A 62,092-nucleotide genomic window follows, 5' to 3' on the forward strand; every position below is an offset into this window, starting at 1 on the left:
TACATTCCTTCTCTGCGGTCAGAGTCATATTAAGGGTTGACCATGTGTACTGTACATTCCTTCTCTGCGGTCAGAGTCAAATTAAGGGTTGACCATGTGTACTGTACATTCCTTCTCTGACCTTGACCTTGTCATCATTCTCTGCTGCTCCACGATCAGCTTAGCTCTATTTCATTATTTTTGGAAGCTCCTTTTGCTTGGACCACAGCAGTCTGTTTGGTGTGTCCCTATCAACCTAGCACACCTGGATTTTGCAATTTTAACCCACTCTTCTTTACAGAATAGTACAAGCTCACTCAAACTGACCTTATTTTGCAAGCCATTCTTTGTTGATTTGCTATTTGTTTTGGACCGTTTTTTTAATGATTTTGTAACTTTCAAAGTTAAGAGGGCAACGAGGTTAGCACCAATATATTTTGATATTTGGAAATTTTAACAACATGATCCCATATATCTTTAGATCCTTTAATCAAGGTTGTATTGACTTTTCATATTCATTGTAGGCACATTATTCTCTACTCTCCCCTAAACCTATTTCCTAGATCCTTTATGTACAAGAATACAGCACAACTTTTTCAGTCAATATCACTGGTCCACTTATAAGATGTAAATATGAGATTAACATCAGTTTTCAGGTTTTGGGGAGAGTTCAAATTATACTTGTCAACACAAAAGCAAATGAGTGGTCAAATGATTCTAACACTGTATCAACATATTATTTGCTAAATATTGTGTATTAGGTTTGTCTTTTTACACCAATCATGTCTACAGAAATGTGGGGTAATATCAGTGTTGCATTCATTAGATAGTAGAGGGGAGCCTTCATGATGTCTCATACCTGTTTGTTTTCTATAATACAGTTTGTGTTCAAATACGTGAAAACTATGTAGGAGGGTTGGGGCAAATTGTTCTGTAAAAGTAAAAAGAAATGTTTGAAACAATGCATTTTAAACACATTCTAAAATAGAGTCTACGATACAGATGAAGTCGGTCTCATTTGTGTGTAGTAGTTCTCCCCCCAATGAGCTGAGCCTACTAGTCAGACCTTTTGGTAATATTTTCTTCTTGTCGATCTTGATCTTTCTTATATACAACTGATACAGAGACTTTTGATTGCTAATTTTGTAAAATTGTATGAAAAAGTGGGATGGGCTGTACGTAAGGTGTGAGATTTAAGGCATTTTTGCCTAAATGTCCAGCATCTCACATCACTTACAGTTAAAACAGTTATTTACAACACATGGGACTAGTTTGTACTGGACATGAAAAGGGTAGCCTCTGAACTGTACTGCTTTATCTTGCCCCATTTCAGTGGAATAACATCAGACATAAATGCCATAAATGAAGTTTTCACTACAAGAACAATGTGTCTGATTGGATTGCACGGTTTGCATTGTGATTTTAATTTTATTGTGTTATTTTTGAAGAGCTGTATATGTTATATATTGTATTTTGCTGTATATTGAATGTTTGTTTTTATCATGTATCTTTTTTGTTTTAAATGTATTTCTTGTACAGGCCATTATTGCAAAAAAAGAACTTGTGATAAAAGAACTTAAAATAAAACTTGAAATCTATTTGGGCGAGTGAACAGGATGACTGGGGAAAGCAGTAGAATAGCATCGTATTATATTAGTCCTTCAGATGAGGCTCAGCATATTGATTTGGCTGATATTAAGTCTCAGCGAAACACTTCATGGTTATGATTCCCATGCCTTATTTAAATTGCAAAGTTGATTCCAAACTGAATATTCATTAGCAGACATAAATATCCTGTTTCTGAATATTTATGACGTTTGGGAGAACATGGAGGATTTTGAAAATTGTCTTACATACTTCTGAAGGAGTCTTCTATTGTTCTCTTGGCTCTTATGGATAGTTTCTCTTGTTGTCAAGAGTATAGTTAAGTGTAAGTAAGCAATGTCAGTGTATGGAATGGGAGTGTGAGGTGTCTTTCCACTGAAAGCAGCCATAATCAACTAAAATAAATTGCTTACGGCAGGTCTATAGATGGGAGATATAAAATTCCAGTAAAACGCTATTGTTCTGTATGGCCAATCAGCACGCTCCCTGGGTAGATATCATTCTCATGTCATGTCTGGAGCAGGGGCTTTCTTCTGGTGCTTTTTGGTCCTATTCTCCTTGTTGCACCAATGACTCATCCTTCTGACAGTCATTAAGAGTCATGTTGCCGGTTTTTTCTGTTTTGTTGGGGGATGCTAACGTTACTCATTTCGTTGGCTCCTCTCTCCATCTCTATAATGGCTGGTACAGACATGCCCTGCCTGCCTTGAAAGCATATTACACACACACCCACATACGCAATTGAAGACCACAGGCACAAATATCCTCCTACTTTGACCTTGACTTCCTCCCACCTCTGAGTTCTACGCCATAACAACACACTTGCTTTTGGAGCAGAGAATCAAAGGGCTGGGAAGGAAACTGATCTCCCCTGCAGGGAAGAAAACCAACAACCCAGAGACCCTGCGCTTAATACAACACACAATACACTAGCACCCACCCACAGACATAGACAATCCAGTACACCTGCAGAAGCTGGAGTGGGAAGACCTATCTGCTGACAGACACTGAGAGCAGAGATGATGTTGTGTACATTCACCGACCTAGGGTATCTACCACCCCTACAGGGAGCCTGCTGGGGTAAATGCACCGCTCCAACAGGGCCTTGGACACCCCAGGGCTTCCCCTAGCTGTGACACCGCCTCACTCACTGGGGTCAAAGTAGTTGTGCGCTCCGCACAGCTTTCCCGGGGCTCACCTAGACAAGGGAGTGTGGCTGTCAGAGCGTGACCTGTTCATTAACTCTACGCCAGTGCCCATCCCGGAACGGTCCAAGGCAGTGGAGCCGTCACGTGGCGTCCCGCCCGAAAGCGGAGCGCAGTCGTGGGTGACCGTGACAGTACGGGTGGGCGTCTGGTGGGAGACGTGGTGGATGGAGGCGACGCTGATCAAACACGGGGACACTGGATGTACAGGGACCAAAGTGCCCAGCACCAGCCAAGGCAGCGCCAAGCTGGCTAACCCAAAGGACCACAGCTGGTTGGCTGCTGATTACATTTTCACTCTGTGGCTGTAGGCACTACGCCAGAGGACAAATCCCACTACTTCAGGAACATAACAGGTGGCCCAGGTGACAAGAAATGATCAAGGCAGTAATTATAGCCAACTGAACTCATCACTAGATGTCAAAGTGACTAAATGTCAAATTACATAGCAATATGAAGTGGCATGTTGTTACCTTTGTAGCAATCCAGACTGGAACAAGACAATAAAATGCCAACCCAGCTAAAGACAAGGAAATGAAGGTTGTATGTATACAGTCATACACAAAGTCAGCAAATGCCGTGTGTTTTATAATGGTCCGCGTCGACAACCACTGTGGTTCACCACCTGGTCTGTGATAAATCATGAATCTGCCGTGTCCGGCGGACTCGCAGGCGCGTGTCGAATGGAGTCTGTATGCAGCTGTGTTGAGGAGGATGAGCAGAACCAGAACTCCCAGTGCATCTCCTCTCCCAGGTGTCAGGGGCTGCCTGTCTGGGTGGCTTTCAGCCCAGATCTGTCAGACAATGTGTTTGTGTGTGTGTGTGTGTGTCTACGTGTGTGGACACACAGCTGTGTGAGAATGGACATTTCCAGGCATGGTTCCCAAGGGCACCCGGAGAAAGCCTGTCTTGGGTGAAGGGAGGAGGGGAGACGGGGCTGGAGTGTGGCAGCTGTATGGAAGTCAGCCTCACACGACCATACCAAACCTTGCTGAATCCGCCACAGTTCACACCTGGCCACGTACAGGCTTCCTGGACACACCGAGATAACACTGCCCTCAGCATACAGAGGGGATGGTCCACCATGGCCTTCAGTTTATGGACCAAATGAAACAACTCCTCAGGGGATAACTGGGTTCCACAGACCCCCTACGCCCACCTCCCCCCAGACTGACAGAGATAAATGAAACCCGTAGCTGGAGGAGACAGAGCCCACATGGCCTGTTTAATGGGAAAAGTCCCCCTCTGTTCCAAACCTCTAATCAACAGCCAGGTGTTAAACCTGCGCTATAGTCGATTCCCTCAACATCCCTTTGTATAGCCCTCTTGTCTCTTTCAATCAGTCTTATTAATCCCCCCCCCCCCCCCATCTCTACTCACAGGTGGCTTTGAGCAGGGCTCCAAACCTGTAATTAAAAAGGGTCTTCCACCTGCGCTACAGAAGCACATCTGACTGGAGGTAATTATAAGGCTGCTGGGCTAGCTGCAACACAAGAGAACAGAGACGCCCTGAGGAGTTCATAAAGGCCCAGGGCAGCAGTCTCTGACCCCACACTGAGAGCCTTTTATGTGGGCGCGCTCAGGGAAGGTGGAGAGGTCAGAGGAGGCATTAGTGGGCTCACAGATCATAAGAGAGAGCAGGTTGAAATAGAAGGCGACACACAACAAAAGCAGGTACATAAACAGCTGGAGATTCGGGGGAGCGCACTAGATCTCATTTCTCTCAATAGTGGCAGTAAATGTGATGGGGGGGGTAGATCACCCGAGGGGTTTAGTGTGTTGTGTGTGTTTTTATTTGTAAGCGAGGGGTGCCATGGGAGTTGTCTCCACAGATGGGGTCCAGTAATCTCTTAACAAATTCAATTACCAAAATGGGACTGTACATCATAGCTGGGCCTGAGCTAAAGACACACTTATCTGTGGCTGCAGAGAGACAATCTAACCCTCCTCCTCCACATGTTGTTTACCGAGGGGTGGATGAGGCCAAAAGTCGGAGGATTTATGTTTGTGAATTAGAAGACAACAGATCTCCGGCTGTAGCAGTTGCTTGGTCACTAATGTCCTTCCCAGAGCTAAGCACAATTTCACCACTCCCTCCACTATTCCCATTACTACAGAGCTGAAATAACACCTGTATCAGTATTATATATAAATTAGGGATGAACTGATATCGCCTAGCATTCACTGTCAGGCGATTATCAACCAGTTCGTTTAAAATGGCAGACTACTTCAGACCAATTGTGCCTTCTGATCTGACCAGGCATCCAATCTGGTCCAGCAATTTGGATTTATTTTTCTAAGCTCAGGTCATGTGGCCCTTGTTTTATTGTTATAATTTCCCTGTAGAAAGCATCATTATTATTTTATGCCAGTGAAGACACGGGAGCAGAAACGACAAAACATTGGTGTTGACATCTGCTGATTGTGTTAAGTATATGGATATTGGATACAGGTATTGGCCAAGGATTTGCTTATCGGTGCATCCTTAATACATTTACATTTAGTCATTAAGCGGACACCCTTATCTTGAGCGACTTACGTGAGTGCATACATTTCCAACCTGGTCCTGTGGGAATCAAATCCACAACCTCTGGCATTGCAGGCACAATGCCCTACCATCTGGGACACGAATCGAAGTAAAGCCAAACTGGACGTTGTACTCAACATTGCAAGACTACTCTTCACACGTTTCCGTCCTCCACATGCCCTTACCGTTCAATGTTACAGTTGTACATGTATGCCAACAAAAAAAACAAGACAACATGTGATTTACTCCATCTTCTCTAATAACAATGCCTAATGGCTACTCAAAGGAACAGAATACACCCACATCCATTTTCCACAACATCCAGCATAGCCTACAGCCAAGAAAAGTTGTTGGGGAATGAGATTAGTAAGTGAGAGTGAATGAATGCCTATAAGCTAAGGTCCTAAGAAATAATTGGGGTGACGGAGTCAGGAGGGGGAATCGAAGTGCTGATGTGGGGAAAGGCAGAGTGGAGTGGAGGGACCTCAATGCAGGTGGGATTATTAGGGAAATGATTGCAGCAGAGCAGACTCTGTGGAGGCAGACAGGCCGGGAAATGGAAGGCTGGGCACAGCAAGGTGCCTTTGAGCTGGCTGCCTTGGGGTGGAGTTAGCACCAAAGCTAAACTGCAGGTGTCAGAGACCGAGAACCAAGCGGAGTGAGGAGGCGGTTATGCTGTGTGTTTATCTGCCTGGGGAATGGTGGGCAGAGGAGGAAACAAGAGTAGAGAGGGGGAGGAATGGACCTTCGCTCTTCAGCCCTCCAGTCCACCTCACAGCACTGGCACAGGTTCTTATGGACAATAGAAAAGCCGCTGTTCAGTCAACTACGATAAAACCATGCCGGAGAATGAATCTAGAGAGGCCCTGGTAGCAGTTAAAGATCATTTAAGGTGCAGAACACCACAAAACTGAACCACCCATTTCTGTTTTTCCTTCAACTGACAGTATAGGTGACTGAAATTACCAAACAGAAAGAATGATAAATGTACGGTATTAACTTTACACTAACTTAGTCCAATTCCAATGTCAAAGTTTTGTGTAAAAGATTAAGATTTAGAGGACATGAGAGAACGGGATGGATATTAATCTTAAACATACTGTATTTTACAAAGACAACTTGACAGGGCTGCCAGATACGATCAAATTCAACCACAAAAGGCTAAGAAACAGCCTACACTACAGGCTTTGGGCTAGAATTTGATATCTATTCACACAATGGGGCTGCAAAGCCCCTATCTGAGTAAGAGGTTTGGTTCCCCTGTTAATGGAGAGGTGTATGGCTTTGCTCTGAGGTGAGGTGTCCCACTGTTCTAACACGGCTACCTAGACATTGACCCGATCAGTGTCAGGTTACCCCTATTTTGTTATGTGCGGGGGTGAGGAAAAACCTCTACATACAGTTAACCCCACACCATCCACCCACACACAAATCTCTGCCAAGAGGGATATCTGATAGCCTTGAAAATCTCCACCATAAAAGCATAGACAAATGTAATAAAAGACAAATGGTTCATTCCAGTTTAATGCTTTTAGACATTACCTTTATTAAACCTTGCTTTACCCAATTAGAGATGCTCAGCTGATGGATGGGTTTAAGTTAGCAGCTAGGTTAGCATTACATGGTACCCTTCCTTTCTAATAAAAGCTTTACTAAACCCAGAGTAATTGTCATGTCCACACAAGTTCATGACGATGTGACTAACATTATTTTAGAAAGGAAGAGGAAAACAACAGTTTCCTGTTAGTATGTCTTTTACTAAGGCAATGCAAACAAAGGTTTTAATACATTCACTTATATACAGTAGCAGCAAGGGTTGTTAGCCATTTTCTCAACTCCTTCAGTACAGTTGTGTGAACAGAATGAACCAGTCACCAGCTACCCCACTAAATAAAATTGTGAATTTACAAAATAAACCATTGTTTGCAAAATAAAATCATTAACTTTGTTTGCAAATTGTATCTCCATAACTATATCAATGACAAATCATTCCACAATGATTTGTCATTCATAATGAAATAAATAAAAGATTTATAAAAAAAAAAAAAAAAAAAAGTCAACATAATCCTATAACACAGGTCTTAATGTTGATGTTGCATTCAGCAAATTACTCCAAAAAAAATGATTGCTTCAACTGGAAAAACTCCATTGGATTCCACATTGTTTTGCATATTCAAGGCAAAATTATAGAAATACTTTGGCTTCAGAAGAAAACTTGGCACACAGCAGCTTTTCTTTCTTTCTTTGTAGTTATGTAATACTGACTGGACTTACCACATAATTAACGGACAGAAGATTATAAAACATCCCCATTACATAGTGCACTTGACTCAAGTGATTACAGAGATACAATGAGCAAGGGTTACCAGGCTAAGAGCACATATACTTGAATGACGTAGAATATGTAGAATAGGAGACATGGTTAGCCTCCCTTTGCTCGATACAGTTGAAAACTAACTTTGTGTTGAGTTACAGAAGACACCCTATAATAAAATGTCCCGTTGTGATCACCTCTATCAAGCCCTTCTTCACCGTTCTGACAGCATGACACCTCTGTTGACTCCTCAGTCTCCAGCAATGAATCGCTCTCCACAACATGGACAGAGGGGGGGAGGTGTGATACGGAGTCCAAAGAAACAGGCCAAACCCAAAATGCTAAAATCCATCATCGTCGTCACACCCATACTCTAGAATGAAAGAAGAGGATAAAGAGGAATCACTCAAAATACATTATCTCAATGTTTGGAGAGAGCCTGGTAACATAGCTCTCTACAAACATGAAAAATGACAGAGACGCTGGTTAAAAGCAGATTAACAGGCCAAGCTAGCAGGCTAGTCTGAAGCATCATACTGACCGTTGCCTCCCAAAAGCTGCATGGCACTGACGCAGGGCTCCTCTTCGTCGTCCTCTTCCTCATCCCCCACATCCTCGTAGACGACAGGTCCGCTCTCTACAAGCACAGAGTGAGGCTGCACCTCGGAGGCCACTGGCAGCGGGTTGGCTATCTGATGGGACAGGGAGGAAGACCAGCTGGTCATCAACTGCTGCGGACTATCTGCACCCAGGGACGGAATCCAACCCATAGGTTCTAACTGGGCTGATGCTCAACCCAGCCCACCATCCGGAGGTGGGGTGGGGGGCGAGGGGGGTGTAGGAGATCCGACATGCACCTCCCACTGATGCTGCACATCCTACCTCCCGCTGGGCTTTCCCTGACCTCGCTCACTCACCCGTGCTCTCCCCCCTACACCTCGCACTCTTCCTCTCTCACACACTCAATGGACACCCCGCTGGGCCCAGCCTCACAGTGCCAGAAATGCCTGCTCAACGGGAGCTGGGAGTCTTGTTAATTATCTTGAGAATTAGGGAGGAATACATTAATACAAACACAAATTGATCTCCGGACTAACCAGTCAGGGTCTGCCAGGCCACAGTACGATAAGGGTCTGTGAGTACGAGACAGGATGTTTGGAAAGACCCTTTTCAGAGAGAACAAGAACACGCACTGATGAAGCCAGCTTGGTTTTAAAGGGGAAAGAACGGAGTGGCCTTGGTAGAATCAGGTCAGTCATAACAGGGCCACGGTGTCATTTCTTGCCTGCTGTATCTCCCACTGTAGGAGAGTCTCACAGCTTTTTGGAACAGTAAAATGAGGCTAGTGTCTGTTCTACTGCCGAAAGAGGTTTATCACAGGAGCGCGCCAGTTTCTCAACAGGCAGTTATTGCCAAGACTGTCAAGCAAAACCAGTTACTGCGTTGGTTAACGCAACGTGGCGTTTACTCCCAGGACATTAGCTTTCGAAATACAAAGAGAGAAACAGAAAAACTGCCAGGCAACAGCAAAGCATACATCTCCTTTCTCTCTCCAGTACTCCTCACAGGAATGAAAGACGACATTACATAACATGAATTGCAAGCAAACGTCGCCCCAACCAATCAGAAGCCCTTCAATGCCAGTTCCCAGGGGGTGGTAAGGGGTTGCTTAGTAACAAGCCTGTTGACCTGGCTGCTCGTGGCAATGTTTTCTTCCTGGTTGCTGTAGCCTGCACTAGGAGATTCCATTCATGACTGCCTACACCACATAAGAGGGACAGCAGCTGAGCGAGGGGGGGGGGGGGGGGTGGGGGGACTGCCTCCTGTGCTTCTCAGCCCACATCGCCTGAGTGAATGTGAACAACCCAGCGGGACGTGGCTACATTCCCATTAGTGAGCTAGCTGCTGGAGAAGCCGCTGGGAGACTGATGGCTTGGATAACACAGTGATGTTGTCCAAAGACAGAACACCATGGGCAGTGACAACGAATAAGATCATTTTCTCAGCATATGTTTGTGTGGTGGGGGTGCCACATGACACGAAGGCGGGGTTCACATCTTACCTGGTCCAGAGCCAGCTTCTTAGCGGGTTGTGCTGATATGAAAGGCTGTAACCTGAGAGACAAGAAAGCTTTTGTAAAAAAGTGGCATAAATGCAATGAATAGCAGAGCTGAAAGTTGATAGACACAAAGGCTGCGTTTACATATCATCATGAACATTCAGACGCACACACAGACAGACACACACACACACACACACACACACACAGACACACAATACACACAGACGGGAGCAGCAATTCCTGGGGAATATCTCCAGTGGATGAAATTAGCATCTCTCCTGGAGGCTAGCCCCCCTACCCGCCTCCACCATCCCATGCCTGCCCACCCTGGCAAAGGGAGGCTCCCCTAGGGGCTTACTGTAAGAGCCTTACTCACACTGATAAGAGTGGAAAGAGCACTTTTAATTAATCTGCTTTATAAGGGAGGGAGGGAGGGAGGGAGGATGTGTTAACTGTTCAGCAAGCATGGAGTCTGCACCTCCTTGGTCAAAGCTCATTAGAAAAGCATCCAGCAACACCAGCCTGGGTTTAGATCATTGTACTAGGCAGGACTAAGGGAGGACTGAGGCAGGACTAAGGGAGGGGTTCAACATAGTTTTCCTCTCATTTCAGTCTCCAAACAAACAAACGAGGATCTAGGCACCAATAGTTATCTATTCACTGGTGTGAGACAGAATCTTCACAAAATGAGTTGTACAAGGGCTGTATGGTACAAATACATGATTATGATAATCTTTTCATACCAGTCCTCATCTTCCCCCAACCTCCTCCTCAAACCATGCATAGAAACTAAGAACCACAATACAGTGACTCTGAAAAGTATGAATACTTGGACATCAAATGAAAATGTATATGTAAAATCAGGATATTTACCATCAAAAATAATGCTCTAAATAAATTACAAATACAAAAAGTTACATAATTACTTGAATGCAGTCCACCTGTCAGCAATTAAGGTGTTTCACAAGATTTCAGGTTGTATATACCGGTTTGTGGGAGATCTCACAGTTGGTTAATACAATTCCTAACAAAAACAACGACATGAAGACAAAGGAACATTTGAAGCAAATCCAAAATAAGGTTCTACACCCTCCACTGTTGATCTAGGAGAGACAGTGCATTCTGCAAAAATAGCCTGAGTGCTTCACAAGAGACCTTTATAAGAGTTTTTTTTACTTGTGACAATCCATCGCTAGAGTTTGCCAGAACCTATGTGAAAGTCTCAGAGGACAAGTAGAAGATTTTAGTTTGATTTGACCAAAGTAAAGATTTCCTTAATGCGCAAGCGTAACACTGAAGCATGGTGGTGTTAGCATCATGCTATGGGGATGCTTCTCTACATCAGGGACTGGAAAGCTTGTGAAGATAAAGGGCAATATCCAGCTACAAATCCAGATCCAGCAAAGAACTGAGAAATTCTGGAAGAAAACCTGCGAAAGCCTACAAGAGACCTTGGACTCTTCCAGCAAGACAATAACCCAAAACATACAGTCAAAGTCACACTGGGATGGCTTAAAAACAAAGGCCAGTGTCCTGGACTGGCACAATCAAACCCTGGACCTCAATCAAATTCTATATTTAGTGGAAAAAGTTTTGTTGTTCAAAATATCTAACTTGAAGGAAGTAAGGAAACAATTTTGGAAAGAATGGGCAGAATTGCTGTTTCCAGATGTGCAAAGTTGGTACAGACTCAATAAAGCTAGTACAGCTGTTATTGCTGTTGCCTCTACCAAATATTGACTAAAATGGATATGAATACTTCTGCATTCAATTATTTTCTGTTTTGCATCTGTAGTTAATAAACTATTTGTATACTTTATTTTTCACTTTGGCATTATGAACTTTGTGTTGACCAACTGCAAAAACACCTATCATATTGTAACAAGGAAGGTGATTCATTTTGAGAACCATAAAACCAAAACTTGGTTCCACTCACTCATTCGCAGTGTGTATACACAGATGGCATGCATATGCATTTAATTTCATATTCTTGTGGGGATGTGAAACAAAGCCAAAACACCTGACCCTAACCTGTAATACCTAAACCTAAAAGTAGCCCTAAATCTAACACTTCATAGTTAAAAAGATTTCAGTAAACCGAACCCTTAAATCGCATGTGGGTACCAATTTGTCAGGTTTTATCTTCTATATATACATGCAGAGACTTCAGGTTTCTATATGTACACAAAACTATGGTCCCTAAACCTAACCATTATCTTAACCTCAACAAACTAACAGCAATGTGTAAACTTAAGCCCTAATGCCTAAGCTTAACACATACAAGTAACCCCAAATCGTAGGTTTTGCCCTAAGCCGGAAATCTTGTTTTTCTTGTGACTGGCAAAAGTTCCTGTTAAGGTGACATTTTTACAATCCTTCAATCTGTGACAAATTCAATCTGTGAAATTACAATACACAGCTGAGAGCAGGCTATTCACCCTGCAGTGCATTCTGGGCCAGTCAAAGAAGAGCAAAACTCAGTAAGGGAAGATTTGGTGGATCTAAATAAATTGCTCAGCATTGTCACAGTGTTTCCTGCCCCGCAAAGCACTGACAGAGTTTATAGTCTACTATACTACTATCGATGTCTACTATACTACTATCGATGTCTACTATACTACTATCGATGTCTACTATACTACTATCGATGTCTACTATACTACTATCGATGTCTACTATACTACTATCGATGTCTACTATACTACTATCGATGTCTACTATACTACTATCTCACTACAGCACATTTGAAACAAAAAAGTCTCAAACACAACAGTACGTACTCTAAGTGGAAAATGTGCAAGGTCCAATGTTTATAATGGTTTAGGCAAGAGGATGGTTTGTTACAAAACATGAATGGCATTTGATGATGAGGCTGTTTCATGGCTATTAGTAAGGACAGAGAGATGACGTTAACACTGCTGGCCCAGGGGGACTCAGATCTCTTTAGGAAGAGGAGATGTCAGTCATCTGTGGCCTAAGATTGGCCTTGTGTCCCCATGGGCTCCGAGCAGCCCCAGGGTCTGGGGTAGACAGACACAGTCACACATCAGAAGGCTGGGGTGGTGAGGGAAGACATGCCGTCTGTCAGGGATCATGCTGGTGGTGTTAGCCAGTAGAATGACAGTGTCTCTGACACCATGCCCACCAGGGGAAGAATCACAGAACACCATCACACAATCAGATAGACAGACTGGCAGCATGTGACTACTATAGCACTAATAACGTTCTACTACCATCCTGACCAGGAGAACCAGAATACTAAAACACCACCCCTATCATACTACTTTGACCAGGAAAACCAGAATACAAAAACATCACTATCATACTACCATCACCCTGACCAGGAAGACCAGGATACTAAAACATTCCTATCAAACTACTACTACCACCTTGACCAGGAGAACAAGAATACTAAAACCCTATCATACTACTACTACCCTGACCAGGAAAACCAGAATACTAAAACATTACCATCAACCTGACCAGGAGTACCAGAATACTAAAACATTACTATCATACCACCATCAACCTGACCAGGAGGACCAGAATACTAAAACATTACTATGATACTACCATCACCCTGACCAGGAGAACCAGAATAAAACACTACTAAGAGTTTCACTACTAAGAGTATTCTTGTTCCCTCTGAAAGGGTCTTTTAAAACATACTCTCCCGCATTTCATAAAGCACTTTCGAGGTAGAACACAAAGACAGAGCGACTGACCAATGAGCCCAGACAGCTGTAACACATCACCACAATGTCCCATTAAAGATTAAATCCAAAGAAAAATGACTATGACTCGTTGTCCCCCAGAGTGTCGACATTTCCATATTAACAATCTGCAGTTATTCTGATTAAGCATTGACCACTTCTAATCCTGACTAACAAAAGAACTAGGCACTCTACCCTCCTAGCTTATCCCCATGACTGAAAGGGGACAGACCTTGCCTTAAAGTTCAGAGGTCAAACTGCCCTTCAAAGTTGAGCATGCAGCCAATGGCCTCTCCCCCTGGGCATTGTTAGCAGCAGCTGGGTGTGGCTCCTAGTATAAATCTCATCTCTCTGGACAATGGCACATATGTAGCCCTCCACTGGAGTGACGCCCCTCTCCACATGCAGCCGCCTGCCTCGTCCACTTCTCCGAGGTTGGACAGGAGACACTATAGGAGACTCCTTCAGTCACTCTCACTGCCACTTACACTCCTTTCCCTCTCATGGTCACTCTGTTCCCCAACACACTCTCTCCTTCTAGACACGCCTCACTGTTAGACCATTAGTCTTTGCTGGGCTTAACGGCACGTTTCTAATCAGCTTACTGCCAATGAGACTTAGCTGAAGCTGAAAAGGCGATTGACAGTGTTTAAGCAGTGGCTGGCAACTAGTTACAGTAAAGGGAGGGCAACTATGAAATTAGAGGAAACAGAAATACAGGCAAGGAGCAGGAGGAAAAACATGGATGTAAAAAAAGAGAGAGAGATTGTCCTAGGGAGGACAAAGCAAAGACCAAGCAATTACTTGTCTTTATTAACTGAATACTTCCTCCATGCAATTCTGTCCCTATGTGACGGAGAGCCCTTAACACACAGAGTGACAAAGCAGCAGTAGCAAGAGAATAATTTTTCTGTTCCCAACAGTCAGAAACCTTCTTCTCTGGGTTCTCCAGACAGACCAGTTTGGTTCAGACACTTTCGGTGTTCAGTCTGTCCCTGTGCTCACAGTTCTGACATATTGATAGACTGTGTGCTCTGATACAAAATGGCTGCCTTCATAAGTCAAGGGCTTAGCATTTGTGGGGAGTATAAAAATGTGCTGTGAGAAGGGCACCATGTGGGAAAGTGTCGCCCAGGGTGGTCAAGCATTGAAAGCCATCGCCCCCGGGGCTACAATGTACCTCAACCGTATGGTTCAGAGTCTGGCCCACAGCTCATTAAGCACAAAATCGCCTCTCCTCTCTTTCCCCAGTCTCTATCAAATACAAAAGTCTCCATCTTTCCCCACTGCCTACCCAATAAAACATAAATGCCACAAAATGCATTTTTAAGAAAGCCGCTATGTAAATGCATTCGTCAGTCACTTGTCTCAAAGAGACTATTTGATTGGTTCAGGGCTGGCTGTGAAGCAATGTACTACGACTGTAATATCAAATCTGCTGGTCTCAACTGTCCCTGTGGTGCTTCCTGGGCTGTGGATATACACTGGGAGGGAGTCCAACAACCCACTTAGAAGCTCTTGTCGGAAAAAGTCCACACATTAATGTACAATTAGTTACAGTGGGAGAGAGTCAGAAGAACAACGGGTTTGGCCGTTGATAGCCATTTGAAAAACCAAGGCGAAAGAAAGCGGTTGCCAGCAGAACCTGACATCCACAGAGGAGATGCCCGTTCCCCCGCGGTCTATATTAGTTGCACCCAGGCTAAAGCATGACACTGCCCACCAGTCTGGAGCTCTGTAACTGTTGGAGTCTAACGCTGGTAGCCAAAGTTCTCCCTTGGTTCCTAGGAGAAACAAACGCAGAGGCGTCCCGTGGAAACACTTAGTGGTCACAGTCAGTAAGGGGGCGCAGCGGGGCAGATCAGAGTCCAGGGAGGGGCTGGAAACCAGAAAGAGATTAGACTTTTCTAATACTGCTGCTACTTGTACTCCAAACAGACTTGAGGTGCATTTAGAAGCAGTTGGATCTCTCTATTCTGAAGACACTTGCTCTGACAGGCTAAACAGGAACGCAGAGAAACAGATTTCTTCTACACAGGCAGCAGAAAGAAATCGATGGGCAGAAACTCCACAGCCCAGTCCTCTATACCGGACTGGGGATCCAGGCTTCCACGGGAACTTTTATTGCATACATTTTTCAACCAAGGTTGAAACGGCTCCAAAACACCCAAGGTCCTAATCACTCCACACCCAACGTGAAACGTGAACAGAAACCAACAAGAAGTCAACGGAGACACCACTGACGTGCGTGCATGTTTCAAGCGGGTGCAGGTGTGGGGGTTTCATGTGCAAAAGTCCCACGAAACAGGTCAAATTTACACTAAACACCACTTCTGCCACCTGTGAAATATCCAGTCCAGACCCCCACTATTGAAAGGGTCAGTGGGAAACGGCCTTTAAGAGAGGGAAGGAAAGAAAAGGGCTTTGAATGTGAAAACAGAAGAACAGATGAAGGAGTAAAGAGAAGGAATGAAAAAAATGAAAAAGCACTGGAGGGCAATTATCTGGGCTATTTCTGGAAGAGTGCTTTTCCATCCTCCAGTAGGAATGGAGGGAACAGGGAGGCCCTGTTTGGCAGCTGGCTGGAGAGGCGTGGATCAGTACGGAGGGAGAGAAAGGCGGGTCAAAGGAAAAGAATACATTGCATTGTAATGAATTGTAATAGAAACATATTCAACGGACCCCTGTTGTAGCTGCAGTTTGAGAACCACTGCTATAAAGTGTGGGTGGAATTAAAATAATATTTTAACCAACATGCTGGCTTGCGGCTGTGCAATCATAATGAATTGTTTGTGTCGAATTGTGTTGCCAAAACTATTCTGTAAACAGTGAGGCAGATGTAGTAAAACGTAGACATTTAAATTTTGTCTTAACGGTCTTGCTCAAGGGCACATTATAATTTTCACATCGTCTGCTTTGGGAGTCAAACCAGCTATCATTCGGTCACTAGCCCAACGCTCTACCCACTTTGTTGCTGCCCCAGGACACCAGCCAACGCCTAGCCGTAGCCACAGCATGAAAATGGAAAATGTCTATCATCTACTTGGTACAGAAACATTGCTAATTTGTTCACATGTAGATTTTCCCTCCCCGCCCACATGACAACGGGCCAAAGATGCCAACTTTGTCCCGGACTCCCAGCTCACACAAACCTGTCTGGCATAACAGCAGAAATAAAAAGAAAGGTAATGATGGTGGAAAGCACCACGATGAAATCCCTGGTTTAGAAGGATCTTGGAGACAAGGAGCTGAGCAAATGAACACTGCCTTCTGTTGATTATCAGACATTTTTCACATCAAGTGTTTTGTTCATGAAGACCATGGGCCAAAGCCATATTAGATAACGTGGCTGGAAAAGAACTATGAGATTTTCTAAACAATATTAAATTGAGGCTAAATTGTTTTGTTCTTTTTAATGTATCGATTTAGGTCAATGTATAGATCATAAGACAAATCAAATTGGGGTAAAATAGGCCTTCTGTTCTTAATTCAAGCCATGGATTCCTTTTATCCAAATGCTGAATTGACACACAGACAATTTAACGCAAGCAAGAAAGGGAAATATCTTAATTGCCCACTAGCTCACAAATGTGTTCAACATTTGAACACATTTGTTATTTGAGCGGTCACGGATCAAGTTGGTCGGGGTTGACAGTGTCCAGATGATGGGCATCAGGTGGGGTTTAACACTGATGTAACAGCGGACCCATGCAGGACTCTACACAGAGGTCAGTCTCGAAAGACAGACACTGAACAATGCAGGCCTGAGACTGAAGAGAGGTTCCTTCAGGGGAGTGCCCTTCAACTCCACTGGAGTGTGGGGGAGCCGAACCACGGCTGGAGGAAGGAGAGTCAGTGCTGAATGGCTCAGTGTGAAGTCAGTAGGCAGCACAATGGATTTCCTGTCAGCCACTACTCTCCTGAATTTCCCTACGTCTCCCTGACACCCAGTCTCCCCTTTTAAATAAAACCACACAAACAACCTTTTCAGAGCTCCTCAATTACCGAATGAAAGGACTCTTTTCTGCAGACAACGGTCATGTTTTCATTTAAATATAAATTTGTCAGAGGTACAACGTGAGTAAAACTGCCAAATTCTCAACACAGTGATACACAAAAAGTAACAGTGTTTTTTCAGAACAGTGTGATCCCGTCCTGCAGCTAAAAACAATTTGCTGAGCATGCAAGCCTAAACTGCAAAGTTCTACCTTTCCTCAGCGAAGGGGATGAGAGTCTAAAAATCTACCTGATGGCAGAAGCCCTGTTCCATTCAAGGAAAAACAAGTGTTGAAAGTATACAATGAATGATTCAATAACCATCACACACATTAAATATTTATTGACCAAACATGAATGCATTTTAAAAAATGAACAAGCGGACAGTTACGAGGGAAAATGTCCATTCTGCAAAAAAGGGGAAAAAGGTTTGTCCATGAAGCCCTCTTCAATAACTGAAAAACATGCCACTGAAAATGCCTTCTGGGGTAGGCCTGCAGTGAACGTCAGCTTTCTAAGCCGTGCTATAGGCTACTGACCGGAGCCACCAGTAGTGGATTGGAGCAGTATAAACACAAAAATATCCCTGTTACTCTGCCCCAGCTCTGTCTGAGTTATTTCTAAAGCTTGGGAGATCACAGTGTAAAGACTGTTGAGAGGATGGGTAGGAGGTAGGGGAGGGACTACAATCGGATGACCACAGTAACATTGACCAGAACAGAATGGGAGCATGAGCATTCCCTGGATGTCACTAATAAAGGCCATGTCTAGCCTGGGTTGAACAAATACTTGCACACCTGCAAGAAGGTCCCACCCAAATTGGGTTTCCTAAAAAAGTTCTGTTTAAGGGGAAAAATTGGGGGAACTAATTTCAGTAATACCAAGCAAACAGAAAACTTGAAACAACTTTCCTCCAAGCTGAAGAAACATTTCAAGAGAAGGCCTCAGACTGGATGACAGCATACTGAATGTGTGTCTGGTATGGTCAGAAAAGGGGAGGGAAAAAAGAGTGAGTGAATCGGAGCTCAAGCAAGACACAGTATCTCACAAAAGTGAGTACACCCCTCACATTTTTGGAAATATTTGATTATATCTTTTCATGTGACATCACTGAAGGAATGACACTTTGATACAATGTAAAGTAGTGAGTGTACAGCTTGTATAACAGTGTACATTTGCTGTCCCCTCAAAATAACACAACACAGCCATTGATGCCTAAACCGCTGGCATTGGGCCAGCGGTTTAGACATTGGGCCCAAATAGCCATTTTCCCTCCCCGGTGTCATGTGACTCGTTAGTGTTACAAGGTCTCAGGTGTGTTCAATTTGGTCGACCTAGGAAGTTGAGTGCACGTGCTCAGCGTCATATCCCAAGCTTGTCTTTGGGAAATAGACATATGAGTGCTGCCACCATTGCTGCAGAGGTTGAAGGGGTGGGGGGTCAGCCTGTCAGTGCTCAGACCATACGCCGCACACTGCATCCAATTTGTCTGCATGGCTGTCGTCCCAGAAGGAAGCCTCTTCTAAAGATGATGCACAAGAAAGCCCGCAAACAGTTTGCTGAAGACAAGCAGACTAAGGACATGGATTTCCTGTGGTCTGATGAGACCAAAACTTATTTGGTTCAGATGGTTTCAAGCGTGTGTGGCGGCAACCAGGTGAGGAGTACAAAGACAAGTGTGTCTTGCCTACAGTCAAGCATGGTGGTGGTTGAGTTCAGTATTCCAACATGATAACGACCCCAAACACACCCCCAAGATGACCACTACCTTGCTAAAGAAGCTGAGGGTAAAGGTGATGGACTGGCCAAGTATGTCTCCAGACCTAAACCCTATAGAGCATCTGTGGGGCATCCTCAAACAGAAGGTGGAGGAGCGCAAGGTCTCTAACATCCCCCAGCTCCGTGATGTCGTCATGGAGGAGTGGAAGAGGACTCCAGTGGCAACCTGTGAAGCTCTGGTGAACTGCATTCCCAAGAGGGTTAAGGCAGTGCTGGACAATGATGGTGGCCACACAAAATATTGACACTTTGGGTCCAATTTGGACCTTTTCACTTAGGGGTGTACTCAGTTTTGTTGCCTGCAGTTTAAACATTAATGGGTGTGTGTTATGTTATTTTGAGGGGACAGCTAATTTACACTGTTATACAAGCTGTACACTCACTACTTTACATTGTAGCAAAGTGTCATTTCTTCAGTGTTGTCTCATGAAACGATGAAATCAAATATTTCCAAAAATGTGAGGGGTGTGATCACTTGTGAGATACTGTAAATCTCATCGTGGAAGCAGTCTCACAGAAGTGAGTGGTGGGCTGAGACTCCACAGCATTTCAGGGGAAAAAGGAAAGGAAGCATCTGTCTGCCTGTCATTGGTGATTATTCTAGGCCAGGGGAAAAGTGCAGCCTCATCATTATGGAGAACAGCAGCAACGCTGCTTCAACAGCCTGGGAAGTGGGCATGATGCCCCCAGTGAGCCAGGAGGCTCTGAATAGGACAAAGTACTGTTGCATCATTCAGACCACTAATCCTGATCACCTCATAATCACATTTCCAATCAGTCGCCGTTTGTTGGACACTGCGGCAGAGAGTCAGCCTCCAGTCGCATTCAGCCAATACGGAATATCCTGAATAATGTAAAGCAGCAAACTCCAATGGTATCATGTCATGTACTTAGTCACACACCAGTTCTGCTACTCCTACCTCTTGCCTAAGGTGCTGAGAGGTGTCCCCAGACTCAGAGGGACATTGGCGGGCTTGCGGTATCGCCCAGTCAGCCTCTGGGCTCCAGGTGTGGCTCCTTTTAGGGATTCAGCAGTCTGTGGGGCTGGACTGGTGCTGGGCTTGACATTCAGCTCCTTCAGGATGTCATAGTTAATCTTAGTGGATATCTTCTTCTGCTCCAGCATCTTCTCTATCGCTTCGTCAGCCGTGCTGGCGTGGATCGGAGCCCGCTTCTTGGAGCCTGAGATCTTGGGCTGCAGGGCACACGGTGGAGATTCAAATTATCCAGTACACAGTCCATATTCATTTCTTAAGAAAATAAGTTATTTAGCAATTACAATTTGAACTGCACTTAGCACAACCAAGTAATGTTATGCTACAGTAAATGGGAGGGGGCTGATTGGATCACATTCGTTTTCTGGATCAGTGCTGTCAAAGACTGCACACTTCATTAGATACAGTATCTCACAAAAGTGATCACACCCCTCACATTTTTGGAAATATTTGATTTTATGTTTTCATGAGACAACACTGAAGAAATGACACTTTGCTACAATGTAAAGTAGTGAGTGTACAGCTTGTATAACAGTGTAAATTTGCTGTCCCTTCAAAGTAACACAACACACACCCATTAATGTTTAAACCGCAGGCAACAAAACTGAGTACACCCTAAGTGAAAATGTCCAAATTGGACCCAAAGTGTCAATATTTTGTGTGGCCACCATCATTGTCCAGCACTGCCTTAACCCTCTTGGGAATGCAGTTCACCAGAGCTTCACAGGTTGCCATTGGATTCCTTTTCCACTCCTCCATGACGACATCACGGAGCTGGTGGATGTTAGAGACCTTGCGTTTCTCCACCTTCTGTTTGAGGATGCCCCACAGATGCTCTATAGGGTTTAGGTCTGGAGACATGCTTGGCCAGTCCATCACCTTTACCCTCAGCTTCTTTAGCAAGGTAGTGGTCGTCTTGGAGGTGTGTTTGGGGTCGTTATCATGTTGGAATACTGCCCTGCGGCCCAGTCTCTGAAGGGAGGGGATCATGCTCTGCTTCAGTATGTCACAGTACATGTTGGCATTCACGGTTCCCTCAATGAACTGTAGCTCCCCAGTGCCAGCAGCACTCATGCAGCCCCAGACCATGACACTCCCACACCATGCTTGACTGTAGGCAAGGCACACTTGTCTTTGTACTCCTCACCTGGTTGCCGCCACACACACTTGACACCATCTGAACCATATAAGTTTATCTTGGTCTCATCAGACCACAGGACATGGTTCCAGTAATCCATGTCCTTAGTCTGCTTGTCTTCAGCAAACAGTTTGCGTGCCTTCTTGACAGGCTGACCCCCCACCCCTTCAACATCTTCAGCAATGTTGGCAGCACTCATATGTCTATTTCCCAAAGACAAGCTCGGGATATGACGCTGAGCATGTGTACTCAACTTTTTTGGTCAACCATGGCGAGGCCTGTTCTGAGTGGAACCGATCCTGTTAAATCGCTGTATTTTCTTGGCCACCGTGCTGCAACTCAGTGTCAGGGTCTTAGCAATCTTCTTATAGCCTAAACCATCTTTATGTAGAGCAACAAATCTTTTTTTCAGATTCTCAGAGAGGATCTTTGCCATGAGGTGCCATGTTGAACTTAGTGACCAGTATGAGGGAGTGTGAGAGTAATAACACCAAATTGAACACACCTCATTCACACCTGAGACCTTGTAACACTAACGAGTCACATGGCACCAGGGAGGGAAATGGCTTATTGGGCCCAATTGGGACATTTTCACTTAGGCGTGTACTCACTTTTGTTGCCAGCGGAATGTACACTGTTATACAAGCTGTACACTCACTACTTTACATTGTATCAAAGTGTCATTCCTCAGTGTTGTCACATGAAAAGATATAATCAAATATTTCCAAAAATGTGAGGGGAGTACTCACTTTCGTGAGGTATTGTATCTGTGGTACAGCAGTTAATCCAGCAAGTTACAACCAGAGAACAGATGTTGGAGCTAACAAAGGGGCAGGACCTAGCCAAATCCTGATATGAAATAAGGGAAACCCATCACAGTGGAAAACACACACACACACATACCAGGGCTTAGTGTGTCTGTCTGCTTGGCATTGATAGTGCTCAGGGGGTTTTAGCCAACCCAGAACCCCCCGCCCCCCAAAGCTCAGTGCTTCTTCAGACTTGCATGATTTACCTTCCTCTCCTTGTAAATCCCCAGTTCCTTCTCTTTTGCTATCCTCTCTTGCTTTTCTGAAAATATACATGGGGGTTGGCGATTAAACTGTGAACGTAAGAATAGGGAAAGAGTCCATTGAAAACAGTGGATTACAATGGCATGTGCATAGTGTGACGGTACCTTTCTGCTCTTTTAAGTAGTCTTCGTTCTGTTTCAACCAAAGTTCAGTCTTGACTTTCACCTCTTTATCATTCAGGATATACTGCGGAGGAGGACAAAATGACTGTAGCTAACAGTTAAGTTAGAGTGGAAGGTTCAAATTAAGTGCAGTGTAAGTTAAAACACAGTACATACCAGTTCAATCTCATCATCATCAATACCATTCAGATCCAGCTCTCCATTTTCAGTGTCTCCATCTGCAGAAAGAAGTACATGTACATGTATATTGGGCCTAATGACAAACCCTGAATGTTACAGATGGTTATTTCCATTCAACAACCTGCAGGTGTAGAGTCCAATCTGGATGCTGGAATTATTTTGGAATAAGTGAAACATATTTGCTGTTTCAACACACTGTTGCACTTAACATTCCTGTTAAAAGTATTCCTTCTAAGCCAGCTGACCCATGCCGTAGAGTCTCAAATTGTGGTCAATTCGTTTTTAGCCAATTCGTATTTGGATAAACATTTCTACACATTCCAAAAACAAAATCATGTTATGGTAGATCTGGATGAATAAAGTTTTTAATCAAACATAGAAAGGATATAGCATGGCCTTACTAAACACATATATTGACCTGGAATCAAAATGCTTTACTTATTATTTACTTATTTGGGGACACCAGACCTATACCACCTAATGCTTGAAAGGAGTGAAGAATGCACAGCTGCATGCATAGCAACTACTGCAGCCTAATAGGAGAGTAAATTGGCTACGTGAATGGGTTGGCTGGCTGGCTGGCTGGCTATTATTGTCAAAATACACTGTCACTACGTAGTTCGCTGTCATTAAACGTTCAAAAAAAATCACCAGCTCAACACTTATATCATCCCACCTTTTGAACTAGATGAAGAACTCCATTCATTTTGGTCACTTCAGACCAGAATGATTTGGATTTATAATTGTATTATCACCAGAAGACAAATCATTCTTGACAAAACAAAGTAGATTGTTGAACGTTTACTCAAAGTCCTTAGTTCTATGCTTCGGAGGAAACAATTCCATGAGTTTTATATCCCAATAATACAAAGGGACACAGGTGGAAGGGAATGTCTCTGTTGAAATACTGCAGGACGGTGGGACCTGTTTTCTTCTCCTGTTCACCGGGTCTACTGGTGCTCACAAATCCGGTCTCACTTTTACATTCCCATCTAGTTCTAAAAGAGCCGGGCCTGACACATTGGGAGCCATCAGCGAGTCTCTGTTTTCACTTCCTGCTACTGAACTGAACACGCTCTAGACGGCTTCTGTAGTAGTATGTCAATTTACTATCCCCAAACCTTGGAGGGGTGTGTGTCCTGCGCACCTGTCTCTCCTTAATGAACTAGAAACCCTGCCTGTGTGTGGCACAGCTTTGAAGTGTTCTCCTGTGGAGGGGGGGGGGGGGGGTGAACTCTGCGAAGGAGGGTTCTCTGAACACGTCAAAAGACCGGGAGCTGACAGACGTTAAACGACTGCCATAAACCTGTCAGACATTGCCTCTTAAGACATGACTCTTCCCTTTGAATGGGACTGTCTGATGTCTTTAGGTAGGCACGGGAGTCCTATATTATTGGAAAACGGTTAATCAAGGACTAAGCTGTTGCATTTCTCAGTTCTTGCCGAAGTGAAAACCTCAGTCCTTTTGTTTCTTATCAAATATAATCAGACTTTCCCTTTGTGAGGAATGTGTTTTCTCTCTCTTCCATCACTGAAGTGTTGCGTTCCCTGGGATTTGAGAACGCTCGGTCTCGTCTCGTCATGAAGGTGGCTGTTGTTTCTGCTCTGACAACCTGAATAATCACCAGAGGATCGAGGGTAAAAATGGGAACACGGCTATAAATCCATTGTCTCCCATCAAAATGCAAATTGTCGTTTCAGCAATACCCTATGAAAACAAAGCATACCACAATCTTGAAAGTGTATTGTAATTGAAAAGAAAAACTCTACATCCGCTTAAATTAGAATGAAGCTTATTTGATGTTATCAGACTTTGACAAAAATTTGTCTCCCATTATTCCTGTTCTTTGCTTTCCCCATGGTGATACATTCTACATGCATTACCTCATTTTGATACCCCAGTAAACAGGAAGCCATGGAAGGCCACAATATAGTTCCTTAAGACTGTGACAAAAAAAGTTATTGCTGATTTCATTTCCGTTTGACGTTACGTATCAGAATCCTTCTGGGTGCAAAGAATTGACAATCTTTGTGATGAAGAAACATTTTCTCAGAAGGTGCATTATATATCATCAGATTTTCCATTTTCTCCATGAAATAATACATACAACCAAAAAACCGAATAAAAGCGCAAAACATAATTTAACCTAATCATAATTTAACATTAAATTATTGAACAGGGAAAATGTGTATGTGGGAGGGGATACAATATATTTATATCACCCAAGACATGTTCTGCAGGTGTGCCTGTCTGTGACTGTGGAAGTGTCATCTTGGACACTTAGGAAATAGTAGGTCCTTCAAAAGACAATACATCAAATGTTTAAACTTAAGTCATTATATTGTTTCTTGAAAAATATATGCCCACTTTGAATTTGAATGTTTCATAAACATTGGGACAGAGGCAAAAAAAGACTGGAAAAGTGGTGTATTGCTAAAAAACTAAACCAGGTGCAATATCACACAACTAATGAGGTGAACTGGCAACAGGTCAGTAACATGATTGGTTATTAAAAGATCATTCCAGAGGATGGGGCTGTCAGGCGTGAAGATGGGTTCACCACTCTGTGAAAGACTGTGTGGGCAAATAGTTCAACAATTTAAGAATAACAATTCTCAATGAGTTTGGGGATCACATCATCTACGGTACACAGTATCATTGAAAGATTCAGAAAATCTGGAGAAATATCTGTACGCAAGGGACATGGCCAAAAATCTATGTTTAATGGCTGTGATCGTCGGGCCCTCAGGGGGCACTGCATTAAAAACAGACACGATTTACTACTAGAAATCACTGCATGGGCTCAGGAACACTTCCGAAAATCATTGTCTGTAAACACAGTACGTTGCTGCATCCTCAAATGCAAGTTAAAACTCTACCATGCAAAGAAGAAACCATACATAAACAAGATCCCGAGCCGCCACCACCTTCTCTGGGTTCAACCCCATTTAAGATGGACTGAGGCGATGCTGAAAACTGTCCTGTGATCTGACAAATCAACATTTTAAATTATTTGGGGGTATCATGGACACTGTGTCCTCCGGACTAAAGAGGACAGGGAGCATCTGGCTTCCCATCAGTGCACAGTACAAAAGCCAGCATCTGTGATGGTATGGGGTTGCATTAGTGCACATGGCATGGGTGCACTAATGCCATGAAGGCACCATTAATGCTGAACAAAACATACAGGTTTTGGAGCAACATGGGCTCCATATCATGGAAATGTTCTGCTGAGATGCTAGTCAACGCTAACATGACTGCCCAGTCTGCAGGAACTGCATCATGCATAGTAAACAGACTAAATACAGCCAGTTTCGTCTCATCCCAAACACGGTAAATGTTTTTCCATTCCTCTATTGTCCAGTATTGGTGGTTGTTTGCCCAATGGAAGGTTTTGCTGTGGCATTTTGCTATGCCATTCTGCACAACACTTGTACGGCGCTGTTATCCACTGGTTAGCATGCACGGCTCTTGCCATTCCCCTTCAACCTCTCATCTTTCACAGTCCATTAGACTGCCCCTGACTGGACAATGTTTAGTGAAACACTGCGGACAGCTGGTGGATGCAGGATCAACATTTTTATTCTTTAAACTAAGTCTGCTTTTACCTAAACATGAATTATTGTAGATAATATTTTTAAGTCACAAAAGATAATTAAAAAAGGTAGAAATCAAGATATGTATTGGTAGAGGAAAGTGTTGATTGCAGCAGGATGTATAGAATATAATCCGCTTAAATTATATTATGGTGGAAAATGCAACAGTTTTTTGTTCACAGTCTCGCTCTACACCTCCATCATCCCCAAGTGCCTAGGTCTGGGCTGATGGGTGCCTGAGGAGTTTTGGCAGAACCTCAAGTACACATCCAGATCCCAGACCAGCACTGCCTGCACATCGATGCCATGAGCCCCAGGATTCTTTAAGTCTTTCCTTTCCACCGAACATTTATTTTCCAGTAGTTTCCCCACTCGTCCCCATGGAGTGCTCCAGAATATACTATCCATTTTCAAAAGAGGGAAGGCAAGGAGGAGAATGTGGAGGAAAGTATTGTAGACCATTGTCAGATCAACTGTGTGGAAAGAAATAACCAATCTACCTAGATCCGCCGAGACCAGTAACCCGACCTGGGCTCATCCCATCCCAATTCACCTGCATGGCACAGATTGGTCTCAGGTGACCCGCCTGTGATGTGGTAAGAGTTCAGTTGCTACACCGCAGAGCTCCACTGATATAAAGAAAAGAAACATGCCTCCAGGAACAAACCCCAAAAGTTGGAGACAGAGACGGGAATCGCTGAAGTTCACTGATCTCCTTGAGCCCATATTTCATTTCAGTCTTCAGAGGACAGAAAAGACAAGGGAAAAGGAAAAAAGTACGCTTCAGTGAATTACAGGGTGATGCGTTTGGCATTCCTTCACACCTGCACCACCACACCTCCCCCCGCCCCCTTTTCCAGAAAACAAAAGACTGTACAGAGTTTATGTGATCCTGAGGATGGATGAATTAGCTGGTGACACGCTGCTGCACAGAGCGGCTCAGCATTACCAAGACTTTAAGACTCCCTTGATGTTTCCCACAACGCTGCTCTGAACATATCAAACAGTCTTTCCCTTAACCTGAGAACATCACAAGCCTCATCACTCTTAAAGTTTCAATGCAAAACCACCCCAGCGGTATCAAACAGACTACATGGCAGCTTTGCCCTGAAGACAAGCAGCCAGAGCAGATGAAATAAATAAAGCGTGATTATATTCTCCCTGACTGACACCAGCAGGCTAGGTTGAGGCCCATTAAAATGTGACCTCCCTCACCTTGACAGAGCCCAGACAGACACTACTCCCACTCAGCCACCTGCTACTCATGCTTGGGCCTCTGCCCTGAACCAGAGAGGGAGAAGGAAAGAGACAAAGAAAAATATGGATAAACAGAGCGAGGGGGAAAGGGAGATACATTGTGGTACTGCTGGGAGCGGGGGAGTGTGCTGGTTCACCATACTGAACACAGTACTCAACCTTGGGAGACAGGGCCCCACAAGGTATTACAGCCCTGATGTCATCGGTTCCAAACCTTTAACAGCATTCAGGTCTGGTATTCTGATAATGGAGGGGAGGGGGGGGGGGGGCAAATTAACTTAGCTGCAAGAGCATCTGACCAGTAACCAAAGGTTGCCAGATTGATGGGAAGAAATATATGTTTTGTCCTCTTGACAATAATTGGAGGGAAAAAAATTCTGAGTGTTTAACGTAGTAGCAGCATCAGCCATCAAGTGTTTAATAGTGGGTTTTGGGGAATGAGACCTACGTTCAAAAACAAAAGTGACATTTACAACATATTTGGCCCAGCATGACATGCAGGCCAAATACAATACTAATTCTGGCACAGATTAAAACATGCAGAAAACATTCATGGACATCAAGGTAGCTTGCTGTTGCAAACTAATTTGGCTTGTGTGGTCTGACAAATCAGATATGTCAGACCACACAAGCAATCTGAAACTGTGGTCCTTTTTTCTGGATCTTTGTCAAATGTTCAGTCAGGAAATAGTGTATTTCTCAACTTGAAATATTAAACCAAATAATCTAATATTGAAAATGAGTAGAAGGAAGAGGTCTGACTTGCAGTACATCAAGCTTCTTTTTCGGTGCTTTACAAAGGAAACACGCATTGACGCATGCGAGCAGTTTGAACAACATGACAGGGACAACAGCACTGAATAACATACATTATTTGCCTAAAATGTGGCTTTGGCACATGCAGATAACATATTTGGTCAAATTCACATGACTTTGTCTCTGGTATGGTCTACCAACACAGCAGCGGAGCAAATTCAGGTCGCCCAAGAAACTAGCCAGTTTATACCCTGGTTTGTATTGAGATTTCCTTGGATAAAACACAACGTTACTGAAAACTTTGCTTAGGTCAGACAGGCTTAGCAGTCTTGTCACCATCATATTGCACAGATGATACAAATTAAATGAAAGGTTGAGGAGAAAGCCAGCAAGGTCTTTAGACACACCCAAACTGTTGCAAACCTAACAGTAAGCTAGTAACAAGGGGAGCTATTCTGTAAACCGCAGGGTGTTATCCAGAGTACATGGTTCATAAATTACCTTCTGGGACAGAAGATGTGTAATGGAACAATGCAGGCATAACCTGCAGAATTGCAATAAATTAATCAGCAGCCAGGATCCAAACAACAATATTTGAAGATAGACTAGGCTAGTGATGACATTGATATAGAGCAGGTCTCCCTAACAAGTTGATCACTGCAGCCCACTTCTAAATAGCTTGCCAAACAATACTGAAAGTGGGCTACATCCAATTTTAATGTGTTCCAACACAAACTGTCATGAATATTTTTTACAAGAATCAGAAGCTGCAAGCTCCCAGCCACTATTATTAGAATACCGGCATTATTTTACCCCGGTTTAGCCATTAATGGCTCAAAAATCCAATCCCAAGAACATCTGGCAATTCATTTCCAGCAGTATTGAACCTGTCTGTGTGGCGCATGTGTGTAGCCAGTGAAATGATAACCAATTGTGGGTTGACAGATATACTTTGCACTCTTTCAAAACTGCAAAGGTGGGCTTATCAGTCAGATGTATATAATGGAAAACTATCATTTGTATCAAATATTTATGATTACTGCAAACACCGCAATCAAATAAGCAGCAGCAGTACAAAACCATCCCTAGACCTGCACATTCTTCTTGTTAGATTTGCAAAGATGTGCTACTAAATATCACCGAAAAACATTCTTCCAAATCCCGAAAAAGGTGTTCTGGGGAAAGGCAGTCATTGTAATCACGTTATTGTTTTTCTATAAACAATATGTTTAAGAGTAAAGGACATTAAAAAGTATACTAATAGTACAATAGAACAGAAGGGAAAATGTAAACCTTCATTTGGGAGATGTGCCGGGGACAGTGCGTGTAGAATGGGTTAATACTGTGTGGCAAGGCACATTCACACTGCACTTTAACCTAAGCGTTAACAGACTAATGTTATTCATTTAAATATCTTTAACACAATAAATGAATACAATTTAATTCACACTAGCAACAACAATCTCTCAATCTGCCTAAAGGTGGCCAGACCCCTCACCCAAAAAACGTATATGAAAGCACTGACAAAATTGTTTAACTGGTAACTAACGCTATGTGTGGTAATAACAGAATTGTTTTGGAGCCAGTGAGAGATGTTTTTAGTTATTTCGCAACAATTCTCATTCTGGTCATGGAGCTGGTGGGACCTTCCTGCGTCACTGCTCATTCCACTCCAATACACGTTATTCAAGACGTCGTCTTTAGACGCATCTGTCCAGTGTTGCCTAGAAAGGTGACATGCGTCATGGCAAAAAAAAGACCTTTCACTGTAAAATCAAAAACGACCCTTTCATTTCCCTTGCATGTGGTTGAGTTGCCAGCAATGGTATGTACATCTTTATCCATCTGCCAGAGGACTAAATCAAAAGTGCTTTCATATTTTCTACGGAAATGTAGCTAATTGGATATAGCTATCTATCCAACCATACTTGTATTGTTTCAGGGTTTAGCTTGGATCCAAAAACTGTATGTCCCATCCTTCACCTACTGGCCCCTCCCTGTCTGTCTCACATTACCTACCAAACCAGTCATTCACTGATTCTGGTACTGCAGGCCAGCTCACCATCCCCAGATCCAGGTTGCAGAGCTTTGGGGACAGGGCTTTCTCTAGTGTTGCAGAGCTTTGGGGACAGGGCTTTCTCTAGTGTTGCAGAGCTTTGGGGACAGGGCTTTCTCTAGTGTTGCAGAGCTTTGGGGACAGGGCTTTCTCTAGTGTTGCAGAGCTTTGGGGACAGGGCTTTCTCTAGTGTTGCAGAGCTTTGGGGACAGGGCTTTCTCTAGTGTTGCAGAGCCTTGGGGATAGGGTTCTCTCTAGGGTTGCTCCTATGCTCTGGAACCCCTTGCCGCAAACCAGCCGGGACTCTGAGTCCATCTCCATCTTCTAGCACCGCCTAAAGACCCATCTTTTCCATATCAAATTCCTCTAGCCCGGCCCCCGCCACTTCTGTGGTCTCTTGTTAAAAGGTCCCTTATTGTGTCATAACATATCTTCGGAGTCTTTCATCCTGTTTCCTTAATTTTTTTGAGCAACTTTGGGTCAATTTTTTTAAATATATAATGTATTAATTAATACTATTACTACATTTTCTTCTAGGTCAGCCAGCCAGACAGCAAGGTTTATGCCCACCTTCATATTTGGATATAAATGCAGCTGCTAGAATCAAGAGAATTGTTAATAAAAGCCTTCAAACACTGGTCCAAATAGTGTTTGATCCTCAGCCCAGGGCTAAAGCTTAGCCCAGGGTTAACAAATGCTCACGTGAAAATAAGCTAGCCCAGGGCTTAGAATGACGCAGTGTGAAAAGGCCTGCTGAGGCACATGACTTCCAGCACCTGTGTGGTAAACGGCTGCTGTCATCTCCAATCATACTGAGCTGCAGACAAACTGCCTCCCTCCCACCCCAAGACAAGGAGGCAGATATTGTCCAGCCAGGACTTACTTATACAACCTGCCACAGACAAAGAGCATTTTTTTTTTTTAAAGTTACAAAGAAAATTACAGCGTAAAGGACTGAAAATGTCAACTGCCACGTTACCTCCCAAGGTAATGTGGGAAAATTCTCCAACAGACATACTGCCACAGCTATAAAACGTAAATGTTATTGTATCTACATTTTATGATATTCAAATGAAACTGTCAAAACAATTGTTGTAGTCTAAATAGGCTTAAAGATGCAGCTCAACAAGCCTAGAAGACCATAGTGCTGAACTGGTGAAACAAGCATATTCATCCTGACAAAAGGGCTTTGTAAGACTTTCAGACAAAGTGTAGCAGGCCTGTGGAGCTTAAAACAAATACTTGGATGTATTCTCTTTGTCTTCATTGTCTATACTGTAGCCAATCTCTGTTTTGTCATCAGTTGTCACTCCACCCCACTTCATTCGAGAGGTTGGGCATCCAACCATCTGTTAAGCTGGCCAAGGCCCTACTGTACTGCCCCCAGGCATTGTAAAACACCACATATCCCCGCCTTCAAAAAATTAAATTGAGGCATCTCCAGCTGTCAGAGACCAAGTGAATTATTTGTGTGTCTCAGTTTTTGCCATCTGAACCCTCAATTATCCTTTGCAAACAGAATGTGGTTTATTAGCTATATACATGTTTATACATCCTTTCAAACAGCTCCACAACCACTTTCTTGTACCACCTTATCTAAATACAGTATCAGTGGGTAACAGGCAGATTGGGAAGGGTGATGGGTGAAGTTGAACACCCAAATCCTGTGTTTAGATTACAAGGACTGTGAAGATGCAGGAATCGTGACTAGGTATTTAGGTGGCTTTTAATTTCAGTTGTACCCCTTTCAGAACCAGTCAGAAACGCAGACATGGAAAACTGGTTGGAATGTTGTCTGTGTATGAAAGGGACAAGGATATGGTTGTCAAACAAAATGTGTTTTTAATCGACAACCGGATGGTTGATCAGATGTGTAGGGTTTTGTGGCACTGAGACAGGAAACATTTCATCCTAATTCCTTTTAAATAACTTCTAAATATATTTTAATAGCCATAATGAGCAACCAGAGTACTGTTCAGTTAGATTGGCCATAAGACATACACACATTAAAGGTCATTAAGCTCTCAATTATATGTTTGGATGCCCAGAGTATTGGTTGTATTATGCAGAGGCAAAAGCACTGCTTGGGTGAACAGTAGTATATACAAGCACTGTCAGCACTGCACAATTGTAGAGCTTGTGTGCCTAATGATTATTACTGTTGCCTTTCAAATCAACACTAGACAGATATGGCTAAATTAGGGACAAGTTTGGTTTCTGGTCAATAATTAACTGAAATGATTGAGAAAAGTGCTGAAACTCAGCTTAATCCTGAAGCCCAACACCTTTAAACAGCCATTGCTGAGAGCTGACATTCCCATCAAAGCATAGTCATTTATAAAGCGCAAGAGACTGACCGTGTTCAGTGAGGCAGTTAAGGTCAGGCCAAAAGTCATTGATTGGACTAAGTGCCTGGATGAAAACACTGGCCTTCAATCAATGCCTGCTCTAATGGTACAGGAACATTCCCTTAAGACAGAATTAGACATTTGTGAGCAAGTCAACCTGTGGTTACGAAGTCACAAACCTTGGCCCAAATAGGCTGCCGTCTTCCTAACTCACAGGATTCAAATGACCAATCTCTACGGCAAGACTTACACCCAAATCTAGTCACAAACATGCTATTGTTGTCTGAAATATTGCGAGTTAAAAACAAGTCAACAAGTCAAGTCAAAAGATAATAATGTTCGAGTTCCAGGGTCGCAGTGTGGCTGATTAAATGTTCTTGCAAAGTTTGAGTATAGACAGTGTTTGCAACGTGTTACAAATATCAGATATATTCTGGGTTGATTTATATGCATCTAGGAACCAAACCTGCACAAACTTTGTCCAGGGATGAGTCATGTCAGGTTTTGCACAGATCGGTCATTAGATGCCACAAGAGAAGCATTCAAAAGATTTTCACAAACTCAATATGGGGAAAATGTATAATGGCAGACATTGTGTCCCTAGGTAAACGTGGTTGCTGGTGAGGAGAGGGCCATCACAGTGATGTGGTCAATAAACCTCACGTCTAGGACTGCAGCAATCTATTATTTAAATATTATTTACAGAAAAACATGGCTCAAGGCCTATGAGGTGTTACTTTTTAAAGTAAACAGAAATATAAACCGTTAAAGCCTTGGTCCTATGTTTTATGACATGAATTAAGATTTTCATATGCCTATATTCAAAGTACAAGTAATGTGAAATCGAGAGATTAGGACCTAATGAATTCATGTTAACAGGCATCCTTTTATGAACTACAACACAGTAAAATCTTAAATATTGTTGATTGTTGAGTTTATATTTTTGTTCAGTATATTAGGAGTAATTTTTTTTCTACCTAAGGAAAATAATTTTTCAGATTTGCCTAAGCCTATGCTGTGACTCCTAACATGATACAGTACAGACAATTCAATCGTACAATTTAAATGTTCATTTGTCTTCCCTAGTAAGAGCATTACACATCAATGCACTAATTCCATCAACGCACTAGCCTGAAAACAATTACCTTTTTCAGATGTCCTTAGCAATAACTATAGTAACTTGCCCTATTTTAATTACATTTCAACTGTTGCAAAAACAAAATAGATAATGAACTTAAGAAAGGCAACTACAAAGCCCTGTCGCGTTTAAGCAAAAGCTAACGTAGTTATAGTAGCTATTCATAGCTACAGCAGTAGCTGTTAACTCCTTTATCTACACAACTTTAGCTGCATCATAGTCAAACAGTGACAAATTACAAAGGATACTGTAACCATTACTTCAAAAAAATATGTACGCATTAAGTGATGTGCAGTAACATTTCCGTCGTGACTGGTAAATAAGCTTATTTTATGTGTATAATTGTGCCAATTGAAGTATATTTCTTTTGACTCATATAGACCCGAAAAGCGTTACATACCGGGATGCTCGTATGATCCTATGGAAAAAACTAATTCAGACTTACATAGCCCAGATTGCAATGTATGATATTCATCATTTTCTCTTTGAAATACTTTTTACTTTTGTCCATGTTTTGGGCCATGTGTAGACACGCTGCTGCCTAAAGGCTCAGATGTTTCAAGCAAGGTAAAGGAGATGTCAAGCACATGTAAGCTAATAGGAGCAACAAATAAGTGACTAATCAGTGGCAGATACAGAAGTCAACGGATTTTACTCGAGGCCAAGTGAGTCAGAAGTCCATATGGTTCAAATCGACTAAAGTATAAGTGCAAATCAGCAGCTTCCTTGGTCGAGTAATAAGTTGAGTCATGAGTCTCTATTGCTGAAGTCTGAGTCCTGATCCAGACACTCAAGTCTGAGTCACAGGGTGAACATTAACAAAAAATAATCTAACCTAACCAGTCAAAAATGGTGCAATGCCAAGAGGAATGAAGTAACCAAATAATTTGCTTTCCCTTTTCCCTCCATTTTGGGCTACCAAATATTTACACATGGGCAACTGACAGCGGTAAATTCAAACCATCAAAAAAGCATTTACTTACAAAACATATCATCACTCCCAGAAATACTGAATAATATAAACTGAATAGTTTTGCCTGTTCCTCGCTCATAATTTTTATCAGGCGCAAGCAGAGCCGGCCTGTCAACCACGTGCAGCAATGAACTCAGTGTTTAAAATAATAATTATTATTATAATAATTAACTGTGCATCCCAAATAACCATAAATCAGAGTAAATTACATTAAATCAGACCGATATAATGCTAGTTTTTCCATTTGAAAAAAATATATATTGTAGACTGATATGTGTACCTTACTAAATCGCACATTCTGCGATGTGACTATTGCAGATGCGTACATCGCAATGTCGATGCTGAAACGTTATATTGTGCAGCCCTAGTGTGACCTTGTTAAAGTGGCATTTTTTTTATTGAATCATACAAAGCCAGCACCAGCACAAGTTCTTCTCAATCATTAGGAAATGCAAATACAGCAATACATTTCTTTCTCAGTTTCAAACATTTTGGAAATAACAAGGAGCAACCAAAACATGTTTGCAGGAAAGTACTTAGTACAGAGTCTCAAATAAATTCAGTCTATCTAAATCGGAAACTGTATTTACTGCTAAATCTGAAAGCATATAATCTCCTACTCCGTATATAAAATCTTAAACTAATAATTGAAGAGAAGTATGACATTTGTCTATTTTTAGAGCTTAGACAGGGCACTGTATTTTAGTGGTCTATATATAGAACATATTCAGAAAAATTACAAAAGTTAACCTTTTAAAAAGTTAATAAATTATGTTGTGAATTCATATAAATAAATACATTTGTTTTCCCTTTAGGATACTTTCCGACTCACTGCCTTAATATACCTGTTTTTCATGTTAAAATAGTCTCACACAGATACTCTTTTTCTTTGCTCTTATAAAGAAAGTTGTTTCTGAGACTCTCAATTAAATAGGGTTAGGAATCTGCCTGTCTGAACTATGGCCCAATGCTTCCTCATTTGTGAACTGCAGCAATATTCCATCTGCAACAATGTTCAAACCTACATATATTTAATCAAAACACTAAAGCAAGCCGAATAAGAACCAAAAAGGTTAACCACCTCGGTAAGCTACGGTTCAGTACCCAGGTAAAAAGAACTGAGAGCACATGAACAACAACCCCGTCTTTCCTCTAAAGCTGTGCACAAACACAAAACACTCTGATCTCTCTCTCTCTCGCTCGCTCATCCTCTCTCTCATACACTCACAGACAGATGAAAGACACAACGCTAATGACAAGGCACTGCTCTGTCCTCTTAATGCTTCAAAGATTGAGCTGGGGGGCCCCTTGAACCTCCACCCCTCCCAAAGCCACCACAATTAGCCAAGCCTGAGAGACCACTAGCTGCCTGCATCCACAGATCAACCATCTGAAGAGATGCAGCTCCATGAAAGCAGCACCAAAACGAAAATAAAGAAGGTAGACTACACAAACAGTAACACTGGTTTCCTTTTATCTTCATTTCTCACCATGACATCAGCCACATGTTAAATAAGCTGCATATTAAAAGTCTTCCATTTGAATGAGTTGAAATGCAGGCTAATACAGATGTTTTACCTTCCGGACATGGAGTTTAATAACCATCTGACAAATGTACAGGGATGACTCAAACTAGCATCAGTCAAAACAATGATCAATTAAGAGGAAAGCATATGATTCAAAACCAATTATTAATTTTGGTGGTTGTTTCTTTCAAGAACAAAAACACATCTAATAATCCATTATTCTGACAAGAGGGGGTTAAGATCATGATTCTGTCCTAACTTCACCTCACTTCTCAGAGGCCCACTCCCAGAGTAACTCCCCGCATTATCAGACAATCAACTCTCAAACCTTTGGAAAAACCGACATTTTGACATTTCTATACAGAAGAGGGTGAAAGCCAGAACAACAAAGTAGTAGTATGTATTATTTTCTTCACAGATACAAAAGAGCATCTAAAAACACAGGTTTGCTCACCGTTCTCCTTCTCCTCTCCAATACACTTGCTGATGGACTCTGGTAAGCCCAGGCTGGCTGCAGTGGGCATGGGCCCTAGAAGGGAGGCCAGAGATGGGCCTCGGCGAGGTGGTCTCTCCTCCTTCCCCTCTCTTTCCTCCTCCTCTCCAGAAATAAGCTGGTCACATAGGTCCCGGTTTAGGTGCTCAGCCACATCCTTCAGCTCTTCTTCTTCCCGCTCCTCCCAATCAGGAAGAGATACATCATCATCATCATCATCATCATCAATATCTTCCTCCTGAGGGCCTAGGAGAGGGGAAGGAAAAAGAACAAGATACATATTCAGTGTTGTTTAAAACTGATAAATGCTAAATTATTACCTGATGTGATGCAGAAACTGTAATACAAAGACTGACATTTTTGTTTGTGTGGGTGATTATGTAACTAATGAATATTGTATGACATGTGGGCTTTCAATCAAGTCAGGAGTCCTTCTCACATTGTGGCTGAAACTAAAAACTAATCTATTGACACAATGTAAGGAGCACTTGGTTGAAGTACTTTCTCAAGAAACAGAACCATCAGGCTGCCAAAGTGTCATTATAACAACAGCCCTGTTAGCACTGATAAAAGCCCAGGGTTTGTTACAGCTGCAACAGGCCTTCATCAAGCAAACAGTCTGCCAGGCAGAGTGCCCCCTGTTGAGTCCATGCAGAGATGAAGAACTAAATAAGCAACGTGAGCAGCTAGAGGGCCGCGGGTGGTACCAGGGTTTAACCCGTCAGTTACAGTAGTTTGACGGCAAACGTGCGTCATCATAACATCATTTCATTTGATCTCAGAGTAAACAAAACTTCCTGTATATATAGAAAACCCATGGAAGTTTCAAGCGCTAATGACTGCCAGCACAGTGACATATCCTCGGCTCCTCGGGAGGTCTTAGTTGGAGGACTGGCATGGCTGTCGAGCGCATCAGGGAGCCTCTGTGTCCTACCGGTTTTTGCATAGGAGGCGTAAATCCCTCTCAACTTGGGCCGGCTCTGCTCCAGTTCCATCTCAATCTCGTCCTGGTACTCATGGATTTCGCCTGTAGAGATGAATCCCAGAACACTATTCTGACTCCACTCTTCAGACTTTAGAAATGTTTGAACAGCCTTTCAGTTACCATTCGACTGATTGATCAAAACCATACCTTGAACTTCACCTATCTTCTTCTCCAATTCTTCCTCGAGCTAGAAGGATAAAATACAAAAGTACAATATTGGAAGAAAACACAGGGTAAAACCTAAAGTATAAATTAAAGTGTATCCTTTCTGTAGTTACTTCTCACCAGCTTCAATCTTTTCTTCCTCTGTCCGTCAGTAAAAGAGGGAGGGTCACACTCTTGGTCAAGATCCACCCTCATGAACTCCTCAATCGTCAGCTGACTGGTGGGCGTGTCCTCAAATTCATTCAATCTGAACCCATCAAAAAAAAAGTCAGCATACTGTAAGAGATGAATGAGAACACGCTGAAGATGTAATTCAGCAGATGGGGTAATTTGCTCTAAAAGGAGGTCTAACCTTTTTCTAAGTGTGGCCTCGCACACCTTCACTACACTGATGATTTCTTTTATGGTACGTCGGAACTCATGCATGCGAGCAGCAACCAACAGGGCTGAGAACACAAAAACACACAGGTGAGAAACTTTCCATCACACACCTCTACAATCCACACATATCTATAGAAGTCAACAGATAAATAATCAATACAGTCATTCTTCATAGGGCGCATGCAGTCAGTTACATAACACAAGGTCTGTTTAAAGATGGATGAGAAGTAGTTTGATTGGTCTTTGACATTCTAGAAGCAGCCGTCTTTCTCACACATTCACTTTATATTGAGTAACAAGCTCATCTAAACTTTTCCTTCCTTCTTGTAAGTGAATCTTCTCAATGATTAATGCTGAGCAATTAATTATTCAGATATTGCAGCTAAGGAAGAAAGGGAGAAATGTGAAACCAGACGCGTAAATGTCCACATGCTTGGGGAAGTTGGTTCTTCTGTTTCAGGATGTGTTGCCAGTAACACATCAGAGAAGTTGTTCTGTCTCAGTCCAGTAAGTAGGGGACAGACTGCAGACCTTGTTACTGATTGGAGCCTGCAGTTACTTTCCTGTGATTAACAGTTACTGATGAACAAAATGTCACTGGGATTTCAGATCCTTGTAGTGGGGGATAATAGTGGACATGGGTTCCCTGTTGCATTAGAAATGTATCAACACATCAAAAGCTCTGGAGAGTCAGAAGACGTGTCCTCCCAGCTTAACTATTAAGTCAGCTTGGACTCATGTGCTTGGAGGAAAACACCCCCTGGCTAATGACCACAATTAGCATTTAAACTAAAACGGGATGTAAATGAAATGCAATGCAGTGCCACAACATTTTTGTTGAAGTGCAGACATTATAACATTCTTTGTCATGTTATATCCTAACTAGACACTATTGTATAATTAATAAGAACATCGGCTTTTGCTTGTTTTGGAAAAGACGTAGCAAGAGATTATCCAAACGTGTGTGCATAGTTCTGCCCTGCATGTGGAATGAAGGGATAGTAATGACAATAATGCTACAAGGATAAAGTGAAAGACATACCATGAGGTCCAAACTGTTAATAACAGCATAGTATATCCCAACAGGCCCAGTGCCTATGAAAGAACTTCCAACTCCGAGTGATTTAAAACTAGATCAGGGATTGGATTTATGCATATAAATGTGAGAAGTTTGGCTCCTGTGGTTGATTTGGTAAGTGTGGCTCCAAACTGCAGACCCTCTTGTTTAAGTGTCGCCTGAAACATGGCTTTCTAAATCGAATCAGAGCATTGGCCTAGAGGGATATATCTACAGGTGTGATACAGCCAGTAAAGGGGGAGGTATAGCCATGTTTATTAAGGGCAGATATACTGTAAATGAGATGTTAACTAAACCAAAGCATTTTGAATTGCAACTGGCCACTACTGTATCATTAGATGTGTTAAGACATTACGGACCGCTCTCTGCTAAGTCTCTGAACTCCAAGTCTGAGCTCTTGTCCAACTGGGGGGAAAATGAAAATGTCTAATGGGCGACTAGAATTGGGATTGATTATGTCCTAACTCAGATGCCATAAATGAGCTGTGTAATAAATTAAATTTTTCCCAGTTGATAACAGCAACACCACAGCTGAACCTTAAATACAACTCTAAAGCAACATAAACAATATTATCCTAACTAATAGTCCAGAGGCGTACTCTGCTATCAGTGTTTTTACAAATCATATAAGTGACCATTGTGCAATTGCATGCATAAGGGACACTAAATAGCCTGATTTACTAAAAATGTAAATCAAGCTATTATTATGAAACTACAAAAGAAAATCTTTGTAACCCAATCAAAATCTGGAAAAACATTAAATCTATGAATTCAAACAAACTTATCAGCCATGCCTCTGAAATTGCCACAGGACTCAAATAAATGTAGCAATTCCACTTTATCCGTTACTTCTTTTAATATTGCTAAAGCTGGGCATCTTTTTGACAATCATCCCATGTCAGCTTTGAAAGAGCCAGCTCCCGATGATTCAATTCCGAATGACCATGCTACAATTAGATCTTAGGATTCACCAACCCAAAATCAAAGGCCCTAAAAGCTATTAAAATTCAGAAATCAGCTGGCCTGAATGAACGGAGTCCATATTTGTTCAAATTAGGAGCAAACATTATGTCTGCCCCTCTTACTCTTTTTAAATGTAAAGTTTTTAAGCAACAAAATCCCCCAAAACTAGAAAGCAGCATACGTCACACCACTACACAAGGATGGAGATCTGTCACAACTGAATAATTACCGTCCTATATCACAACTTCCTGCTCTTGCTTTAGAGAACCTGGTGAACTCCCAGTTGAAATAATTTTTGTATAACAATTGTATTTTATCCCCAGACCAATCAGGATTTAGAACCAAACAGCACCATTACAGCAACTACCAAGGCATGGTGATATTCAGGATGCTCAGGACAAAAAATAAAACATTGTGTGTCACTATTTTGATCTATTAAAGGCCTTTAATATTGTTGACCATGTCCTGTTGCTGCATAGGTTGAGTAAAATGTGGCTTTGGATACTAAAGCATTTGACTGGTTTCAAAACTATCCGTCTGACAGAACCAAAATGTGTTGCAGGGGGGGGAATGAGGTCAGAGTTCATATAACTTACATAGGGAGTTCCTCAAGGGTCAATTTTGGGCCTGGTCATTTTCACATTGTATATTAATGATATTGGTACTAAAGTAAGATCTGCAAATCTACATTTGTATGCTGATGACACTATAGTTTATTCCTATGCCTCCAAAATTGAGGATGCTTTTCATAACCCACAAAAGGCATTTGATGATATTCAAAAACAATTTATGTTGAAACTTGTGCTGAATGCCAGAAAGACACAATGTTTTTTTCCAAACTCAGGGCAGCAAAACTGTGTGACTTACAGATTTGGTAAACAAATTGAAAGGGCTATACTCAGAGTTTTAATCAGGACAAAAAGCTAAAAGTGAAACTAGGTTGTTATTTTAAGAACAAATAATGTTTTTCTATATCAGTCAGGAAATACCTTGTTCAAGAGACCTTTTCATCCGTCCTTCATTATGGTGACATTGTTTATAGCCAACCCTTGCTAGCACCCTCAAGAAACTGGATACCGAGTATCATGGGGCACTAAGGTTCATTACTAATGCAAGTCCACTCACCCATCACTGTGATCTTTACAACATGGTGAAATGGCCCACCCTTCATACAAGGATGAAACACTGGTACATTTTTGTGTATAAAGCAGTTAAGACTATTGCCTACTGATCTATGCTCGTCATTAATGCATTATTTAAAAACATACAGCCTTCGTTCCCAGCTGCTATTCTATTTTTTGGTTCCTATGGCCAGGACTGAAGCGGGAAAAATATCATTTTCCCATAACGCTAACAGTAACCAAAGGTGTGGTTTAATGGCGGTCATGGTTACCTGCGCCACAAAGTCCTGAGGGCCTTCGTCCTGTGTGCATCCAGTCCCTCTTCATTCGCTGCAGTAGTCTCAGTGCTGTCATGGACACTTCATGGTTCTTCTCACCAAATTCCAGCATGTGGGCAAAGCGTGGGATGTACAGGCAGGGATCTAGAACAAGAGTAAACAACTCAAATAAAATGTACTTTATAAAGCCTTTTTCACAGCAGCAGTTGTAACAAAGTGCAAGCCTGAAAAAGACAAAGAGCAAGCAACAACAGAGTTGATGCACAGTGGCTTGGATAAACACCCTAGCAGGGTCAAAACCTAGGAAAAATGAATGTTAAGGACTGTATCCAGGCAATCTGCATTGGCATGTGCAGGAACAGCCCTTGTACACCGGCCAAATACCACAACCACTTAAATATATACGGATAGTATGATGTTATTTTAAAACAGAAACACCCCTGCAGGGAATTGAATTTGAAATGCTAAGGTTTCAATAGCAATGCGTGACTATTCCGAGTAGTAACAGTCTGTGTTTCAGTTTCAGTTAATGGGAATACATTGAATGAGTTCGAGTCTCCTGTAAATAGATTTTAAAGCAAATGGTGTAAAAGGGGATGTACGCATATTTTGTCTATAGTATGTAAAGGCCAAGTTAATTGCAGCAACAACAGTTCACATTCAAACCAACTCTCCCCAATCCAGCAAAGTAAAGTAAGTATTGTAACAGACATTTGCTGGATATTCTGATTACAATTGCCCATTATATAACTAACTTGCATATATAACTAAGTTTCCTTCCAACTTTTGGTCAATTAGCTTACAAACGCAGGTAAAAGGTAGGTTTTTGTTGATATTTTAAATATATTTCCCAGTGTTTTAGATGGCAAATTGATTCTCTACAATATTCATTGCTTATTTTCTCACTTGAACATGTTGAATTTTAGCAATGAGGAAATTATCAAGAGATTTTGCTTGACCAAGTCCAACCATAATTTGAAAGAAATTGTGAAACACAAATTATAAATGTAAATAAATAAATAATATATATATATATATATATATATATATATATATATATATATATATATATATATATATATATATATATATATATATATATATATATATATATATATATATATATATATATATGACGCGCATGCACACACGCACACCCTCTAAACGCAAGCACTAATGCAATCCACATATGGGCAGATGTTTCACCAAGCTCCATTTTTGGTTTAAAGGGCCATGTATGAAAGGATCAAAACGATTGCAAGGAACTGTTTAAGGAATGATCAACAAATTGCCTTGCATCATAAAATATAAATATTTAGATCACCCATGATACACTGCGCATTTGATCCTTTCAAACACCCCCCCACCACCTAAAGATATGAAGGTCAGATTATATGAATCCATTTGGAAGAGACCACTAGTCCCTCTGTTGAGAAATAGAGTAGAACGATTTAGTTTATGACAAGAGCCCAAGCAAGTCTGAATCGAACATTGCTCGAGCTAGCTCTGGTCAAGTCTTAATAATGCAAACTTCGTTAATTGATCACTTTATAATAGAACGCGACGACATTCTGTCAATGTAAACAAGTGATTTAACTGGTTTCACTGGTTTCACTGTGCTTTGCATCCAGTAGAAAGAGTAGTACTACTAATATTACTTCGACGCAGAAAATGATCAACAACTTAATTCATGACGAGGGCAGCGATAAAAAAAACCAAAAAAAACTACTCGGGTTATATCTAAATTACGCATCGATTAGTATAATGTTATATATCAAATAATCAAGGTGATATACAGCAATTTTTATTTTGATAGTCAAATAAAACACGTTGACTGCACGCCATCACACTCGCACACTGCAGTGAGTAGTGAGAGGTCGCTTGCTTAGGGGAGGCGCTTCTGGGCTTCTGACGTTCACTGCTTGTGTAAATCTGATTTGTTGGCAGCGAACAGGGCGTCGGAGAGGATTACACCCAAAAATAAAAAATAAGACAGCAACTACAGTCTCGACAAATTACAATTCACGTCGTCCCCACACAGCAGCCACGGAGTAAACCGTTCCTTGTCTTAGTAGATAAGTAGCTTTTTGCGGAAAAACAACGTCTGCCAGGAAAACAGCCGAATCCAAGCGGGAACCGATTATCTGGATTTACCATCCGCTCGAAAAGGGAAAACAAACTACGTTTCGAATGGACAGCTCAGTTACAACACGGAGATGAAATGAGAAAGAAAAAAAGTATTCTGCTTGAAGTAGGAATACAATCTCACTGGCCGGATATTTTTGATGTTGCTCTTACAATTGATTCGGGGTTAGTAGACTTAATCGCTGAATTTATGGTGCATTTCCTCAGGGACACAATTTGTCAATCAGTTGTCACCGTAGAATAATAAAAGCTCCTGTTTAGTTTATTGAAAAAGGGTCAAGGCTGTGAGTGCCGATGCCAACGGCAGATTGCAGGTTGCTCCATCATGGTCGGATCATGAAGTGTTTGACTTTTTTACTCTTACTTCCAGAAACACTGAAAAAGTCTAAAAAGGCTGGGAAAAACACAGGCAGGTTACCAGTATGCTATGAGATTCTAAACCTATCCATGAAGAAGAAGATGGCTGCAGAACTGTACCCTGCGACCACCAACCTAACCAACAACGGTACTACGGTGACCGCCACTGACAAGAAAAGCGATGTGCAGGTCACACAGTCAACAAACACTGCAATAACACCGACGACCCAGCAAAACATAAACAACAACAACGTCGATCCTCCCAGTTGGCAGTCGTCTCATCCCACACTACGGGAGAGGTAGTCTTAAATTATTTCCATTTGGAAAAAGTTTTGACGTGTTTTTAGCCTATTTGTAATGGGATGCTGATTCTAGCGCTTTCGTCCATAATTGGAACGACATTGCATTGTGTATACTGTCATATGACTGGCAAAGCCCTAAAAAGAATTGCCCAAGTTGTATATCTAATGGATAAATATTCATCCTAGGAATGCCTTGATGTTCAACAACGAACTAATGGCTGATATCCATTTCATTGTTGGCTCCCCTGGTGAATCTCAGAAAGTGCCGGCACACAAGGTAAGCTCAATGTCCAGTTCTCAACACACACACACACACACACACACACACACACACACATACACACAATGACTAATGTGCAAGTTTATCCTTCCCACCAGTATGTGCTGGCAGTGGGGAGCTCAGTCTTCTGTGCCATGTTTTACGGGGATCTTGCAGAGGAGTCACCTGAAATCCATATCCCAGATGTGGAACCTGCTGCTTTTCTAATTCTGCTCAAGTAAGCTACTTACTCATATCAAACCAGTATTACACATGACAAGAACAATGTGACTTCAAGATAAAAGCAAGACAAGTTAAATGCCAAAATGGTGGAGGCAGCAAATATCACAGGAGCAGTGAAGATCATTGTAACTGCTATCTTTGTTGCTCTTCATCTTAAATAAAAAAAAATAAAAGGTAGTGATTTATTGTGAAGGATATTCATTACTTTTTGTTGACGCAATCATTTGTCCTTTCAAAATCAATGTTTTTAATCATGCTGAAAAAATAATGTGTGTCAAGTCCTTGTCTTCTTGGAAGAGGTGCTTGGCACCCAATGCATCACTGGAAGCTTTTACTGTACATAGTGACTTCTTATTTGTATAGCCTAGAGTGTGCTCAGTTAGACAGCACATATACATAATTTCTTTTTTTTTTGTGCACCACCTCTTACATTTTATTAAAGTAATATCCAGCAAATCAGTTGGTTTGCCTTGTTTACTAACCCAGAATCTCATTCTCCTCAATTCTGTCCCTTTCAGGTACATGTACAGTGATGAGATAGACCTGGAGGCAGACACTGTGCTGGCCACCCTATATGCTGCCAAAAAGTACATTGTACCGGCCCTGGCCAAGGCCTGCGTCACCTTCCTAGAGACCAGCCTGGAGGCCAAAAACGCCTGTGTGCTGCTGTCCCAGAGCCGTCTGTTTGAGGAGCCCGAGCTGACACAGCGCTGCTGGGAAGTGATTGACGCTCAGGCCGAGCTGGCCCTGCGCTCTGAGGGCTTATCGGAGATCGACCTGCAGACCCTGGAGATTATTCTCCAAAGAGAGACCCTCAACACCAAGGAGGTTGTGGTGTTTGATGCGGTCATGAGCTGGGCCACAGCTGAGTGTAAGAGACAAGGACTCGGGGCAACAACCCGGAACAAGCGATCTGTGCTGGGCAAGGCACTCTACCTGGTGCGCATCCCCACCATGACCCTGGAGGAGTTTGCTGATGGGGCGGCCCAGTCAGACATCCTAACACTGGAGGAGACACATGACGTTTTTCTGTGGTACACAGCCGCAACAAAGCCCAAACTGGAATTCCCACTAGTGCAGAGGCAAGGCCTGGTGCCCCAGAGGTGCCACCGTTTCCAGTCATCAGCCTACCGTAGCAACCAGTGGCGTTACCGGGGCCGTTGTGACAGCATCCAGTTTGCAGTGGACAAGCGGATCTTTATTGCTGGACTGGGCCTGTATGGGTCAAGTGGCGGAAAGGCTGAGTACAGTGTCAAGATTGAACTGAAGCGGCAAGGAGTGACCCTGGCACAGAACCTGACTAAGTTTGTGTCGGACGGATCAAGCAGTACATTTTCTGTGTGGTTTGAACACCCGGTTCAGGTAGAGCAGGACGCCTTCTATACAGTAAGCACCGTGTTAGATGGGAACGAGCTGAGCTATTTCGGTCAGGAGGGCATGACGGAGGTGCAGTGTGGGAAAGTGACATTTCAGTTCCAGTGCTCCTCGGACAGTACAAACGGGACTGGGGTGCAGGGTGGACAGATCCCCGAGCTGGTGTTCTATGCATAAGCTGGACTGGTCATAAAGGACATCTAGAGGACACATGGACCATACTGTACCATCCATGTGATCCAGCCATTTAAATAATGTAGCATTAAGACAATATGTCACACTAAACAAAATACTATTTTTAAGCAAAGGAATGTTGTTTTATCTTATTTATTTTAAATACATACTTTTATTGTAATTATTTTAATTATTCATGCTACGAAAAGCAGTCCCTTGTAAAAAGTTGCATTGCACTTGTGGGCAGCTTCTGCAATGTGTTTCTTTTGTACATAAAGCACAGTTAATTGGTTTGCAGCTTGATGCTGATCCAACCTGACCTGTATGAGAGCTTATGCAACTACAGAAAAGTATAAAAGTTGAGAGATAAGCCACCGCTTTTGCTGCTAATCATTATATAACCCACTTGCATGTGCAAAAACCTGCTGTTTTTACAAGATTATTACCAGAGGGGATGGTTGGGTGTTACACAGACAAGTGCTAAAACAAAATTAGTCAAATTTGTCAGGAAACATTTGCCCCAACATTTGTTCACATACATTTTAGCTCAGATCCTGAATTGTAAATAGGTGTTGTTCTCAGCAGCTCCAAAAACACAAATTCAACTGTTGTCCTTGCTGTACAATACAGCAGCTACGAAGGAAGTATAAGCGGGAGATGGTAGGTACCTATGGCTGGAGCGTTGATGCAGAGTTCTCTGGCCAGGGTCAGGAAGGTTTTACCCAGGACATATACATTTACCTGTAGGGGGAAACGGGGAAGAGAATTAAGAGCAGAAAAACAAGAGAATGGTGCCATGGTGACTGAAACCCACCCTATCGAGTCCACTATGACCTCAGAATGATCCAGTAAGAAGAACTCTAAATCAAATGTGGTCTAGTAAGCGTTACTGTTTAGTTGCCGCACGATTTTGAAAGCCTAGGGATTCTCCAGACTTTGGGGGAATTAAAGCTCTAGTTTCTAATGTGATCAGAGCAGCTCTGTCATTCCTCCAGGATAAGGGTCCAGACCAGGACCCTTGTTGGATTTGGTCTCTACCAAACAGACAAGCTCTCACTCTCAGCCCCCTCCTGGGTCTATGGCAGCAACAGTCTGCTCTATTTTAGGAGACGTGTCCCCATTCAGAATTTGTACATAGAACAAAGACTTGGACAAGGAATGCATTGTTAGCCAGGCACCATAGCAACCAACAGTGGGGGTAGGTGGTGGTGGCACATCCAAACAGAGCACCCAGAAGCCTTCACCTGGACCATGTCCATGCTATTGTGTCCCCCAGGATTAGACAGCACAGGCTGGATGATAGGAGGTGGACCACAATGTCTTCCCATGGATGGGTCATTGACCACTGGCCTGGGTGGGGCTCCACAAAACTGCAGATTGGTGGAATATCTACCCCTAGCACACTGATACTAGTCAGATAGCCCCAGTCCTACCCTTGAAATACCAAAGGGGCGTGTATGTGAGGGGGCGGCGGGGATTGGCTCTTTAAGGACAGCTGGGAGCATAAAAATAAGACTGACCAGTTGTGTTTCAGAAATGTCCCCTAACCCCAGCACTGCCTTTATAGACAGAAATGCAGACAAGTGTGTGCCTATATTTATACAAAGTCCCTGGCTTTAGTTACACAGCACAAACTACTGCATGGGTCAACCTCTATCTTGTTGGAGTCAAACTCATGATCAGTGTATGCATGGTATCCTACAAAACAAAAAACAAATGAAGCAAATTCGTTGCTGAGCGTCAATTACATTAGGAGCGTTAACTTCTAGAAAACAGGGATACATTCCAAAGCTGAGAAGACTGGTAGAATTGAAGATAAAGAATGACAGTGTAGGCCTACTCCTTCGAAACTCACCTGCAAGAGGTCACTGAGGTCCAGCAGCATGTCTGTGGAAGGGTGAGTTAAATAAAACCACATCATAATGCAACTACATATTTACAAAAACATATTGCCAAGTTAGCAGTTTCTCTCCATCAATTATTGATATTTCACTATATATAACCAGAATTCAATTTTTTAGATACTACATGTACATTTATCATATTTACAATAACAAATACTGGATCTTTTCTGGGGTAAGTGAATTCAATGTAATCCAAAAGGTATCACCACAGGCCTGCAGCATTTTTAAATATATAGAGCTACAGCTTCTGAGGGATTAGCTAACCCTCAGTGACCTTTGAACTCCCTCCTGCACCATCGGGCTCTAGGGATCCCAGTGTCCCAGCAACCAACCCCAAACCCTGCAGTATCCGTGGTGACAGGTGCATCTGTCTACAGGTGCCCAAAATGGATTAACACTTTTTTTTAAAGCCTTATAATGGGATTATGGTCACTCCTGAAATGGAAAAGATAATCCGCACAGTCTGGAGATGAGATTACAGACAACTCCCTCAGTTATAATAATAAATCAGTCTCTGCAATAGATGTTCTGAGAGAATGGTTGCTACAAGCATCCTGTATTGCCAATTCAGTAGTACAGGGAAGGAGCTGACTTCCAAGCCTTGCCTGTTCCATTGTCATGTGAATACTTGGCTGTCAATCATCAAGGGGCACTTCATATTTACAGCAGAGTTAAGAATGCTCTCATTAAAGGCTACTTTATGGATAAAAGTCTATTTTATAGATGGTTTCCTTAAAGGGATAGTTTGACCTAGATTCATATTTGGGTGAAATTCTGAATTATTCTTGAAGGCTCCTGGAGTTATTTTTCACAAGAAACCATTATACACGCAAGTCCCAGCCTAGAATTAGCATTATTAGCATTGTCCTAATTCATTAATTGAAACTGTGCGTCCCGAGCAACAAAAGGAATATTACAAGAAAAAAGAAAAGAAAACGTCAAACTGAATTCAGTAATTTTGTTGACTTCATATTGGTACCATGGAACTACACTGCTCAAAAAAATTCAGGGAACACAAATCACACATCAGATCTCGATGACCAAAATATATTAAAGATCTAAATCTATACTGTACATTGTGTAATTCGTAGCGAAAAAAATGACATAACGGTCAATGGAAACCAAAATCACCAACCGATTGAGGGCGGGATTCAAACTAGCACCGAAAATCTAAGTAAACAATTGAAAACAGGCTGTTCCAACTTGCGTGAATTTCATCACGGCAACTCAGTCTGTGGTGCTACTTGGCGATGTCGGATGCACCAATACATAACGTCCCAGAGGTTCTCAATTGGACTCAGGTCTTGGGAACGTGAGGGCCAGTCAATAGCATCAATGCCTTTGTCATCCAGGAACTGCCTACACACTCTGGCCACATGAGGCCGGGCATTGTCCTGCAGCAGGAGGAACCCAGGGCCCACTGCACCAGAGTAAGTTCTGACGACGGGTGTGAGGATTTCAGGGTCTCTGCGACCTTCCAAGGAAATGCCTCCCCAGACCATCACTGACCTACCGCCAAACTGGTCATGCTGGATGATGCTGCAGGCAGCATAACGTTCACCACAGCATCTCCAGACTTTCACGTCTGTCACATGTGCACAATACTCGCAACTGTGAAAAGAACGGGGCCCCAATACTGGAACTGCCAATTCTGGTGTTCTCTGGCGAATGCCAATCGAGCTGCACGGTGCTGGGCTGTGAGCAGAGGTTCCACTAAAGGACGTGGGGCCCTCATAGAATCTGTTACTGACAGTTTGGTTAAAAACATGCAGACCGGTAGCCAGCTCAAGGTCATTTTGTAGGGCTCTGGCAGTGCTCCTCCTGTTGCTCCTCACACAAAGGAGCCGATACCAGTCTTGCTGCTGTATTGATGCCCTTCTACGGCCTTGTCTACTTGTGTAATGGCCCGTCTCCTGGTATCTCCTCCATCCTCTTGAGATTGTACTGGGAGACACAGCAAACCTTGCAACAACACGTATGGATGTGCCATCCTGGAGGAGCTGGACTACCTGTGCAACCTGAATGGGCTTGGGACACTAGCAAAACAAGAGAAGAATCAGTCAGGATAAGGAGAGAGTAATTGCCCGTGGCCACCACCTGCAAAACCATTCAGTTTTTGGGGTTTGTCTTGCTGTTGCCTCTCATGAGCACCTGATTTCACTTTCATTTGCACCAAAACAGGCAACATTGATTCACAATCGCTTATGCTTGCTAACTGGACAGATTGATATCCTTGATGTTTAATATACTGTGATGATTGTGTTCCCTTCATTCTTTTTGAGCAGTGTACTCACTGTAGCCCCCACAAGCAGCCTGTTATTCTGCAATTATTTAATCAGTAGCTAGCCAACACCAAGTGTTGTTTTTGTTGTAAGTCACACAGACGCTTCCTGAAAAAAATGCTGATTGATACTATTTGTGAACAAACTGACTGGAAAATTAGATTTATATAGCAAAAATGAAAACATTATTTTGAGGAATACAACACTGGCAGGTCATTTGAGGTAAACAACACTAGTCTTAATTTGAAGTGTTTTGGGGTAGATTTCCACTTGCAATGCAGCTTTTGTGGCCTGGGATGCACAGCTTCAATTCATTAAAATTGGATGTTGCTAAGAATGCTAAGGCTTGGAGAAAGGTAAATAAAGGATAAGGTGTGAAAAAAATCCATGGGACTTCAGAAACAACTCAGGTAAAGCAGAATTTCACCCAAATATGAATCTAGGTCAAACTATCCCTTTAACCACAATCACAAAATAATAAAGATTAAGCTACACAGAATGTTTGCCACTCATTCTTTACTCATTACGCCTGTACTCTGATAGTACTTCAGACTTATTGAAAAATAGAGCTATTTTCTATTCGTCCAATAGCTTCCCACTTACTCAGAGGCAATGACAGGGAATGATAAACCAAACTAGCCCCACAATATTGCTGTATGGAAGGCTGATCCGCTCAACATTAGGACAGTACAAAAAGGCGTTAATGAGCATAACACAACAAAGCCATTTACACAGTTCATGTTCAAAATTACTAAAGCTGTTTACCAGGTAATGGTAAAAACATGCTTGGCTGTTGCATAAACACCCTCTATTCCCCCTTTGATTTACTGTTCATCCCCTTCCTGTTACAGCCCTGGGAAAGGATACGCGGCGTCCCCTCCGTCCTGCACACCAGGTAGAGACACGCGGCCAACACGTGGACCACCTTTCGACCCCGCGTCAGGTTTTTACACATGGCCATCTTGTAGAAGTTGAAGGCTGTGTCCAAGCAGTGCTGGTTGAGCTGCAGCTGGTGGCCCAGTGTGTTGATCTGACGTCTCCCTGCAGACACAGACACGTCATTAAATACACAAGGCAGGTCCCAGACAGACACACCTACCTAGACCCATACAGTACCAGCCAAATGTTTGGAGACACCTACTCATTTTAGGGTCTCTTTTTCACATTGTAGAATAATAGTGAATCATCAAAACTATGAAAAAACATATGGTATCGTGTAGTTAAAAAAAAAAAAGTTAAACAGATTTAAAAAAGAATTATTCATTTTGTAAATTCTTCCAAGCAGCCACCATTTGCCTAGAAGACAGCTTTGCACACTCATACACATTCTCTCAACCAGCTTCATAATATAGTAATACGATTAACAGTATAGTTTCAGACAGAAGACTGGCATAGTCAAATAAAAACATTGCTAGCCAGCGAACAAACCCCACCTTCAGTTTTGTTAATATCCTGGATTCGAACAAGATAAATTAAATTGGCCTTCAAAAAAAACAAAAGGTCAGTAGGGAAAAATGTGTTAAAACATTTAATCATAAATATTAAAAATAATGTACGGCAAATGTCATTGTACCATGACAACTCACAGGTAGTCGTGAGACCCATGTCGAAAACTACTGCTACTGTCCAGGTAACTCCAACCTCTTACTGAACAGATTACAGGGCAGCGCCAACATTACTCACACCCCTCTCATCATCTGAGAAAAAACACTTTAAAGTCTCTGATTTCAAAACAAGCCTAGTCTATACTTCGAAAACACAACCAAGATCACCTTCCTGTACATTTATTGTGACAACTGGATCAAATTGTACCAGCCTGCCAGAAAGAATTGCAAAAGCCCCACACTGGAAATGCACTGAGGCAGTGCGGGGTGTTCTCCACTAATAGGAAAAGCAGCCTGTTAGCAACCTGTTCGACAGTTGAGTTGGTGGGAGAGTGGCAGAGAGCAGTGCCAGCGGGGAGGGATGATTCCCAGCATTTATCAGTGTGGGCGAGAAAGAGAGCAGAGGGACAGTAATGCTCCGTGTCTGGCCAGACACAGGGGATGTTTACGGAAGAGAGCGTTCTCTCAGACCCTACAGACACTATAAATCTCTTCAGAGACAATCCACACAGCATGACAGACCCATTCCTCGACCCTAACTGACACACACACGGCTGTATCCACACGTCTCTATATTAGTCATCACCAGTCTGACAAATGTCTGTCTCGCCCCTCCACACATGGATGAGCTTTGTTCATCTCTCCTCCAGCCCTTTTGTGTCTCACTCACGCTCTCCTACAAATCACGTTTCACTGTACTTAACAGTATTCGTCATTAGCACTGTAGGAACACAAGGAGCCTCTTAAAAATAACAGATACAAGAAATGTTTTGGCTATGTAAAGGCCTCTTTCAAGTACATGTGACTAAACAAACAGGAAATAATAAAACTTGATAAAAGAAATGCAAAGGAAAAGCATTGTTTCATTCTAGTCTTTTAGCAAATGCTCTTATCGAGAGGAACTTCCAGGACCCATTAGGGTTAACCGTCTTGACAAAGGACAGAATGATAGATTTTTCCTGTTGGCTGCTTAGGGATTTGATCCAGGTTACTGGTCAGATGCTCTGCTGTAACTGCCACCCACGCATGAAATGGATGTTTGCCTTTGCCAACCAATTCTGCTGTAGACACTTTGTACGGGGGTGGACAAAAGAACAGGAACACCACAAAAAAGGACTGTTACTTTGAAGTAACCAAATCCCAAAAACAGCTGGAGAGGTCACATTACGTTGATTGACAATTAGTAGTACATACAGTATGTCAGCTTTAAAAGAGTTCAGACAATTAGCACTCTGATAATGAGATTAATAACTTGGTGTAAAGAGCACAAACCCTGTATCTCTGAGCAATTCGCAACAGCCAGCCACATTCGCAACAGCCAGACAGGTTTTCATTTGGAGAAGGTCAAATGATGCCTTCAGCCCACAATATCTGCTGCATATTGTTAAACATGGCGTGGGATCCGTAACTGGTCGGGCAGCCTCTTCGTGAGTGTCATGTTTGCACTCATTTTCCAGGACCATGTGCACCCTATGGTACAAACACTGTCCCCTTACTATATGCCAATTGTCCAGGATGAAGATGTCCCCAAACACGCTGCTAAACACATTCAATAATGGTTTTATAAACACCAGGATGACATTAAACACCTTTCATGGACTCCCCAATCACCAGATCTTTACATTATAGAACATTTATGGGACGTTCTGAGTGCAGAATGCAAAGTACATTTCCACCTCCATTACTAAAAGAACTGGAATACGTTTTTTCTTGAAGAATGGGGAAATATCCCACTACACACAGTTCAAGACTTGAATGAAAGCATCCAAAAAGGATTGGAGCAGTTCTTAACGTTAAGGGTGGCCCTACTCGTTATTAGGTCCTCGATCTAAATAATTTGTAAGGCGTTTCCATTAATTTTGTCCATCCCCTGTACCTCCCATGGAAAACTGAGAACTCCCAATTTTGTTGGGGAACGCAAAATCATGTAAGTACTTGGAAGTAAGGTGCTAATGCAAAATTACCTTTAAGGGGTAATTTAGTTTAGTCTAATATGAGATAAAAACATTTATTTTTTAAATATGAAACACAGTACATCAACCCTTATTGAATATTAGGCCTGTGGTGAGTCTTCAGTATGCAAGCACACCCATTCTCCAGGAATGCAAGTACTGACCTCTAATGGTTACTCACCATTTTGCAGCGTCTGGGCACGGGATTCTCTTCCAACACCTGTATAGAACCCTTCTCCAAAAGTGGGATTCCTTCCAGAAGCTATAAGGTAGAAAATAGAAATAACACCTTTAAATTGTAATTTACTTAACATCTCTTCCAGTTAAATTACAAAAATGTTAATAACAATGTTAACACAGCACTGTTATTATATTATTGGACAAAATAAAAGCAGAATTGAGTAAATCTGTTCAGACTTATCAATGTGGTTCCCATGTTGCTGTGATAGAAAATTATACCACACAGCAACAATACCTCAGATATTTTATTTAGGGGTAATGGCTTCCATTTCATCTGAACCACACAACAAATTCTCTACTATCTGCGGCAAACTTTCTTTTGAGACTTAATAGCGATATTTCGCATAGTTTCATCCTCATAATGATTCATTTCTGTGTACCCCTTTAAGAGTCACAAGAATCTGCAACAAAAAGATAATGTAGCACCAGTAAGAGGTAAAACATTTTGAGCTAGAGACAAGGAGTTTAAGCCTAATCAGAACTGCCTGTACTAATCATTCTACCAGGTAAAGTAAAATTATACATTAAAAGGAGAAATATCAACATGTTTGCAAGCTATGCCTAATGACAGTAATACAGTGTGTAACCATGAGCCATTTCAATTTACTTTAATTTTACCAGCTGCACTGGTGCTCAGAGTCCAACATTTCAAGCGCTTTCCATAGGTCACATTTAAAAGACAGTGTTAAAAAAATGCATCGTGTAACATCATTTTATTAATTAGAAAAAGTATTGCAGCCCCTTTGGTTAAAAACCACAAGCCTATTTCCATGGCATAAAATTGGTCACAGAAAAATGCTAATCTCACACTGAGGTAATACAGCACTGCACTCTAGTGGAGAGGTTGAATAACTACAAAACAGATGTGCCATAAAAATCCAATCTCACATGGCCCTACTGCAGTCAGCTGAAAAGCTAGACAGGGTCTATGGATTAGGCCATGTCACCTGGTTAGGTTTGGGCCTACAAAAATCTTAGTCATTGAAAGGGAGGGAAATATCATGCTCTCTGCAAAACTAGTTTTCTAAAATTCAATGGGCTGATTTACATATAACATAAATAACTGTAGGAAAGAAGGTATGTAAGGGAGTTTCTTCGAACCAACCATGTTATTGCATATGGTCATGTTATTGCATATGGTCATGTTATTGCATATGGTCATGTTATTGCATATGGTCATGTTATTGCATATGGTCATGTTATTGCATATGGTCATGTTATTGCATCTTGTCACTATGTCGTACTGTTAAGCGACAGTGCCGCAGCACCCACCGTCTCCAGCTACAAACTGTCCCACAGCTGACGATCCTCCCCCTCCTGTCTCCATGAACTGGACCTCGGACACAATGATGTTGTCCTCCAGGACAGAACCACAGCCCATGCACACAGCATCGCCCCTGGCCTGGTCCACATCAATGTCTGTGCCCCCACAGTTCTTACACACTCTGGAACTCATGGCGAAATCCGGTCACACAGCAAAGTCTAGGTAATAGAGAAGAGAGGACATATTGTTGTCGTGGATAAGAACTGCAGATCCTTTCTAAATCAAAATGCAAGTCATGTTTTCTTTTTTGTAATTATTTAAAAGAATGAATAACTGACAGACAGAACAGTAATGTTAGTATGACATGAGGTATTTGAGGGCAGTGTTTTAAATAATTACAAAAACATGAAGCAACGCTAATCAGTGCTCTGTCTGTAAACTGACCCTGGATCAGCGCTTGGGGGGGGATCACTACATTTCTACTACACCCTTATCTGTTGAGCTACGTGGCAATTACAGCAAAACCTAGTGCTGGCGGTAGTGTACTATACATTAAGCACACTGTAAACTGGTTCTGTAAAGCTTGGTTACTAGTAGTCCAACATCAACAATTTCGCCATTTGTAGCTGCTGAATTAAAGAATCGACCTTATTTTTGACTTCAGTCCAACTGCAGTGAGTGTTGGAACCTGCCTTACAGTCAGCAAGGTTGCTTGACATCACTGTCTTGGTAGCGGTTTTTGCTGTCAATACACTTGGGAAACGAATTCCCATAGGTGGGTGATAAATTGTTAGAAAATAATGGATAAAGAATACGCACCAGCCAATTCCAACAGGAATACAGAGGCGATGCTGACAGCGATGTGGCTAATCAATTAGCTACTGTATAGCAAACAAGCTAGCAAGTTTCCCAAGCAGAATTCCAACCCAGCGCGAATCAGCTTCTCATGAGCACCAAGTCCTTTAAATCTATTAAAATGTCTTGATAAATGTATCTAACCTAAATACACTGTTATTTCTGTGCTACACCGCACATTATTCACTGTCATGCCATTTCTCTAATGATTCACAACCATGCAATCTTTTTTCCAACCCTCATCGCATAGCTAACATGTGCGTTTTCATGCATGGAAATGGATTGGCCCAAACTGACTTTCAAGGGTGATACGCCCCGGTATTGTAATATATATATATATATATATATATCCCTTTATTACAACAATATAATAAAAAATTTGTATCATACATTGTACGTGATATAAAATTATATTTTCTTAATCTAAATATATACATATATTTAAACTCATTATCCTCAAATATATTTATTTTTTTAAACATAGACTCTGCTACAACAAACACCCCCTATAGCTACACATGATAGCAACCGCTACTACGTCACTGAATGCGAGGTACTGACATTTTAAAGAGACACGGGAGAAATAATGCTCGATAACTGACACCAGGGATTTTGAGACTACTTCTGACAATCAGAGACATACATTCATAAAATTGTTATAAACTATGTTCGATAGATGTTTTCTATGTTTGAACGGTCTGGCAGGATCGCAACAACAGATGGATGTGGGCGCAGGTGATAACGATATTCATGCGAGTGGACAGTTGATTGTCCAGCTCATCTTTCTCTAGACCTCGGGCAGGCCACCCGAGACAATTTAGTTTCATATTCGATATTCCGAGTCTGCTCGTCAATGGTGCTCACTAAATCTATTTTTAACACAACCCAAAATTATGCAATATACTGTTTTTCAGTGCATCAGTGGTTTAGGCGCCGTTGTAAAATTGCAATATCTATGATTGTGAGCAAAAATATTTGGGTTTTTAGTGTCAACCTTTCAAAACATTCCCATTCAAATCCAAAACAAACATTTAATTTTCTACATGTATATTGTTTAAAGCTGTTTTATGATTTCACGATCTTTTTCATGATTTCTTATTAAATACTCCTATGCAGATGACATTATACAAATAAAACCAGTTGTATTTTGGTCACTGACCTTACTTGCCCGGAATACAGCCATTCAATTTACAGCTTTACATTTTCCAGTTTTCCATAAATTTGTCCTAGGGCAGGGTTATGGCTTAAAAAACAAGGTAGACATCCCTCATAAAATGAGGTAAAAATGCTTTTTTTTGTATTTGCCGTGCTTAAGAGGCACTGACCTTTTCAAACATTTTGATGCATTGGCACAGAAACCGAAATTTCCCACTTACAAAGCATGTAGAAATCTGTCATTTTTATCATAGGTACTCTTCATATGTGAGTGACAGAATCTATAACAAAAATCCAGAAAATCACATTGTATGATTTTTATGTAATTAACTTTATTGCATGACATAAGTATTTGATACCTCAGAGAAGCAGAACTTAATATTTGGTATATTTGGAACCTTTGTTTGCAATTACAGAGATCATACGTTTCCTGTAGTTCTTGACCAGGTTTGCACACACTGCAGCAGGGATTTTGACCCACTCCTCCATACAGACCTTCTCCAGATCCTTCAGGTTTCGGGGCTGTCGCCCGGCAAAACAGACTTTCAGCTCCCTCCAAAGATTTTCAATTGGGTTCAGGTCTGGAGACTGGCTAGGCCCCTCCAGGACCTTGAGATGCTTCTTACGGAGCCACTCCTTAGTTGCCTTACTGATGGAAGGAGGTTATTGGACAAGATCTCGCAATACATGGCCCCATCCATCCTCCCCTCAATACTGTGCAGTCGTCCTGTCCCCTTTGCAGAAAAGCATCCCCAAAGAATGATGTTTCCGCCTCCATGCTTCAGTAGACTGCACCGAAAATCATATTGTATGATTTTTAAATAATTAATTTGCATTTTATTGCATGACATAAGTATTTGATCACCTACCAACCAGTTAGAATTCTGGATCTCACAGACATGTTAGTTTTTCTTTAAGAAGCCCACCTGTTTTCCACTCATTACCTGTATTAACTGCACCTGTTTGAGCTTATTACCTGTATAAAAGACACCTGTCCACACATTCAATCAAACAGACTCCAACCTCTCCACAATGGCCAAGACCAGAGAGCTGTGTAAGGATATCAGGGATAAAATTGTAGACCTGCTCAAGGCTGGGATGGGCTACAATAGGCAAGCAGCTTGGTGAGAAGGCAACAACTGTTGGCGCAATTATTAGAAAATGGAAGAAGTTCAAGATGACAGTCAATCTCCCTCGGTCTGGGGCTCCATGCAAGATCTCAACTCATGGGGCATCAATGATCATGAGGAAGGTGAGGGATCAGCACAGAACTACATGGTAGGACCTGGTCAATGACCTCAAGAGAGCTGGGACCACAGTCTCAAAGAAAACCATTAGTAACACACTACGCCGTCATTGTATTAAAATCTTGCAGCGCACACAAGGTCCCCCTGCTCAAGCCAGCGCATGTCCAGGCCCGTCTGAAGTTTGCCAATGACCATCTGGATGATCCAGAGGAGGAATGTGAGAAGGTCATGTGGTCCTATGAGACAAAAATAGAGCTTTTTGGTCTAAACTCCACTCGCTGTGTTTGGAGGAAGCAGAAGGATGAGTACAACCCGAAGAACACCATCCCACCCGTGAAGCATGGAGGTGGAAACATCATTCTTTGGGGATGCTTTTCTGCAAAAGGGACAGGACGACTGCACCGTATTGAGGGGAGGATGGATGGGGCCATGTATCGCGAGATCTTGGCCAACAACCTCCTTCCCTCAGTAAGAGCACTGAAGATGGGTCATGGCTGGGTCTTCCAGCATGACAATGATCCGAAACACACAGCCAGGGCAACTGAGGAGTGGCTCCGTAAGACGCATTTCAAGGTCCTGGAGTGGCCAAAGCCAGTCTCCAGACCTGAACCCAATAGAAAATCTTTGGAGGGAGCTGAAAGCTCATATTGCCCAGCGACAGCCCCGAAACCTGAAGGATCTGGAGAAGGTCTGTATGGAGGAGTGGGCCAAAATCCCTGCTGCAGTGTGTGCAAACCTGGTCAAGAACTACAGGAAACGTATGATCTCTGTTATTGCAACCAAAGATTTCTGTACCAAATATTAAGTTCTGCTTTTCTGATGTATCAAATACTTATGTAATGCAAATTAATTACTTAAAAATCATACAATATGATTCTGTATTCACTCACAGTTGAAGAGTACCTATGATACTTTGCTTTGTAAGTGGGAAACACTGCCGATTTTGCAGGTTATCAAATACTTGTTCTCCCCACTGTATATTCCAAAGTAACACAATTTATTCCAATCAATTAATACATTTACAATACAAAACATAGTTACATATCAGCACGATTCAACATCCTCCCCACTAGCCTAACTGTCTACTAATTATACCTTAAGTATTTAAGACACTATAGCATGAAGGTGTGCTAGGAGCTTCTGTTAAAGATAGACTCCTGAATATGACTATAACGCAACGTGTCGGGAGGTCTCTTTAATGAGGACAAGCTCCTAAATATGATTAGAACACAACGTGTTGGGAGGTCTCTTTAATGAGGACAAACCCCTAAATATGACTGCAACACAACGTGTTGGGAGGTCTCTTTAATGATGATGAACCCCTAAATATGACTACAACACGTGTTGGGAGGTCTCTTTAACGAGGACAAACTCAAATAACTTTTTGGAGACATGGCTATTTATCCTAAAATCAGACATATCTAATAGACTCCCCCAAATAGTCATTAGCATTACTTTACCTTGGCAAACACAATGAACACAAGGGCAGGAACTGTCCCACTTATTCAATGCAAAATTATCGAATAGACGGGGCGTTGCTGCCAGTTTTTGTCTGACATGCAACAAGGAAAATAATTTCTACAATGTTCTTTTGAAGTTTGACCCATAACCCCTACAGTACAATAAAGCATATCAGCCTATTCTGCCTTTAATGGGGAACAAGGGAAATCCAAACACTACAGATAAATGTCCACAATATCATGCATTTAGTTTCACACCTCTCCAGGTGACCTCAAGAAGGTGGGGCTGATGGCCCACACCTGGTGTTCCAGATCTTTAGAGAAGCAAATGTTACCCAAGAGTGTGTTGGAGACTTGGTAGGGCCAGACGCACCTCTTCATCGGATACCCTTCCACTCTTCATCAACAGACATTTCTCATTACACCACACATCCACAAACTTAAGTATAAGCTGTGTGTGGCCACACAGTCACGCGTGAACAAGGGAGTACAGGAGGGGGCAGAGTATGTAGCTCTGAGGGGCTCCAATGCTCAGTGTCAGTGCACAGGAGCTGAGGTTGACCATTCTCACCACCTGGGGTCTGCCTGTCAGGATGTCCAGAATCCAGTTTTCAAAGTGACTTTTTAAGACCCAGGGTCCAGAGCTTGGGAACGAGCTTAGCAGGCACAATAGTGTTGAATGCTGCGCTGTAGCCCATGAACAGCATCTTCATGCATGTGTTACCCTTTTCCAGGTGGGAGAGGGCAGTATGCGTTGTCAGGACGATGGCATCGCCATCGGCATCTGTTGGGGCGGTATGCAAATCGAATGGGGTCCAAGGTGTCAGGAAGGGTGGAGCAGACGTGGGTTCTGACCAGACGCTCGAAGCACTTCATGATGGTGGATGTCAGTGATACAGGGCGGTAGTCATTCAGGCAGGTGATGGGAGGTTTCTTTGGTACAGGGACAATTGTTGTATGCCTGAAGCAGGTGGGGACAGCTGACTGAGTCAGGGAGAGGTGAAATCCTCTGCTAGCTGGTCGGCGCACCCCGAGGACACCCCCTGGAATGCCATCTGGCCCTGGTGACTTCCCGAGGGTTCACTCTTTTAAGAGCTCTCCTCACATCAGCCGTGGTTAGTAGTCCAGCTCCTCCAGGATGGCACATCCATACGTGCAGTTGCAAGGTTTGCAGTTTCTCCCAGTACAGTTCAAGAGCATGGAGGAGATACCAGGAGTTGGGCCGTTACACGAGCAGAGTTGGACAGGGCCCTATAAAGAAATCCTCCCGACATCCTCTAATGGGACCTGTGCTCACAGCCCAGCACTGTGCAGCTTGACTGGCATTCACCAGAGAACATCAGAATTGGCAGGTCCGCCATCAGCACACCGTTCTCTTCACAGATGAGAGCAGGTTCACACTGAGCATTTAACAGACGTGAAAGAGTCTGGAGACATCATGGTGAAGGTTATGTTGCCTGCAACATCATCCA

The 62,092-nt window shown here is 42.4% G+C and overlaps 2 protein-coding genes across 4 annotated transcripts; one reads left to right on the forward strand and one right to left on the reverse strand.

Annotated features, from left to right (window-relative positions):
• Positions 1-7,052: 7,052 nt before the first annotated feature.
• LOC105015546 (transcription factor IIIB 90 kDa subunit) lies at positions 7,053-57,035 on the reverse strand. Of its 2 annotated transcripts, none has more exons than XM_020054207.3 (19): positions 56,723-57,035; positions 55,912-56,121; positions 54,581-54,661; positions 51,711-51,884; positions 48,513-48,544; positions 47,326-47,398; positions 41,798-41,947; positions 38,335-38,428; positions 38,103-38,229; positions 37,965-38,004; positions 37,767-37,859; positions 36,824-37,078; positions 22,665-22,726; positions 22,491-22,572; positions 22,329-22,384; positions 20,101-20,375; positions 9,693-9,744; positions 8,172-8,322; positions 7,053-8,003 (listed from the first exon to the last, which is right to left on the reverse strand). In XM_020054207.3, the coding sequence occupies exons 2-19, from the start codon at positions 56,093-56,095 to the stop codon at positions 7,972-7,974; spliced, it is 2,013 nt and encodes a 670-aa protein (XP_019909766.2). In that variant the 5' UTR covers positions 56,096-56,121; positions 56,723-57,035; the 3' UTR covers positions 7,053-7,971. The 2 variants fall into 2 exon arrangements, with proteins under 2 accessions (XP_019909766.2, XP_010877099.2); XM_010878797.4 differs by having other exon boundaries at positions 36,794-37,078.
• LOC105015545 (BTB/POZ domain-containing protein 6-B) lies at positions 43,776-47,031 on the forward strand. Of its 2 annotated transcripts, XM_010878796.4 has the most exons (5): positions 43,776-44,113; positions 44,319-44,604; positions 44,794-44,884; positions 44,986-45,104; positions 45,628-47,031. In XM_010878796.4, exons 1-5 carry the CDS (start codon positions 44,089-44,091, stop codon positions 46,658-46,660), a joined length of 1,554 nt encoding a protein of 517 aa, XP_010877098.1. In that variant the 5' UTR covers positions 43,776-44,088; the 3' UTR covers positions 46,661-47,031. The 2 variants fall into 2 exon arrangements, with proteins under 2 accessions (XP_010877098.1, XP_010877097.1); XM_010878795.3 differs by having other exon boundaries at positions 43,776-44,604.
• Positions 57,036-62,092: the final 5,057 nt, after the last annotated feature.

This window comes from Esox lucius, chromosome 15 (assembly GCF_011004845.1).
Source record: "Esox lucius isolate fEsoLuc1 chromosome 15, fEsoLuc1.pri, whole genome shotgun sequence".
NCBI lineage: Eukaryota > Metazoa > Chordata > Actinopteri > Esociformes > Esocidae > Esox > Esox lucius.

Bases quoted from the DNA above. Each gene is read 5' to 3' on its own strand.
- LOC105015545 (XM_010878795.3), top strand. From the start codon at position 44,243: ATGCCAACGGCAGATTGCAGGTTGCTCCATCATGGTCGGATCATGAAG. The intron at 44,605-44,793 runs GTAGTCTTAAAT...TATTCATCCTAG, and splicing joins CATCCCACACTACGGGAGAG to GAATGCCTTGATGTTCAACA. The intron at 45,105-45,627 runs GTAAGCTACTTA...TGTCCCTTTCAG, and splicing joins GCTTTTCTAATTCTGCTCAA to GTACATGTACAGTGATGAGA.
- LOC105015546 (XM_010878797.4), bottom strand. From the start codon at position 56,095: ATGAGTTCCAGAGTGTGTAAGAACTGTGGGGGCACAGACATTGATGTG. The intron at 20,376-22,328 runs GTAAATCATGCA...TGTGCCCTGCAG, and splicing joins GGATTTACAAGGAGAGGAAG to CCCAAGATCTCAGGCTCCAA. The intron at 8,323-9,692 runs GTAAGATGTGAA...CTGTCCCATCAG, and splicing joins AGAAGCTGGCTCTGGACCAG to ATAGCCAACCCGCTGCCAGT.